Genomic DNA, 64,265 nt, shown 5'->3' on the forward strand with positions numbered 1-64,265 from the left:
TTGACTGAAACTGGTGGCACCTTTAAGTGACCGTTGTCTTCCGGTCCTGTGGACCATAGGCACGCAGGGATTCTGTCAAGTACTTCCTGCAGTATTGAACTTGAAGTTTTTGCTTCATTAAGTGTCATCAAGAAGAGGCAGAGAACACAAAGCAGATTAGTCTTCTAAAGATAGGGGAGTATGTAACTTCATCCCCCCTTCAGGCGTGTCCTGATTGAGGCCTGTAGTCTGGACAACACATCAGCTCCTAGTAGATTCAAGGGACATGTAGAGGACGCCACAAATCTGGCAAGCAAATCAGGAAATGTCCCCACTTGGAGTGGCTCTACAAATGGACTGGAGCGGGGCAACCCATCCACTCCCATGCAGGAAACGTGTGTGTCTCTTTTCATAGTGGGAGAAACTCAGATCATCAAAGGCCTGTACTAGTCTAGTATGATACTTCTTCAGACTCCCCTTTATCTTGGGTAATATCTTGGATTGTGGTCTTCTGATCCGTCAACTTCTCCTTTGCCCAGTCGTGGAGTTGTGCACAGAACTCCACGCCTGAGGTGTAGGAAGTGGCACTTGTCAGGCAGGCATCATTGAAGGCCATCTGCATGACTGGCCAAAAGACATATCCTGCTTTGATTTGGCATAAGCTGATCAAGTCTCTCCAGGCAGCTGAGTAAGTTTCTTGTATCTGCACTATCCTGTGGTAGAAGGGAATTGGCTGCTTCTCTGGGTCAGGCAGACTTGTCACTAAGGCCGCTGCTTGTGATGGAGTAAAAGCGACATACATCACTGGTGCCCCTTCTGGTAACCGAGACTGTTGTTGGGGCGGGGTCTGGCAAGAAGCACTGTTCCTTACGGTTGCCAGCATGTGTTTGAGATCCTCTCGGAACTGAGAGTCTGGAGCCGGATTGGGGGTTAAATCAGTGGGTGGCCTTGCTGCCTGCTGTTGGGCTTCCCACTCAGATGCTTCTTCATCATTAACATATCCGGCCTGGGAATGTGATGCTCCCGTATAAGGGAAGACAGGTGTGTGGTATGAACCATCTTGGTTTAAAACAGGGAGGGCTGGGTACAGGCTGTTTAAGCTTACTGGGTGTACCAAGATGGCCGCCGGCAGGAAGTGCACTGGGCTGGGTGGAAAGTGAAGGCATGGGTGCACTAAGATGGCCGCCGGGCTGAGTTGTCACAGTGGTTGTGCTTGTGTGGTAAGAAAGGAGTGGTTGTTAGACGGAGGGCAGTGCCGTCCCTCCCCTCCTTTTGTTTCAAGTTCCAACATAGCGTGGTAATTTCACATACTGTATCATCAACTCTGTGATACACATACATAATACAATCGCCATCTTTCTTAACTTTCTTTATCCAATTTTCTTTATCACACAGGATTTTTCTCCCTGTTTCTTTAGCAACATAACTTTCGCCACTTCGTTCAACTTTGTTAACTATTTCAACATCTTTTTTCCTCTTCACTATCACATTCTTTTCTCTCTCTGTTTCGGCTTGAGAGGAGAATACGTACAACCAAGGGGTTAATATTCTTTCTCAGTGTTCTTATCAACAAATTCCTTGGGTGGGGGCACATAAGACTGCGCTTCTAGTTTAATCTCAGAACAAGAACAAACACATCAGGGGTAGTGAGGAGCAACGGCCAGCGACCCAACAGATCCCCCGGGCAGCCCCCCCTCCGACCTTAACCAGTCCCCAACCCCTCTCGTGTATAGCAAACAGTAAACCACAAATACACTCACGACAGGACATTACACCTGCCACTCTTCGAACTGCAAAATTTCAGCAGGCTAAGATAACCTCAGGGGCAGACAACTCCCCTTAAACCCAGTTAAAGGCCGTCATTACAGTTACTCCCAGAGGCCGACAGCTCATCTGGGGTTGAGACATCTGTAACGCTTTCAGACTGCAAAGCCAGCAGCTGAGATAACCCTCAAAGATTCGCCAAACCAATGAATAACCCGTCCTATAACCGACTGCCACAATAACCCATCTCACTCCAGAGGCCGACAGCTCGTCTGGAGATGAGAACACACATATAGCACTTTTAGACTGCTGAGTTTCGTAGCCCAAAGAATGGCAGACAGTGAACAAATACAGACAGCAGAAACCCATTGGCAGGTTCATAAAACAACCTCAGGCGAGGAAATACCTGCCTCTAAGACAGTCTCAGCATACCGACAGAATCCAGCCATCCACCGAAAGATAAGAAAGTCGTACAGTGGTAAGAATATAAATAAGACTTACCGGTACTGTTAGGGCTGCGCAAACCCCCGTCTCATCAATCAATTAACGCCCGAATGCTTATCGCGGTATGGCTTCGACTGTAGCCTGAGGTCCCGGGTTTCGGCACCATCTGTTATGGAAATGATTAAGAGCTCCAATCGAGCCCAAGGTTATCTGCTGCTGTCTCTAATTGAAAAGTGTGGATATGCATGCATATAAAAGTAAACACTCTGAGACACGCTCAGCTCCGTTACTTCTTACACTTCTAATTTATTCAAGGCGGTGCTAATGTTTTATACACAAAAATACGTCATTGCTATGTTAGTCTAATAGGTACATCTCATTGGTTAAGATAAAAAAAAGAAGATGGAGAATCTTCATAACGAGGTTTGGCTGTCCTTGGTTTTATCTTCAGTTCCGCGTTCTTCTGATGTGTGGGATGTAGGGGGTACCCGCCATTTTGAGAAAATATAGGAACAGAGCAAACCTGTATACTTATATAACGAGTAAGGAGAAAAATATGTATGCACATAAGAAAATAGACATTTTCAGATTATTATTATTATCTACATCACATTCCTTCACAACTGTCCTCATCTGTCCATCTATGTCTGGAGGTACCCTACACCCCCATCCCTTCCCTCTATATCACTGTCCCCATCTGTCCATCTATGTCTGGAGGCACCCTACACACCCATCCCTCCCCTCTATATCTCCGTCCTCATCTGTCCATCTATGTCTGGAGGAACCCTACACCCCCATCCCTCCCCTCTATATCACTGTCCTCACCTGTCCATCTATGTCTGGAAGTACCCTACATCACCATCCCTCCCCTCTATCTCACTGTCCTCATCTGTCCATCTATGTCTGGAGGTACCCTACACCCCCATCCCTCCCCTCTATCTCTCCATCCTCATCTGTCCATTTATGTCTGGAGGCCCCCTACACCCCCATCCCTCCCCTTTATCTCACTGCCCTCATCTGTCCATCTATGTCTGGAGGTACCCTACACCCCCATCCCTCCCCTCTATCTCTCCATCCTCATCTGTCCATTTATGTCTGGAGGCACCCTACACCCCCATCCCTCCCCTTTATCTCACTGCCCTCATCTGTCCATCTATGTCTGGAGGTACCCTACACCCCCATCCCTCCCCTCTATATCACTGTCATCATCTCATCTATGACTGGAGGCACCCCACACCCTCATCCCTCCCCTCTATCTCACTGTCCTCATCTGTCCATCTATGTCTGGAGGCCCCCTACACCCCCATCCCTCCCTTCTATCTCACTGTCCTCATCTGTCCATCTATGTCTGGAGGAACCCTACATCCCCATCCCTCCCCTCTATATCACTGTCATCATCTATCCATCTATGTCTGGAGGCCCCCTACACCCCCATCCCTCCCCTCTATCTCACTGTCCTCATCTGTCCATCTATGTCTGGAGGTACCCTACACCCCCATCCCTCCCCTCTATATCACTGTCCTCATCTGTCCATCTATGTCTGGAGGCATCCTACACCCCCATCCCTCCCCTCTATTTCACTGTCCTAATCTGTCCATCTATGTCTGGAGACACCCTACACCCCCAACCCTCCCCTCTATCTCACTGTCCTGATTTGTCAATACATGTCTGGAGGTACCCTACACCCCCATCCCTCCCCTCTATCTCACTGTCCTCATCTGTCCTTCTATGTCTGGAGGCCCCCTACACCCCCATCCCTCCCCTCTATCTCACAGTCCTCATCTGTCCATCTATGTCTGGAGGTACCCTACACCCCCTTCCCTCCCCTCTATCTCACTGTCCTCATCTGTCCATCTATGTCTGGAGGCACCCTAAACCCCCATCCCTCCCCTCTATCTCACTGTCCTCATCTGTCCATCTATGTCTGGAGGCACCCTAAACCCCCATCCCTCCCCTCTATCTCACTGTCCTCATCTGTCCATCTATGTCTGGAGGTACCCTACACCCCCATCCCTCCCCTTTATCTCACTGTCCTCATCTGTCCATCTATGTCTGGAGGCACCCTACACCCCCATCCCTCCCCTCTATCTCACTGTCCTCATCTGTCCATCTATGTCTGGAGGTACCCTACACCCCCAGCCCTCCCTTCTATCTCACTGTCCTCATCTGTCCATCTATGTCTGGAGGTACCCTACACCCCCATCCCTCCCCTCTATCTCACTGTCCTCATCTGTCTATCCATGTCTGAAGGCCCCCTACACCCCCATCCCTCCCCTCTATCTCACTGTCCTCATCTGTCCATCTATGTCTGGAGGTACCCTACACCCCCATCCCTCCCCTCTATCTCACTGTCACCACCTAAACATCTATGTCTGGAGGCACCCTACAGCCCCACCCCTCCCCTCTATTTCACTGTCCTCATCTGTCCATCTATGTCTGGAGGTACCCTACACCCCCATCCCTCCCCTCTATATCACTGTCCTCATCTGTCCATCTATGTCTGGAGACACCCTACACCCCCATCCCTCCCCTCTATCTCACTGTCCTCATCTGTCCATCTATGTCTGAAGGCACCCTACACCCCCATCCCTCCCCTCTATATCACTGTCCTCATCTGTCCATCTATGTCTGGAGGCACCCTACACCCCCATCCCTCCCCTCTATATCACTGTCCTCATCTGTCCATCTATGTCTGGAGGCACCTTACACCCCCATCCATCCCCTCTATCTCACTGTCACCACCTAAACATCTATGTCTGGAGGCACCCTACAGCCCCACCCCTCCCCTCTATTTCACTGTCCTCATCTGTCCATCTATGTCTGGAGGTACCCTACACCCCCATCCCTCCCCTCTATATCACTGTCCTCATCTGTCCATCTATGTCTGGAGACACCCTACACCCCCATCCCTCCCCTCTATCTCACTGTCCTCATCTGTCCATCTATGTCTGGAGGTACCCTACACCCCCATCCCTGCCCTCTAGCTCTCAATCCTCATCTGTCAATCTATGTCTGGAGGCACCCTACACCCCCATCCCTCCCCTCTATCTTACTGTCATCATCTGTCCATCTATGTCTGGAGGAACCCTACACCCCCATCCCCCCCTCTATCTCACTGCCCTCATCTGTCCATCTATGTCTGGAGGTACCCTACACCCCCATCCATCCCCTCTATATCACTGTCCTCATCTGTCCATCTATGTCTGGAGAGACCCTACACCCTCATCCCTCCCCTCTATATCACTGTCACTACCTAAACATCTATGTCTGGAGGAACCCTACACCCCCATCCCCCCCTCTATCTCACTGCCCTCATCTGTCCATCTATGTCTGGAGGTACCCTACACCCCCATCCCTCCCCTCTATCTCACTGTCCTCATCTGTCCATCTATGTCTGGAGGCACCCTTAACCCCCATCCCTCCCCTCTATATCACTGTCCTCATCTGTCCATCTATGTCTGGAGGCACCCTACACCCCCATCCCTCCCCTCTATCTCACTGTCCTCATCTGTCCATCTATGTCTTGAGGCACCCTAAACCCCCATCCCTCCCCTCTATATCACTGTCCTCATCTGTCCATCTATGTCTGGAGGTACCGTACACCCCCATCCCTCCCCTCTATATCACTGTCCTCATCTGTCCATCTATGTCTGAAGGCACCCTACACCCCCATCCCTCCCCTCTATCTCACTGTCACCACCTAAACATCTATGTCTGGAGGCACCCTACAGCCCCACCCCTCCCCTCTATTTCACTGTCCTCATCTGTCCATCTATGTCTGGAGGTACCCTACACCCCCATCCCTCCCATCTATATCACTGTCCTCATCTGTCCATCTATGTCTGGAGACACCCTACACCCCCATCCCTCCCCTCTATCTCACTGTCCTCATCTGTCCATCTATGTCTGGAGGTACCCTACACCCCCATCCCTGCCCTCTAGCTCTCAATCCTCATCTGCCAATCTATGTCTGGAGGCACCCTACACCCCCATCCATCCCCTCTATATCACTGTCCTCATCTGTCCATCTATGTCTGGAGACACCCTACACCCCCATCCCTCCCCTCTATCTCACTGTCATCATCTGTCCATCTATGTCTGGAGGAACCCTACACCCCCATCCCCCCCTCTATCTCACTGCCCTCATCTGTCCATCTATGTCTGGAGGTAACCTACACCCCCATCCATCCCCTCTATATCACTGTCCTCATCTGTCCATCTATGTCTGGAGAGACCCTACACCCTCATCCCTTCCCTCTATATCACTGTCACCACCTAAACATCTATGTCTGGAGGCACCCTACAGCCCCACCCCTCCCCTCTATCTCACTGTCATCATCTGTCCATCTATGTCTGGAGGAACCCTACACCCCCATCCCTCCCCTCTATCTCACTGTCATCATCTGTCCATCTATGTCTGGAGGAACCCTACACCCCCATCCCCCCCTCTATCTCACTGCCCTCATCTGTCCATCTATGTCTGGAGGTACCCTACACCCCCATCCATCCCCTCTATATCACTGTCCTCATCTGTCCATCTATGTCTGGAGACACCCTACACCCCCATCCCTCCCCTCTATCTCACTGTCACCACCTAAACATCTATGTCTGGAGGCACCCTACTGCCCCACCTCTCCCCTCTACTTCACTGTCCTCATCTGTCCATCTATGTCTGGAGGTACCCTACACCCCCATCCCTCCCCTCTATATCACTGTCCTCATCTGTCCATCTATGTCTGGAGACACCCTACACCCCCATCCCTCCCCTCTATCTCACTGTCCTCATCTGTCCATCTATGTCTGGAGGTACCCTACACCCCCATCCCTGCCCTCTAGCTCTCAATCCTCTTCTGTCAATCTATGTCTGGAGGTACCCTACACCCCCATCCCTCCCCTCTATCTCACTGTCCTCATCTGTCCATCTGTCTGGAGGTACCCTACACCCCCACCCCTCCCCTCTATCTCACTGTCCTCATCTGTCCATCTATGTCTGGAGGTACCCTACACCCCCATCCCTCCCCTCTATCTCACTCTCCTCATCTGTCCATCTATGTCTGGAGGTACCCTACACCCCCATCCCTCCCCTCTATATCACTGTCCTCATCTGTCCATCTATGTCCGGAGGTACCCTACACCCCCATCCCTCCCCTCTATATCACTGTCCTCATTTGTCCATCTATGTCTGGAGGCACCCTGCACCCCATCCCTCCCCTCTATCTCAATGTCATCATCTGTCCATCTATGTCTGGAGGTACCCTACACCCCCATCCCTCCCCTCTATATCACTGTCATCACCTGAGCATCTATGTCTGGAGGTACCCTAAACCCCCATCCCTCCCCTCTATATCACTGTCATCATCTATCCATCTATATCTGGAGGTAGCCTACACCCCCATCCCTCCCCTCTATCTCACTGTCCTCATCTGTCCATCTATGTCTGGAGGCCCCCTACACCCCCACCCCTCCCCTCTATCTCACTGTCCTCATCTATCCATCTATGTCTGGAGGCACCCTACACCCCCATCCCTCCCCTCTATCTCACTGTCCTCATCTATCCATCTATGACTGGAAGAACCCTACACCCCCATCCCTCCCCTCTATCTCACTGTCCTCATCTGTCCATCTATGTCTGGAGGTACCCTACACCCCCATCCCTCCCCTCTATATCACTGTCCTCATCTATCCATGTATGTCTGGAGGTACCCTACACCCCCATCCCTCCCCTCTACCTTACTGTCCTCATCTGTCCATCTATGTCTGGAGGCACCCTACACCCCCCCCCCCATCTATCTCACTGTCCTCATCTATCCATCAATGTCTGGAGGCACCCTACACCCCCATCCCTCCCCTCTATCTCACTGTCCTCATCTATCCATCTATGTCTGGAGGCCCCCTACACCCCCATCCCTCCCCTCTATCTCACTGTCATCATCTATCCATCTATGACTGGAAGAACCCTACACACTCATCAGCAACTGCTCTGTCTCATGCAGAAGATCTTCTATCCATCTTGATTTTTTTTTACCTTCAGCGTGAATCGCATACTCTTCTTCTATCCATCTTGATGCTGAAGTCGGGGGGTCCGTCTAATGGGGCCCCTCAGATTTTTTCCTCAGGTTGTTCCTTCATTCTGCTGCAAAGAGAATATTATTATGAGTTAGTGAGACTCACCAGTCATGGTTTAATGGTTCCCAGTCCAGTTTTATTTTTACAGACAAAGTACTTCCCACTATTCTCTCTGAATATGGACAAAGTTCCCGGCTGTTTTGCCCTCACTGGTAGCTTGCTTGCTGCAGAGACTTCACTTCACAGTAATTCAGAAGTCTTAGAGTAAGAGATGAGCAGTGAGTGTGAGATGTGTGTGAGGGAGGACATGCTGGGGGGTCCCATGGGGAAGGAAAATACAAACTATCTCCAGCCCACCATTGTAAGAATACAAAAATATGACATTTATTATCCAGAAAACATTGTGAGTGCGGCCTGAGAAAAGGGTCATCGGGGGTCCTAAAATGTCACACTGTCTGGGGGCAATAAATCTCCTATTTCTGTATTATTACCATTCAGTGCTGGTGATAGTTTACATTCGGGACTATTCTACAGACAACGCCATCCGCCATTATTTATACCCTGACCCCCCATACACACCCCGGTCACCATCACCCCCATTTCATCCCTCCATCATTACCTTCACTCATACACCCCCCAGCCACCATCACATCACCCCTCCATTCCACCCATACACACCCCGGTCACCATCACCCCCCATTCCATCCCTCCATCATTACCTTCACTCATACACCCCCCCAGCTACCATCACATCACCCCTCCATTCCACCCATACACACCCCGGTCACCATCACCCCTCATTCCATCCCTCCATCATTACCTTCACTCATACACCCCCCCAGCTACCATCACATCACCCCTCCATTCCACCCATACACACCATCACCCCCCATTCCATCCTCCTATTATCCCCATATCACACATTTCCACAAACGTTTTCTCTGTGGTGATTACAGAGCTGCCATCTTGGAAAGTAGAGAATAATGAATTGGTCTTCAACAAGATGGCGGCCGCAGACAGACTCAGAAACAAAGCTTTTCCGCTGAACAAGTTCTGCTTCCATTGCTTCCACAATGAGGAGGTCATAGATAAAATAGTGTCTGATGTGGACGGGACACGTTATACATCCAGCTTCTTCCCGGTCCGGATTGTATTGAGGAAAGATAATATTCTGTGCGGAACCTTCAGAGGGAGTCATACCTGGTTCTGCCACCAGATGGCAGCCTTATCATGTCATATATATATATATATATATATATATATATATATATATATATATAGTGTGCTTAGAAATACGCAGTGCTACCACATTCATCCACAAGGCGGCAGCAGAGTAGCAGCTATATTCTCTGTATAGAAAATAAATGTGAGCGTTACCAGAATCAGCCAGCAGATGGCAGCATGGTGTTTGCATGAGATACAGCGCATGCCCAATCCGCCGCCATTTTATAGTAGATAATTGTTTAGGTCTTCAAGAAAATGGAGGCACGACGGACGTTTCTGTTTATACTGCGCATGACCAGAGCAGCTGCCATTTAGCCGAGCAGTAAATAGTACTCTGGTCTTCAGTAATATGGCGCCGTGTTCATTATACTCATAGGGTTAGTTTTGCCCCGTCAGGCTCGATTTTCAGAAGGCAAACTGTAGAAGTTAGATGGAACACCAATCACTGTGCAGTGGGCGTGACCGTGTCCGAGCGGACTTGATATGGAGCCGTGTTTTACAGGGGCGGGGATAGTTGCCAGGCTCCGCCCCCATCATTCTTATTGGACACTTCATAATGTTTCTTGGAGCCGGTGACGTCATTTTGTTATTGAGAAAATGACCTGAATGGAGATTACTTTCACATAATGACCCCGGAGCTACGAGAATCGGGCTCTACAGGACGACGAGGCCGCCATTTTACTGAAGACCTCATCGTTTTATGTTTTCTGAAATAGAGGGGGAAATGAGATTGAGACATGTCTGCTTTTGCCGCCATAATCATGAGGTCCAAGATATGGTATAATGAAAAATGGCGGCTTGGGCATGCGCAGTATAAGATGATAACACTCGCTATGCTGCCGCCTTGTGGTCGTATCTGGTATGACTTTCTTATGTTACTATACTCAAAATATTACCGTCAATCTGCTGCCCCCTTGTGGTTGTATCTGGTATGACTCCCCCTGTGTTACTATACATATAATATTACCGTCATTCTGCCACCTTGTGGTTGTATCTGGTATGACTCCCCCTGTGTTACTATACATATAATATTACCGACACTCTGCTCCCTTGTGGTTGTATCTGGTATGACTCCCCCTGTGTTACTATACATATAATATTACTGTCACTCTACCCCCTTGTGGTTGGATCTGGTATGACTCCCCCTGTGTTATTATACATATAATATTACTGTCACTCTGCCTCCTTGTGGTTGGATCTGGTATCACTCCCCTGTGTTACTATACATATAATATTACTGTCACTCTGCCCCCTTGTGGTTGTATCTGGTATGACTCCCCCTGTGTTACTATACATATAATATTACCGTCACTCTGCCACCTTGTGGTTGTATCTGGTATGACTCCCCCTGTGTTACTATACATATAATATTACCGTCACTCTGCCCCCTTGTGGTTGTATCTGGTATGACTCCCCTGTGTTACTATACATATAATATTACCGTCACTCTGCCCCCTTGTGGTTGGATCTGGTATGACTCCCCCTGTGTTACTATACATATAATATTACTGTCACTCTACCCCCTTGTGGTTGGATCTGGTATGACTCCCCCTGTGTTACTATACATATAATATTACTGTCACTCTGCCTCCTTGTGGTTGGATCTGGTATCACTCCCCTGTGTTACTATACATATAATATTACTGTCACTCTGCCTCCTTGTGGTTGGATCTGGTATCACTCCCCCTGTGTTACATATCACTCCCCCTGTGTTACTATATTACCACCATTCTTGTTGGACAATTCATAATGTTTCTTGGAGCCGGTGACGTCATTTTGTTATTGAGAAAATGACCCGAATGGAGATTACTTTCACATAATGACCCCGGAGCTACGAGAATCGGGCTCTAGAGGACGACGAGGCCGCCATTTTACTGAAGACCTCCTCGTTTTATGTTTTCTGAAATAGAGGGGGAAATGAGATTGAGACATGCCTGCTTTTGCCGCCATAATCATGAGGTCCAAGATATGGTATAATGAAAAATGGCGGCTTGGGCATGCGCAGTATAAGATAATAACACTCGCTATGCTGCCGCCTTGTGGTCGTATTTGGTATGACTTTCTTATGTTACTATATTCAAAATATTACCGTCAATCTGCTGACTCCTTGTGGTTGTATCTGGTATGACTCCTCCTGAGTTACTATACATATAATATTACCATCACTCTGCCACCTTGTGGTTGTATCTGGTATGACTTCCCTGTGTTACTATACATATAATATTACCGTCACTCTGCCTCCTTGTGGTTGGATCTGGTATGACTCCCCCTGTGTTACTATACATATAATATTACTGTCACTCTACCCCCTTGTGGTTGTATCTGGTATGACTCCCCCTGTGTTACTATACATATATTATTACTGTCACTCTACCCCCTTGTGGTTGGATCTGGTATGACTCCCCCGTGTTACTATACATATAATATTACTGTCACTCTGCCTCCTTGTGGTTGGATCTGGTATCACTCCCCCTGTGTTACTATACATATAATATTACCGTCACACTGCCTCCTTGTGGTTGGATCTGGTATCACTCCCCCTGTGTTACTATACATATAATATTACCGTCACACTGCCTCCTTGTGGTTGTTCATTCCCCGACATATTCATTCCCCTTAGTTGAGGTAGGCGGAACACTTTGGTGGGGGTGAGTCAGCCACACCTCTTGACCTTTGACCGCTGGGGGGCACATCTGCTGACCTTTGACCTTTGGAGGAGGTCCCTATTCCAATCCCTATGTCCTAACCTTGTTCTTCAAGGGGAAACCCTAACCCTAACCCCCAACTCTACACCTGAACCCTAACCCTATCCCCCTAACCCTGACCCCTAAGCCCTAACCCCTAACCCTAACCCTTACCCTAACCCGATCCCTGACAATGACCCTAACCCTAACCCTACTCCATAACCCTACCCCTAACCCTACACCTAACACTATCCCTCACCATAAACCCAACCCTATCGCTAACCCTAACCCTGACTCTAACACTGACCTTCGTTCGCTCGCCACGTAGAAACTCGTAACATACGCGGGCTACACTCGGCAGCCTTTATAAAAGACATTTGCGCAAAGCGCAAATGCACAAGCTAAGGTCACGCAAAGCACTTGACTTGTTCATTACCTGACTTAGTTGGGGTAGGCGGAACACTTAGGTGGGGGTGGGTCAACAACACCTCTGGACCCTTGACCTCTGATTACACACTTTCTGACCTTTGGAGGAGGTCCCTATTCCAATCCCTGAGTCCTAACCTTGTTCTTCAAGGGAAAACCCTAACCCTAACCTATAAACCTAACCCTCACCCTAACCATCTAACCCTCACCCTAACCCCCAACATTTAACCCTAACTCTATCCTAAACCCTAACAATAACATTTAACCCTAAATCTAGCCTTAACCCTAACATTCAACCCTAACCCCCTAACCATAACCCCTAACCCTAGACCTAACCCCAACCTCAACCCTAACCCTAACCCCAACCTCAACCCTAAACCAAACCCCAACCCTAACCCTATCCCTAACCCTAAACCCAACCCCAACCCTAACCCTAACCCTAATTCTAACACCCACCCTAACCCTAACTCTAAGCCCAACCCCAACCCCTAACTATTAACCCTAACCCTAACACCCTACACCTAGAGAATAGGGATAAGCTTCGAGTTCGAGTCAAATTGCGAACGTTAAGGGCCGTTCGTGCCAAAGCTAAAGCTACCTGAAGACAATTGGTGGTGTTCTTCTGATCCCATTAATAACACAGGCAGGCAGCTGCAGTATTTTCAGTTAGTGTACTGTGTCCTCTGCACAGTGTGCACCTAAAGCTACCTGAAGACAATTGCTGGTGTTCTCATACTAATAATACTACAGGCAGGAAGTTGATTCTGCTAGCTGCAGTATAATCAGTATATATATATACATCCCAGCTTTTTGCAGCTACATCTCACTGCAGGCCATTAGTATGTCTGGAAGGCCAACAAGGAGAGGCAAACAGTCACAAGCCAATAAAAGAGGGCAAGCAGGCTCTGTGTCTAGAGGCAACAGTGCTGGTCGTGGAGACGGTGCATCCTCATCAGCACGTGGCCGTGGGACACGCTTGGCCTTTTTTTCGGCAGCTGGCCAATTTGAGCCGCAACATGCTGAAGACTTGGTAGAGTGGATGACCAAGCCGTCCTCATCCTCCTCATCCTCTCTCACCCAGGCTCAGGGTACTTTGTCTGGCAAAGCAGCGGCCTCTTCCCTCGGCTCAATGGCATCAGTCACTCCTTCCCTAGCCCCACCATGTCCTCCTGAGGAGTCCCTCGAACTGTTTGACCACAGTGTTGGGTACATGCTCCAGGAGGATGCCCAGCGTTTGGAAGGATCAGTATGATGATACTGAGCTAGATTAGGGGAATAACGTGAGCCCAGTGAGAGGGGGTGCCAAGAAGGACAGCAATCTGGCAGTCATGTTCCCCCAGCTGCAGCATCCTGCCAGGTTTGCTCCAGTGATGAGAAGGAAGGGGATGATGAGGTCACTGACTCCACGTGGGTGCCTGATAGGAGAGAGGAGGAGGAGGCGGCACATCTCCAACGAGGCAGGATGCCCTCCAGGGGCCAGCCTAAGGGCAGAACACCGACTGCATCACACCCCAAAGCTCCGCATTTGAAGGGCGCTGCTGTCTCTGCGCGTTATTCCAAAAGTTCTTTGGTGTGGGTCTTTTTTGAGACGAGTGCATCAGATCACACCGCTGCTATTTGCAACATATGTCTCAAGCGTATCTCGCGTGGCCAAAACATCACCCGCTTGGGCACCACATGCTTGACCAGACTTGTGTCGACCTGCCATGCAGTTCATTGACAAGCGTACCTAAAAGACCCACACCAAAGAACAAAGCGGACCTCTCCTTGCTCCTCAGCTGGGATCTCCAACCCCACTATACCTTCAGTCCTCTCTGAGACCTGCACTGAGAGGAATGAAGGTGTAGAATTAGGTGTGTCACAGCCAAGTCCTTGCGGGCAATCTGCTACTGGTACACAGACGTCAGATTGTACCAGGCAAATTTCCGTGCCCCAGCTGCTGCACCGCCGAAAGAAGTTTACTCCCAGCCATTCACATGCCCAGCGGTTGAATGCTAGGTTGGCTAAATTGCTAGCACTTCAACTGCTGCCTTTTCAGTTGGTAGACTCTGCCCCCTTCCGTGAGTTTGTGGAATGTGAGGTTCCTCAATGGAAGGTTCCCAAACGCCACTTTTTCTCACAGAAGGTGATTTCGGCTCTCTACAGGCATGTAGAAGGCAATGTCTTGGCCTCGCTGGACAGGACGGTCAGTGGTAAGGTGCATATTACCGCTGACTCATGGTCCAGCAGGCATGGACAGGGACGTTACCTAAGTTTCACGGTGCATTGGGTGACTCTGCTGGCAGCTGGGAAGGATGCAGGACAAGGTGCAGTAGTGTTGGAGGTTGTTCCGCTACCACGCCTCCAAAATTCTACTAGTGGTGATTCTGCCACACCTCTCTCCTCCACCCCCTCCTCTTCTTCTTCCTCCATGGCCTCTTCCTGTGCTTTGTCCTCGGAACCAGCGGTGCTCCATAGCCGTTCAAGGGGCTACACAAGTAGGCAGGCAAAAAGATGCCATGCGGTGCTTGAGCTGGTGTGCTTGGAGGACAGGAGCCACACCGGGGCAGAGGTTCTGTCAGCTCTGCAGGGGCAGGTTCAGAGGTGATTGACGCCACGCCAACTTAAGGCAGGAATGGTGGTTTGCGACAATGGCACCAACCTCCTCTCTGCCCTCCGACAGGGACAAATGACCCATGTGCCCTGTTTGGCTCATGTCCTTAACTTGGTGGTGCAGCGATTCTTGGGCAGGTACCCGAGCTTACAGGATGTCCTGAGGCAGGCCAGGAAAGTCTGCGTGCATTTCCGCCGGACATATAATGCCAGTGCTCGGCTGGCAGACCTCCAAAAGGAATTTAACCTGCCCAAGAACCGCCTAATCTGTGACATGCCCACTAGGTGGAACTCAATGTTGGCCATGCTGCAACGGCTGCACACACAGCAGAGGGCCATCAATGAGTACCTGTGCGACTATGGCACCAGGACAGGGTCAGGAGAGCTTTTTTTTTTTCCCCGCGCCAGTGGGCCATGATCAGGGATGCATGGACTGTCCTGTCACCATTTGAGGAGGCCACGAGGATGGTGAGCAGTGACAGTGCATGCATCGGTGACACTGTCCCTCTTGTCCACCTGTTGGAGCACACGCTGCGTGGAATAATGGACAGGGCACTTGAGGCAGAACAGAGGCAGGAAGAGGAGGACTTTCTTACCTCTCAAGGCCCCCTTTATTCAGACAGTGTTCCTGCGTGCCCGCCGATCACACAGGAAGAGGACGAGGATGAGGAGGAGGAGGAGGATTGTGTCAGTATGGAGGTGGAGCCTAGCACTCAGCATCAGCAGCAGTCTTCAAGGGATCATTTACAGTCCGAAGAAACCCATGGACTTGTACGTGGCTTTGAGGAGGTGGCTGCGGATCATGTCGTCCTTAGTGACCCAGAGGACTCCGGACCGAATGCCTCAGCAAACCTACGCTGCATGGCCTCCCTGATCCTGCAAAGCCTGTGGAAGTATCCTCGTATTTGTGGTATCAAGGAGAGGGATCAATACTGGCTGGCAACCCTCCTTGATCCACGTTACAAGGGTAAGGTTGCGGACCTTATCTTGCCGTCGCAGAGGGAGCAGAGGATGAAACATCTTCGGGAGGCTTTGCAGAAAGGTTTGTGCAACGCGTTCCCAGAGACTGGGAGGTTACAATTTCCTGGTCCTCCTGGACAACGTGTTGCTGAGGCTTCGGTCAGTCACAGAAGGAGCGGTGGAGAAGTTGGCCATCTGACCAATGCGTTCAGACAATTTTCTAGCTTGCACAGTATGCAATTGAGCTACTCGCCTGTCCTGCATCCAGCGTTCTTTCGGAATGCACATTCAGTGCTGCTGGAGGCTTTGTAACCGATCACAGGGTGCGTCTGTCCACCGACTCGGTCGATCGACTGACCTTCATAAAAATGAATCAGTCTTGGATCACCACCAGCTACCAAGCACCCGATACTGATGTAACCGAATATTTTTTTTGAAATGTCAGATCCCTTCTTCTGCCTATGCTGATGCTGAGTGACTATCCTGTTATACTGAGTAATTATCCTCTTCCTCCTCAATGATCATGCTGATAGCTTGTAAGAACATTTTTGGTTCTGGGCGCCACCAGCAGTGGCTAAGGCCCAATTTTTCTGCCCCTGTTCAACAGGAGCATGTAATAACAATTCTTGATCTAATATTTCACAGCAGGGCCCTGTGAGGACTTACAGTGTTGTGGCCACAACAACACCTAAGGCCCCAATTTCTGCAGAGTATATAGGGCAGGCCCCTACTTTCAAACATCCAACTTACAAAGGACTCCTACTTGCAAACGGAAAGAGACAACAGGAAGTGAGATGAAATCTACCCCTAGGAAGGGAAATTCTCTCCTGTAAGAGTTAATATGGGAAAAACATTTCTCCTTTCCACTGATGCTTTATCACCAATCCTTGTTTCACTAAAACCCCCAAATTTTTAAAAAACATTTGTCATTGGGACAGAAAGTGAGGTGAAATCTTCTGAAGAGGAGCACAGACAGCAAAACAAATGTCACAGGGGTGATAACCCTTCCCTATGTTTTCAAAAAAGCTTAAAAATAGATTTTTTTGGCTGGAGCTTCACTTTAAAAATGTACCAGTTCAAAATTACAAACAGATTCTACTTAATAACAAACCTACAGTCTCTGTCTTGTTTGCACCGCCTGTATACTGCTGTTTATAGTATATAGGGCCTGGGGGCCCCACACCTTTCCTTTTTTTAATTTGGGTGCGGGGTTCCCCTTAATATCCATACAAGACCCAAAGGGCCTGGTAATGGACTGGGGGGTACCCATGCCGTTTGTCTCACTGATTTTCATCCATATTGCCAGGACCCGACATTACATTAAACCCGCAAGCAGTTTTAAATGACTTTTTTTCCTTTAGAAAGAGATTTTGTGCAGGGACTGTTCTAAGCACGGGAAACACACGCCACTTTACAGGCATACTATAGACACACCCCAGGTACGATATTTAAAGGAATATTTCACTTTTTTTTTCACTTTAAGCATCATTAAAATCACTGCTTCCAAAAAAATGGCTGTTTTTAAAACTTTTTTTTGCATTGATACATGTCCCCTGAGGCAGGACCCGGGTCCCCAAATCCTTTTTTGGACAATAACTTGCATATTAGCCTTTAAAATTAGCACTTTTGATTTCGAACGTTCGAGTCCCATAAACTTTAATGGGGTTCTAAAGTTTGCGCAAACTTTTGGTCCATTCGCAGGTTCTGGTGCGAACCGAACCGGGGGGGTGTTCGGCTCTTCCCTACTAGAGAAGAATGAATTGGCCACCAAGATGGCGGCCTCAGATATCCCAGAATAATAGCCTCTCCGAACAGAAAGTTCTTCTCCTATTACTTTCAAAATAAGGAGATCCTCAATAAAATTTTGTTTGCTGTGGACGTGACACATTGTGCTCCTTCCTGGCCCGGATTGTATTGAGGAAAGATACCATGTTCAGCCACCAGATGGCAGCATTTTACTATCATATAGTGTGCTACCACATTCATCCACAAGGCGGCAACAGAGTACCAGTTATATTCTGTGTATAGAAAATCAGTGTGAGCGTTACCAGGTTCAGCCAGTAGGTGGTAGCATAGTGTTAGCATGAGATACAGCGCATGCCCAGTCCGCCGCCATTATATGGCAGATAACTGTTTTGTTCTTCAAGAAAATGGTGGCGATGAAGACTTTTCTGTTTAATGTACTGCGCATGACCAGAGCAGCAGCCAGTATACTCTGGTCTTCGGTAATATGGCGGCCACCCCGTACATTTATCTCATACAGCTAGTTTTCCCTGTCAGGCTCCGCAGCTGCTTTGTAGAAGTTAGATGGAGCACCAATCATGTGCGGTGGGCGTGACCATGTCCGAGCGGCCGTGGTTATAGAGAAAATGACAAGAATGGAGATTACTTTCACATAATGACCCCAAATTTACGAAAAGTGGGCTCTATAGGACGACTAGTCCGCCATTTTATTGAGGTCCTCCTCATTTTATGTTTTCTGAAATGTGAGCGAGTCTGTGTCCGTTGTTGCCGCCATCGTGTTGAGGATCACTGCAGATGGTATAATGAAAAATGGCGGCTCAGGCATGTGCAGTAGAATATACGAAGATAACACTCATTATGCTGCCTCCTTGTGGTTGGACCTGGTATGACTCCCCCTGTGTTACTATACATATAATACTACCGTCACTCTGCCCCCTTGTGGTTGGATCTGGTATCACTCCCCTGTGTTACTATACATATAATATTACCGTCACTCTGCCCCCTTGTGGTTGTATCTGGTATGACTCCCCCTGTGTTACTATACATATAATATTACCGTCACTCTGCCTCCTTGTGGTTGGATCTGGTATGACTCCCCTGTGTTACTATACATATAATATTACTGTCACTCTGCCCCCTTGTGGTTGTATGTGGTATGACTCCCCCTGTGTTACTATACATATAATACTACCGTCACTCTGCCCCCTTGTGGTTGGATCTGGTATCACTCCCCTGTGTTACTATACATATAATATTACCGTCACTCTGCCCCCTTGTGGTTGTATCTGGTATGACTCCCCCTGTGTTACTATACATATAATATTATCGTCACTCTGCCTCCTTGTGGTTGGATCTGGTATGACTCCCCTGTGTTACTATACATATAATATTACCATCACTCTGCCCCTTGTGGTTGTATCTGGTATGACTCCCCCTGTGTTACTATACATATAATACTACCGTCACTCTGCCCCCTTGTGGTTGGATCTGGTATCACTCCCCTGTGTTACTATACATATAATATTACCGTCACTCTGCCCCCTTGTGGTTGTATCTGGTATGACTCCCCCTGTGTTACTATACATATAATATTATCGTCACTCTGCCTCCTTGTGGTTGGATCTGGTATGACTCCCCTGTGTTACTATACATATAATATTACCATCACTCTGCCCCTTGTGGTTGTATCTGGTATGACTCCCCCTGTGTTACTATACATATAATACTACCGTCACTCTGCCCCCTTGTGGTTGGATCTGGTATCACTCCCATGTGTTACTATACATATAATATTACCGTCACTCTGCCCCCTTGTGGTTGTATCTGGTATGACTCCCCCTGTGTTACTATACATATAATATTACCGTCACTCTGCCTCCTTGTGGTTGGATCTGGTATCACTCCCCTGTGTTACTATACATATAATATTACCGTCACTCTGCCCCCTTGTGGTTGTATCTGGTATGACTCCCCTGTGTTACTATACATATAATATTACCGTCACTCTGCCTCCTGGTTGTTCATTCCCCGACTTAGTTGGGGTAGGCGGAACACTTTGGTGGGGGTGGGTCAGCCACACCTCTTGACCTATGACCTCTGGAGGACATGCCTGCCAACCTTAGACCTATGGAGGAGGTCCCTATTCCAATCCCTGAGTCTTAACCTTGTTCTTCAAGGGGAAACCCTAACCCTTAACCCTAACCCCCAACCCTAAACCCGAACCCTGACCCCTAACCCCTACCCCCGACCCTATCCCTGACAATGACCCTAACCCTCACCCTACCACTACCCCATAACCCTACCCCTTCCCCTCACCCTAAACCCTATCCGTAAACCCTGACCCTAACCCTAACCCTGACCCTGATCCTGATTCTAACCCCAAAACCCAACCCTATCCCTAACCCTCTAACCCCAACCCTAAGTTCTAACCTTAACACCAACTGACCTTTGGCCTATGAACTTTAACCCTAACTCTGAGTACATCTCCACTTTATGACTCCTTCACCTTAAAACCACTACCTTTCCCAGATCCCGCTCGGTTTGTCGGAAAAAGGGTAAAAAAAATGTTGTTCGGATCGCTCGATTCGTTTGCTCGCCACGTAGAAACTCGTAACATGCGCGGTTTACGCTCAGCAGCCTTTAGAAAAAACATTTGCGCAAAGCGCAAATGCACAAGCTAAGGTCACGCAAAGCGCTTTCCTCGACTTGTTCATTCCTTGACTTAGTTGGGGTAGGCGGAGCACTTAGGTGACCCTTGACCTCTGGGGACACGCTTTCTGACCTTTGGAGAGGGTCCCTATTCCAATCCCTGAGTCCTAACCTTGTTCATTAAGGGAAAACCCTAACCCTAACCCCAAACTCTAAATCTAACCTTCACCATCTAACCCTAACCCCAAACTCTAAATCTAACCTTCACCATCTAACCCTAACCCCCAAAATTTAACCCTAACTCTATCCTGAACCCTAACTTGTAACCCTAACTCTAGCCTTAACCCTAACCCTAACATTGAACCCTAACTCTAGCCCTTAACCCTAACAATAACATTTAACCCTAAATCTAGCCTTAACCCTAACATTAAACCGTAACCCCCCCAACCATAACCCCTAACCCTAACCCCAACCCTATCCCTAACATTAACCCTAACACCCTATACCTAGAGAAGAATGAATTGGCCACCAAGATGGCGGCCTCAGATATCCCAGAATAATAGCTTCTCCGAACAGAAAGTTCTTCTCCTATTACTTTCAAAATGAGGAGATCCTCAATAAAATGTTGTTTGCTGTGGACGTGACACATTGTGCTCCTTCCCGGCCCAGATTGTATTGGGGAAAGATAATATTCTATGCGGGACCTTTAGAAGGAGTCATACCATGTTCAGCCACCAGATGGCAGCATCTTACTATCATATAGTGTCCGAGCGCCCGTAATTTACAAGGGCGGGAAATCGGCCTGGCTCCGCCCCCACCAATCTAATTGGACAGTTTATAATGTTTCTTGGTCATGGAGCCGGACATTATTTTATTATAGAGAAAATTACATGAATGGAGATTACTTTCACATAATGACCCCGAATATATGAGAAGTGGGCTCTATAGGACGACTAGTCGCCATTTTATTGAGGTCGTCCTCGTTTTATGTTTTCTGAAATGTGAGCGAGTCTGTGTCCGTTGTTGCCGCCATCTTATTGAGGATCACTGCAGATGGTATAATGAAAAATGGCGGCTCAGGCATGCACAGTACAATATACAAAGATAACACTTGTTATGCTGTCCCCTTGGGGTTGGATCTGGTATGACTCCCCCTGTGTTACTATACATATAATATTACCGTCACAATGCCCCCTTGTGGTTGGATCTGGTATGACTCCCCCTGGGTTACTATACATATAATATTACCGTCACTCTGCCCCCTTGTGGTTGGATCCAGTATGACTCCCCCTGTGTTACTATACATATAATATTACCGACACTCTGCCCCCTTGTGGTTGTATCTGGTATGACTGCCCTGTGTTACTATACATATAATATTACCGTCACTCTGCCCCCTTGTGGTTGGATCCGGTATGACTCCCCCTGTGTTACTATACATATATTACCGTCACTCTGCCCCCTTGTGGTTGGATCTGGTATTACTCCCCCTGTGTTACTATACATATAATATTACCGTCACTCTGCCCCCTTGTGGTTGGAACTGGTATGACTCCTCCTGTGTTACTATTCATGTAATATTACCGTCACTCTGCCTCCTTGTGGTTGTTCATTCCCCGACTTGTTCATTCCCCGACTTAGTTGGGGTAGGCGGAACACTTTAGTGGGGGTGGGTCAGCCACACATCTTGACCTTTGACCCCTGGGGGACACGCCTGCTGACCTTTGGAGGAGGTCCCTATTCCAATCCCTGAGTCCTAACCTTGTTCTTCAAGGGAAAACCCTAACCCCCAACCCTAAACCCTATCCCCCTAACCCTAGCCCTAACCCTATCCCTGACAATGACCCTAACCCTCACCCTACCCCATAACCCTACCCCTTCCCTCACCCTAACCCCTGACCATAACCCTAACCCCAAAACCCAACTCTATCCTTAACCCTCTAACCCCAACCCTAAGTTCTAACCTTAACACAAACTGACCTTTGACCTATGAACTTTAACCCTAACTCTGAGTACATCTCCACTTTATGACTCCTCCACCCTAAAACCCCTACCTTTCCCAGATTTGTCGGAAAAAGGGTAAAAAAAATTTTGTTCGGATCGCTCGCTCGCTCGCCACGTAGAAACTCGTAACATGCGCGGTCTACGCTCAGCAGCCTTTAGAAAAAACATTTGTGCAAAGCGCAAATGCACAAGCTAAGGTCACGCAAAGCGCTTTCCTCGACTTGTTCATTACCTGACTTAGTTGGGGTAGGCGGAACACTTAGGTGGGGGTGGGTCAACCACACCTCTTGACCTCTGGGGACACGCTTTCTAACCTTTGGAGGAGGTCCCTATTCCAATCCCTGAGTCCTAACCTTGTTCTTCAAGGGAAGACCCTAACCCTAACCCTCACCATCTAACCCTAACCCCCAAAATGTAACCCTAACTCTATCCTGAACCCTAACATGTAACCCTAACCCTAGCCCTTAACCCTAACATTGAACCCTAACCCTTAACCCTAACATTGAACCCTAACCCTAGCCCTTAATTCTAACAATAACATTAAACCCTAAATCTAGCCTTAACTCCAACATTAAACCCTAGCTCCTGCCCTTAACCCTAACCCCCTAACCCCAAACCTATCCCTAACCCCAACCCTATCCCTAACTGTAATCCTAACCCCAACCCTATCCCTAACCCCAACCCTATCCCTAACTGTAATCCTAACCCCAACCCTATCCCTAACCCCAACCCTATCCCTAACTGTAATCCTAACACCAACCCTAACTCCATATACCTAGAGATAAATGAATTGGCCACCAAGATGGCGGCCTCAGATATCCCAGAATAATAGCCTCTCCGAACAGAAAGTTCTTCTCCTATTACTTTCAAAATAAGGAGATCCTCAATAAAATGTTGTTTGCTGTGGACGTGACACATTGTGCTCCTTCCCGGCTCGGATTGTATTGAGGAAAGATAATATTCTATGCGGGACCTTCAGAGGGAGTCATACCAGGTTCTGCCACCAGATGGCAGCATTTTACTATCATATAGTGTGCTACCACATTCATCCACAAGGCAGCAACAGAGTACCAGTTATATTATTCGATGTAAGGAAAATCAGTGTGAGCGTTACCAGGTTCAGCCAGTAGGTGGCAGCATAGTGTTTGCATGAGATACAGCGCATGCCCAGTCCTCCGCCATTATATGGGAGATAATTGTTTTGTTGTTCAAGAAAATGGAGGCGATGAGAACTTTTCTGTTTAATGTATTGCAATGACCAGAGCAGCTGCCATTATAACGAGCGGAATAATACTCTGGTCTTCGGTAATATGGCGGCCGTCCCGGACATTTTCCTCATACAGTTAGTTTTCCCTGTCAGGCTCTGCTGCCGCTGCTTTTTGGTCATGGAGCTGGACATTATTTTGTTATAGAGAAAATTACACGAATGGAGATTACTTTCACATAATGACCCCGAATATATGAGAAGTGGGCTCTATAGGATGACTAGTCCGCCATTTTATTGAGGTCCTCCTCGTTTTATGTTTTCTGAAATGTGAACGAGTCTGTGTGTCCGTTGTCGCCGCCATCTTATTGAGGATCACAGCATATGGTATAATGAAAAATGGCGGCTCAGGCATGCGCAGTAGAATATACGAAAATAACACTCGTTATGCTGCCTCCTTGTGGTTGGATCTGGTATGACTCCTCCTGTGTTACTTTACCCTATACCCTTGACCCTGTCCTTGACCCTGACCCAACCTCTAATCCCTAAACCCTAACCCCAACCCATAACCCTAATCCCTAACCCAACCTCTAATCTCTAAACCCTAAACCCAACCCCTAACCCACCTAACCCTAGAGAAGAATAAATCGGCCGTGAAGATGGCGGCCTCAGATATCCCAGAATAATAGCTTCTCCAAACAGATATTTCTTCTATTACTTTCAAAATGAGGAGATCCTCAATAAAATGTTGTTTGCTGTGGATGTGACACATTGTGCTCCTTCCCGGCCCGGATTGTATTGGGGAAAGTTAATATTCTATGCGGGACCTTTAGAGGGAGTCATATCAAGTTCAGCCACCAGATGGCAGCATTTTACTATCATATAGTGTGCTACCACATTCATCCACAGGGCGGCAACAGAGTAGCAGTTATATTCTGTGTATAGAAAATCAGTGTGAGCATTACCAGGTTCAGCCAGTAGGCGGCAGCATAGTGTTTGCATGAGATACAGCGCATGCCCAGTCCTCCGCCATTATATGGCAGATAACTGTTTTGTTCTTCAAGAAAATGGCGGCGATGAGGACATTTCTGTTTAATGTACTGCGCATGACCAGAGCAGCTGCCATTATACTCTGGTGTTCGGTAATATGGCAGCCGTCCCGGACATTTTCGTCATACAGTTGGCTTTCCCTGTCAGGCTCTGCTGCCGCTGCTTTGTAGAGGTTAGATGGAGCACCAATCACTGTGCGGTGGGCGTGACCATGTCTCAGCAGCCATGGTTTACAAGGGCGGGAAATTGACCAGGCTCCGCCCCACCAATCTAATTGGATAATTTATAATGTTTCTTGGACATGGAGCCGGAAATGATTTTGTTATAGAGAAAATGACACGAATGGAGATTACTTTCACATAATGACCCCGAATATACGAGAAGTGGGCTCTATAGGACGACTAGTCGCCATTTTATTGAGGTCCTCCTCATTTTATGTTTTCTGAAATGTGAGCGAGTCTGTGTCCGTTGTTGCCGCCATCTTATTGAGGATCACTGCAGTGGTATAATGAAAAATGGCGGCTCAGTCATGCGCAGTACAATATACAAAGATAACACTCGTTATGCTGTCCCCTTGTGGTTGGATCTGGTATAACTCCCCCTGTGATACTATACATATAATACTACCGTCACTCTGCCCCCTTGTGGTTTGATCTGATATAACTCCCCTGTGTTTCTATACCCTGTCCCTAACACTAACCCTGACCCTAACCCTCTAACCCTAACTCTAGAGTAGAATGAAGTGCGCGCAAAGCGATATCCCCAACTTGTTCATTCCCCGACTTAGTTGTGGTAGGCGGAACATTTTGGTGGGGGTGGGTCAACCAAGCCTCTTGACCCTTGATCTCTGGGAACACGGATGCTGACCTATGACCTTTGGAGGAGGTCCCTATTCCAAATCCTAACCCCAACCCATAACCCTAATCCCTAACCCAACCTCTAATCTCTAAACCCTAAACCCAACCCCTAACCCACCTAACCCTAGAGAAGAATAAATCGGCCGTGAAGATGGCGGCCTCAGATATCCCAGAATAATAGCTTCTCCAAACAGATATTTCTTCTATTACTTTCAAAATGAGGAGATCCTTAATAAAATGTTGTTTGCTGTGGATGTGACACATTGTGCTCCTTCCCGGCCCGGATTGTATTGGGGAAAAATAATATGCTATGCGGGACCTTTAGAGGGAGTCATACCATGTTCAGCCACCAGATGGCAGCATTGTACTATCATATAGTGTGCTACCACATTCATCCACAAGGCGGCAACAGAGTACCAGTTATATTCTATGTCTAGAAAATCAGTGTGAGCGTTACCAGGATCAGCCAGTAGGTGGCAGCATAGTGTTTGCATGAGATACAGCGCATGCCCAGGACTCCGCCATTATATGGGAGAGAACCGTTTTGTTCTTCAAGAAAATGGCGGTGATGAGGACTTTTCTGTTTAATGTAATGCACATGACCAGAGCAGCTGCCATTATAACGAGCTGAATAATACTCTGGTCTTCGGTAATATGGCGGCCGTCCCAGACATTTTCCTCATACAGTTAGTTTTCCCTGTCAGGCTCTGCTGCCGCTTTCTTGAAGTTAGATGGAGCACCAATCACTGTGCGGTGGGCATGACCATGTCCGAGCGGCCGTGTTTTACAAGGGCGGGAAATTGGCCAGGCTCCGCCCCCACCAATTTATTTAGACAGTTTATAATGTTTCTTGGACATGGAGCCAGACATGGGAGGACGCCTGTCTCCTGGATGGAGCTCTTACCTGTCCCCGGATGGGAGGACACCTGTCTCCTGGATGGAGCACTTACCTGTCCCCGGATGGGAGGACACCTGTCTCCTGGATGGAGCACTTACCTGTCCCCGGATGGGAGGACACCCGCCTCCTGGATGGAGCACTTACCTGTCCCCTGATGGGAGGACACCCGCCTCCTGGATGGAGCACTTACCTGTCCCCGGATGGGGGGACACCCGCCTCCTGGATGGAGCACTTACCTGTCCCCCGATGGGAGGACACCCGCCTCCTGGATGGAGCACTTACCTGTCCCCCGATGGGAGGACACCCGCCTCCTGGATGGAGCATTTACCTGTCCCCCGATGGGAGGACACCCGCCTCCTGGATGGAGCACTTACCTGTCCCCCGATGGGAGGACACCCGCCTCCTGGATGGAGCACTTACCTGTCCCCCGATGGGAGGACACCCGCCTCCTGGATGGAGCACTTACCTGTCCCCCGATGGGAGGACACCCGCCTCCTGGATGGAGCATTTACCTGTCCCCCGATGGGAGGACACCTGTCTCCTGGATGGAGCACTTACCTGTCCCCGGATGGGAGGACACCTGTCTCCTGGATGGAGCACTTACCTGTCCCCCGATGGGAGGACACCTGTCTCCTGGATGGAGCTCTTACCTGTCCCCGGATGGGAGGACACCTGTCTCCTGGATGGAGCACTTACCTGTCCCCCGATGGGAGGACACCTGTCTCCTGGATGGAGCACTTACCTGTCCCCCGATGGGAGGACACCTGCCTCCTGGATGGAGCACTTACCTGCCCCCCGATGGGAGGACACCTGCCTCCTGGATGGAGGACACCTGTCTCCTGGATGGAGCACTTACCTGTCCCCCGATGGGAGGACACCTGCCTCCTGGATGGAGCACTTACCTGTCCCCCGATGGGAGGACACCTGTCTCCTGGATGGAGCACTTACCTGTCCCCCGATGGGAGGACACCTGTCTCCTGGATGGAGCACTTACCTGTCCCCCGATGGGAGGACACCCGCCTCCTGGATGGAGCATTTACCTGTCCCCCGATGGGAGGACACCTGTCTCCTGGATGGAGCACTTACCTGTCCCCGGATGGGAGGACACCTGTCTCCTGGATGGAGCACTTACCTGTCCCCCGATGGGAGGACACCTGTCTCCTGGATGGAGCACTTACCTGTCCCCCGATGGGAGGACACCTGCCTCCTGGATGGAGCACTTACCTGTCCCCCGATGGGAGGACACCTGTCTCCTGGATGGAGCACTTACCTGTCCCCCGATGGGAGGACACCTGTCTCCTGGATGGAGCACTTACCTGTCCCCCGATGGGAGGACACCTGTCTCCTGGATGGAGCACTTACCTGTCCCCCGATGGGAGGACACCTGCCTCCTGGATGGAGCACTTACCTGCCCCCCGATGGGAGGACACCTGCCTCCTGGATGGAGGACACCTGTCTCCTGGATGGAGCACTTACCTGTCCCCCGATGGGAGGACACCTGCCTCCTGGATGGAGCACTTACCTGTCCCCCGATGGGAGGACACCTGTCTCCTGGATGGAGCACTTACCTGTCCCCCGATGGGAGGACACCTGTCTCCTGGATGGAGCCCTGATCTATGGGCAGGCCTCACTTATAACGAGTGAGCACACCAGCACACTCACACAGCCTGCAGGTCTCCAGTAAGGTCTGGACACAGGATTGGAGGCTTCTTTCCACCCAAAACTCTTTGACTCCAGATCCTGATCCGGGATTACAAAACCCGGAGAGAGCTGAAAACGCAGTCCTCTCTGCTCAGACACAACACTCCGGAGCCCCTCAAGCTGTATCTATGAGAACCCCATGTGTCTTCTGCCTATACTTACACATTGGCATTGCCTGGCACGGTCACATTGGCATAGATGGATCAAAGTTTAGCAGGGGCCAGTCAAATTTTGATCCATTTATCTCCATCTCCATTCAACAGAAGCCAATCTAACGATTGACTTTTCTCCAACGGGATGATGGAAATTTTTCATTCCATCAGCAGCTGCAGCACTGATCAGTGTACTCTGAGAGCGGGGGCGTCTCCACTGTCAGAATACAATCGCACAGCGGGCAGGATTCCTCCATCCACCGTATCTGTGTAGATGGGGGATTCAAAGTTTGTTTATTTCCGATCAGCCCGCTGGCTGAACACCCATCTATGGCCAGTCTTAAGACTTAAACAGCCCATAGATTATGCGATTTTCTCTCCTTCCACCACAGGTGGACGGAAATAAAATGACTCGATCCCCCCCATCAACACAGATAGGGGAATCCCTCCCAGAGTGCTATTGTGTTCTGCCAACGGTGGAGCTTTCCCTGCCGGCAGAACAGAATGATCACTGCTGGCAGCTAAAGCTGTAAGAATGATGTATATACTTACCTATTTTCAGCCTGCTCTGGTCCTGTGATTCACTCCCCTGTGTCAGCCAGCAGGGGAGAGGAGGGAGCGCAAACAAGGGCTGGGCCAATGAAGCCTATGGATGACATCGCCGCTCTTGGCTTTACTAGCCGTTGTCAAGCGTTCTCTCCTCTCCCCTGCAGCTGCTGCTGGCTGACACAGGGGATCATGTGACTGGACCAGAGCGGGCTGAAAATAGACAAGTACAACTTGTGTTCCCCCACAGTCACACACTATTATTATTATACAGCTCTGACATATACCGCAGTGCTGTACAGAGATCACTAAGCCAATCACATCAGTCTCTATACAGAGGAGCTTACACTCTAATGTCCCCTCCCCCCCACAGTCACATCAGTCTCTATACAGAGGAGCTTACACTCTAATGTCCCCTCCCCCACAGTCACATCAGTCTCTGTACAGAGGAGCTTACACTCTAATGTCCCCTCCCCCCCACAGTCACATCAGTCTCTGTACAGAGGAGCTTACACTCTAATGTCCCCTCCCCCACAGTCACATCAGTCTCTATACAGAGGAGCTTACACTCTAATGTCCCCTCCCCCACAGTCACATCAGTCTCTGTACAGAGGAGCTTACACTCTAATGTCCCCTCCCCCACAGTCACATCAGTCTCTGTACAGAGGAGCTTACACTCTAATGTCCCCTCCCCCACAGTCACATCAGTCTCTATACAGAGGAGCTTACACTCTAATGTCCCCTCCCCCACAGTCACATCAGTCTCTATACAGAGGAGCTTACACTCTAATGTCCCCTCCCCCACAGTCACATCAGTCTCTGTACAGAGGAGCTTACACTCTAATGTCCCCTCCCCCCACAGTCACATCAGTCTCTATACAGAGGAGCTTACACTCTAATGTCCCCTCCCCCACAGTCACATCAGTCTCTATACAGAGGAGCTTACACTCTAATGTCCCCTCCCCCCACAGTCACATCAGTCTCTGTACCAGAGGAGCTTACACTCTAATGTCCCCTCCCCCCACAGTCACATCAGTCTCTGTACCAGAGGAGCTTACACTCTAATGTCCCCTCCCCCCACAGTCACATCAGTCTCTATACAGAGGAGCTTACACTCTAATGTCCCCTCCTCCACAGTCACATCAGTCTCTATACAGAGGAGCTTACACTCTAATGTCCCCTCCCCCACAGTCACATCAGTCTCTATACAGAGGAGCTTACACTCTAATGTCCCCTCCCCCACAGTCACATCAGTCTCTATACAGAGGAGCTTACACTCTAATGTCCCCTCCTCCACAGTCACATCAGTCTCTGTACAGAGGAGCTTACACTCTAATGTCCCCTCCCCCCACAGTCACATCAGTCTCTATACAGAGGAGCTTACACTCTAATGTCCCCTCCCCCACAATCACATCAGTCTCTATACAGAGGAGCTTACACTCTAATGTCCCCTCCCCCACAGTCACATCAGTCTCTATACAGAGGAGCTTACACTCTAATGTCCCCTCCCCCACAGTCACATCAGTCTCTGTACAGAGGAGCTTACACTCTAATGTCCCCTTCTCCACAGTCACATCAGTCTCTGTACAGAGGAGCTTACACTCTAATGTCTCTAATACTAGCATCTAATTAGCCCCTGGATTGCTTTTACAAGCAGAGGGAGGGGTAGTCATCTCCCCTCTCTCGGCTCGCCCCTCCCACTGAGGAACCCGAGAGTGCAGTCGGCTGACCATAGAGCTGGTCGGTGACCGGAACGGCTCCCATCATCTCTATGGTCTAAGTTAGTGGAAGCGATGGAGCATTTCATCACTTCCGGTTTCGCAGTTGTAAACAAAACCTTAGTGGTTTGAAAAGAAAGCATCGGATCATACCAGAACTTCTAAGGGCAGACCCCCGATCTCTCAGCAAATAGTACCTGCCACCGCCTATTGCTATCACTGTGGATATCTATATTCTCTGTGAGAACAATAAAAGTGATAAAAAATAAATAAATAAAACATTAAAGTGGCCCTTCCCCCCATACTCGTTCGCAAAGGTCAGCGTATGCGTCGGTCCCGCACGCGCGCAAAGAGCGACTGCACCACACATGTGAGGTATCACCAAGAACATCAGATGATGGGCAGTAATTCTATCATCAGATCTCCTCTAAAGGCTTTTAAAGAGTGGCCTATGGATAGTAACATTTACGTAGTTTGTCGTCTTTGCACGAGTGTGCGCAATTTTAAAGCCTGACATGTTTGATATCTATTTACTCAGCATAACATAATCCTTTATATTCTACCAAACAATTGAGTGTTATATTGTGTTTTTGTGCATTAAAATTAAAAAAAAAAAATATTTTTCCCCCAAAAATAGCATTTGAAAACCCACTGCGCAGATACAGTGTGACATAAAAAATTGCAACACCCACCATTTTATTCTGTAGGGCCTCTGCTTTAAAAAAATATATAATGTTTGGGGGTTCTAAGTAATTTTCCAACAAAAAATACTGATTTTTACATGTAAAACAGTGTCAGAAAAGGCCCGGTCTTCAATTGGTTAAGGGCCTCTTTGCTGGGTAGAGATCTGAGATAGAAGCGCCACGCCACAAGTGAACAGTTCAGATACAATTTTATTCCAATGTCAGGTCAGGTTGAAGATTGAAGGAGGAAACCAACAAGTTTCGCCCATCATCACCCACTTCTTCAGGGCTAAGATAAATAACAATGTCTATGGAGTAGAGCAGTACAGTCTCGGGCGTAGGACTCGTCAGCAGTTGGTTTGGTGGCCTTTGCCTTGAGGTTTTGATTTTTACCATAGTGTCCTAGGCAGTTTTTGTGGTGCTTTTTGGTTTCCTGTCGGTACTTCAGGATAACGACTCGAGCATCCCAGCGTGGCGATCAAGGAAGCCAAAACGATGAACGTCAATAGACCTCGTAACCATTTATACCAGAGGGGGGCTATGGGGGCCAAGTCCAGGTCTTTAATCCCAAAAACATCAACAGCCAAAGATATGGCAAACCCCATTCCAACACCCAATATGGCGGCATTAATATCCCCCATTAACAGCATGCTGATGAACGCCATGTACGGGAACACCGCGCCTGTCACCAGGTTGCTCCAGTTGGGTCTGGCGGGGCTGTTATCTGGGAGGGTGTAACCCCAACGAACCCCACCGAGGAAGGACAGGATGCAGGCCCCATACAACACCTGTACCGAGGCCAGCGCCGGGTGGTAAACCTGCATAAAGCACATAGTAAGTGGCACCGCCATGAAGGGTGTGGCTCCGAGAACCCCCAGAATAAACGCCGGCTTCGGGGTCTTCTTTATTTCCTGCCAGTGACGCTTTGCTGTGGGAATGAGGATGCTTTCCTTGACCTCCCTCTTCCTCTTCTGCCTCTGGCTGGATGTGTGGAGGCCAAGCCTCGTGCTGAGGTTAAACGCGGAAAGGGGGACCATGGGGACGGGCCTGAAGATTGGAGGTCTTTGGTAAAGCCTGACAGCTACTGGAGAGAATAACCACCGTCTGCATACCGGGGAAGTGTCCTTCAATAACTGGAAGAGAAACAGAGGATCAAGTGTTCAGAAAGAGATTTCCTGCAATTAAAAAAAGCAGTCCCTGTGTGGTCACCGGGACAGGAAGTCAGGGAGAATTGTTCCCAATGGGGCCACAAAAACAAATCATTTTGACAGATGTTCCAACCCCCTGGTGCCCAACTTGTGGCACTTTGGCACTCATTATGCAGCCCTTGGACCCCTCCCCGACTGTGTTTTGGTGCTTGCCTAGACTGGCTTTTACTGGTCAAAGGCCAATCAAACATTCAGTTTAAATTATCTGAATACATTTCAGATTCATCAAAACTCAAGGTGTGCAGAGTAGAAAAGCCAGTCCCATGCCAGCATGCTGAAGAGTGGCACCCTTGCTCTATGTGGAAGTAGCAGCCTCTCTGCACATGCCCCCTGCTGAGTCAGAGCTCTCCAATTAGCAGGGAGCATGACTCAAAGGTGGTGTGTTGGACCTTTGCAGAGGGACCGCTGCTTCCACACAGAGAACAAGGATCCCACTCTGCAGCATGCTGGCATGGGACAGGATTTTCTATTCAGACTGTGCCCATCTCCTATAGAACATCTGCAGTCTCTGACCATCTCCTGTACTATGTCTGCAGTCTCTGATCATCTCCTGTACTATGTCTGCAGTCTCTGATCATCTCCTGTATTATGTCTGCAGTCTCTGATCATCTCCTGTATTATGTCTGCAGTCTCTGACCATCTCCTGTACTATGTCTGCAGTCTCTGACCATCTCCTGTACTATGTCTGCAGTCTCTGACCATCTCCTGTACTATGTCTGCAGTCTCTGATCATCTCCTGTATTATGTCTGCAGTCTCTGATCATCTCCTGTACTATGTCTGCAGTCTCTGATCATCTCCTGTACTATGTCTGCAGTCTCTGATCATCTCCTGTATTATGTCTGCAGTCTCTGATCATCTCCTGTACAATGTCTGCAGTCTCTGATCATCTCCTGTATTATGTCTGCAGTCTCTGATCATCATCTCCTGTATTATGTCTGCAGTCTCTGATCATCTCCTGTACTATGTCTGCAGTCTCTGATCATCTCCTGTACTATGTCTGCAGTCTCTGATCATCTCCTGTACTATGTCTGCAGTCTCTGACCATCTCCTGTATTATGTCTGCAGTCTCTGATCATCATCTCCTGTACTATGTCTGCAGTCTCTGACCATCTCCTGTACTATGTCTGCAGTCTCTGATCATCTCCTGTACTATGTCTGCAGTCTCTGACCATCTCCTGTACTATGTCTGCAGTCTCTGATCATCTCCTGTATTATGTCTGCAGTCTCTGATCATCTCCTGTACTATGTCTGCAGTCTCTGATCATCTCCTGTATTATGTCTGCAGTCTCTGATCATGTCCTGTACTATGTCTGCAGTCTCTGATCATCTCCTGTACTATGTCTGCAGTCTCTGATCATCTCCTGTACTATGTCTGCAGTCTCTGATCATCTCCTGTACTATGTCTGCAGTCTCTGATCATCTCCTGTACTATGTCTGCAGTCTCTGATCATCTCCTGTACTATGTCTGCAGTCTCTGATCATCTCCTGTATTATGTCTGCAGTCTCTGATCATCTCCTGTATTATGTCTGCAGTCTCTGATCATCTCCTGTATTATGTCCACAATCTCTCACCACAAAGACGTGAAGAATCTTCCACTTACCCGTATGGCTATGGGCAGAGTCCCCCCTCGCAGACACAGTAGCATCTCAGCAAAACCTGCAAACAAAACTTTATTAAACACAGCTTCCTGCAGAATGCATGAGCATCATGGGAAATGTAGTTCCATAACATCTGGCGTGCATAGTACGAGGTCTTGAGTCTCTAAGGTGTCATGGTTCTCCCGAGCGTCCTTCCCATCTCCTGACCCACATAGAGGCGTGCATAGTACGGGGTCCGGAGTCTCTAAGGTGTCATGGTTCTCCCGAGCGTCCTTCCCATCTCCTGACCCACATAGAGGCGTGCATAGTACGAGGTCTTGAGTCTCTAAGGTGTCATGGTTCTCCCGAGCGTCCTTCCCATCTCCTGACCCACATAGAGGCGTGCATAGTACGGGGTCCGGAGTCTCTAAGGTGTCATGGTTCTCCCGAGCGTCCTTCCCATCTCCTGACCCACATAGAGGCGTGCATAGTACGAGGTCCAGAGTCTCTAAGGTATCATGGTTCTCCCGAGCGTCCTTCCCATCTCCTGACCCACATAGAGGCGTGCATAGTACGAGGTCCGGAGTCTCTAAGGTGTCATGGTTCTCCCGAGCGTCCTTCTCATCTCCTGACCCACATAGAGACGTGCATAGTACGAGGTCCGGAGTCTCTAAGGTGTCATGGTTCTCCCGAGCGTCCCTCCCATCTCCTGACCCACATAGAGGCGTGCATAGTACGAGGTCCGGAGTCTCTAAGTTGTCATGGTTCTCCCGAGCGTCCTTCCCATCTCCTGACCCACATAGAGGTGTGCATAGTACGGGGTCCGGAGTCCCTAAGGTGTCATGGTTCTCCCGAGCGTCCCTCCCATCTCCTGACCCACATAGAGGCGTGCATAGTACGAGGTCCGGAGTCTCTAAGGTGTCATGGTTCTCCCGAGCGTCCCTCCCATCTCCTGACCCACATAGAGACGTGCATAGTACGGGGTCCGGAGTCTCTAAGGTGTCATGGTTCTCCCGAGCGTCCTTCCCATCTCCTGACCCACATAGAGGCGTGCATAGTACGAGGTCTGGAGTCTCTAAGGTGTCATGGTTCTCCCGAGCATCCCTCCCATCTCCTGACCCACATAGAGGCGTGCATAGTACGGGGTCCGGAGTCTCTAAGGTGTCATGGTTCTCCCGAGCGTCCTTCCCATCTCCTGACCCACATAGAGGCGTGCATAGTACAGGGTCCGGAGTCTCTAAGGTGTCATGGTTCTCCCGAGCGTCCTTCCCATCTCCTGACCCACATAGAGGCGTGCATAGTACGGGGTCCGGAGTCTCTAAGGTGTCATGGTTCTCCCGAGCGTCCCTCCCATCTCCTGACCCACATAGAGGCGTGCATAGTACGGGGTCCGGAGTCTCTAAGGTGTCATGGTTCTCCCGAGCGTCCTTCCCATCTCCTGACCCACATAGAGGCGTGCATAGTACGGGGTCCGGAGTCTCTAAGGTGTCATGGTTCTCCCGAGCGTCCTTCCCATCTCCTGACCCACATAGAGACGTGCATAGTACGGGGTCCGGAGTCTCTAAGGTGTCATGGTTCTCCCGAGCGTCCTTCTCATCTCCTGACCCACATAGAGACGTGCATAGTACGGGGTCCGGAGTCTCTAAGGTGTCATGGTTCTCCCGAGCGTCCTTCCCATCTCCTGACCCACATAGAGGCGTGCATAGTACGAGGTCCGGAGTCTCTAAGATGTCATGGTTCTCCCGAGCGTCCTTCTCATCTCCTGACCCACATAGAGACGTGCATAGTACAGGGTCCGGAGTCTCTAAGGTGTCATGGTTCTCCCGAGCGTCCTTCTCATCTCCTGACCCACATAGAGGCGTGCATAGTACGGGGTCCGGAGTCTCTAAGATGTCATGGTTCTCCCGAGCGTCCTTCCCATCTCCTGACCCACATAGAGGCGTGCATAGTACGGGGTCCGGAGTCTGTAAGGTGTCATGGTTCTCCCGAGCGTCCCTCCCATCTCCTGACCCACATAGAGGCGTGCATAGTACGAGGTCCGGAGTCTCTAAGGTGTCATGGTTCTCCCGAGCGTCCTTCCCATCTCCTGACCCACATAGAGGCGTGCATAGTACGGGGTCCGGAGTCTCTAAGGTGTCATGGTTCTCCCGAGCGTCCTTCCCATCTCCTGACCCACATAGAGGCGTGCATAGTACGGGGTCCGGAGTCTCTAAGGTGTCATGGTTCTCCCGAGCGTCCTTCTCATCTCCTGACCCACATAGAGGCGTGCATAGTACGGGGTCCGGAGTCTCTAAGGTGTCATGGTTCTCCCGAGCGTCCTTCCCATCTCCTGACCCACATAGAGACGTGCATAGTACGGGGTCCGGAGTCTCTAAGGTGTCATGGTTCTCCCGAGCGTCCTTCTCATCTCCTGACCCACATAGAGACGTGCATAGTACGAGGTACGGAGTCTCTAAGGTGTCATGGTTCTCCCGAGCGTCCTTCCCATCTCCTGACCCACATAGAGGCGTGCATAGTACGGGGTCCGGAGTCTCTAAGGTGTCATGGTTCTCCCGAGCGTCCTTCTCATCTCCTGACCCACATAGAGGCGTGCATAGTACGAGGTCCGGAGTCTCTAAGGTGTCATGGTTCTCCCGAGCGTCCCTCCCATCTCCTGACCCACACAGAGGCGTGCATAGTACGAGGTCCGGAGTCTCTAAGGTGTCATGGTTCTCCCGAGCGTCCTTCCCATCTCCTGACCCACATAGAGGTGTGCATAGTACGAGGTCCGGAGTCTCTAAGGTGTCATGGTTCTCCCGAGCGTCCCTCCCATCTCCTGACCCACATAGAGACGTGCATAGTACGGGGTCCGGAGTCTCTAAGGTGTCATGGTTCTCCCGAGCGTCCTTCCCATCTCCTGACCCACATAGAGGCGTGCATAGTACGAGGTCCGGAGTCTCTAAGGTGTCATGGTTCTCCCGAGCGTCCCTCTCATCTCCTGACCCACATAGAGGCGTGCATAGTACGAGGTCCGGAGTCTCTAAGATGTCATGGTTCTCCCGAGCGTCCCTCCCATCTCCTGACCCACATAGAGGCGTGCATAGTACGGGGTCCGGAGTCTCTAAGATGTCATGGTTCTCCCGAGCGTCCTTCCCATCTCCTGACCCACATAGAGGTGTGCATAGTACGGGGTCCGGAGTCCCTAAGGTGTCATGGTTCTCCCGAGCGTCCTTCTCATCTCCTGACCCACATAGAGGCGTGCATAGTACGGGGTCCGGAGTCTCTAAGATGTCATGGTTCTCCCGAGCGTCCCTCCCATCTCCTGACCCACATAGAGGCGTGCATAGTACGGGGTCCGGAGTCTCTAAGATGTCATGGTTCTCCCGAGCGTCCTTCCCATCTCCTGACCCACATAGAGGCGTGCATAGTACGGGGTCCGGAGTCTCTAAGGTGTCATGGTTCTCCCGAGCGTCCTTCTCATCTCCTGACCCACATAGAGGCGTGCATAGTACGAGGTCCGGAGACTCTAAGGTGTCATGGTTCTCCCGAGCGTCCTTCCTATCTCCTGACCCACATAGAGGCGTGCATAGTACGGGGTCCGGAGTCTCTAAGGTGTCATGGTTCTCCCGAGCGTCCTTCCCATCTCCTGACCCACATAGAGGCGTGCATAGTACGGGGTCCGGAGTCTCTAAGGTGTCATGGTTCTCCCGAGCGTCCCTCCCATCTCCTGACCCACATAGAGGCGTGCATAGTACGGGGTCCGGAGTCTCTAAGGTGTCATGGTTCTCCCGAGCGTCCTTCCCATCTCCTGACCCACATAGAGGCGTGCATAGTACGGGGTCCGGAGTCTCTAAGGTGTCATGGTTCTCCCGAGCGTCCTTCCCATCTCCTGACCCACATAGAGACGTGCATAGTACGGGGTCCGGAGTCTCTAAGGTGTCATGGTTCTCCCGAGCGTCCTTCTCATCTCCTGACCCACATAGAGGCGTGCATAGTACGAGGTCCGGAGTCTCTAAGGTGTCATGGTTCTCCCGAGCGTCCTTCCCATCTCCTGACCCACATAGAGGCGTGCATAGTACGAGGTCCGGAGTCTCTAAGGTGTCATGGTTCTCCCGAGCGTCCTTCCCATCTCCTGACCCACATAGAGGCGTGCATAGTACGGGGTCCGGAGTCTCTAAGGTGTCATGGTTCTCCCGAGCGTCCTTCTCATCTCCTGACCCACATAGAGACATGCATAGTACGAGGTCCGGAGTCTCTAAGGTGTCATGGTTCTCCCGAGCGTCCTTCCTATCTCCTGACCCACATAGAGACGTGCATAGTACGGGGTCCGGAGTCTCTAAGGTGTCATGGTTCTCCCGAGCGTCCCTCCCATCTCCTGACCCACATAGAGGCGTGCATAGTACAGGGTCCGGAGTCTCTAAGGTGTCATGGTTCTCCCGAGCGTCCTTCCCATCTCCTGACCCACATAGAGGCGTGCATAGTACGAGGTCCGGAGTCTCTAAGGTGTCATGGTTCTCCCGAGCGTCCTTCCCATCTCCTGACCCACATAGAGACGTGCATAGTACGAGGTCCGGAGTCTCTAAGGTGTCATGGTTCTCCCGAGCGTCCTTCCCATCTCCTGACCCACATAGAGGCGTGCATAGTACGGGGTCCGGAGTCTCTAAGGTGTCATGGTTCTCCCGAGCGTCCTTCCCATCTCCTGACCCACATAGAGGCGTGCATAGTACGGGGTCCGGAGTCTCTAAGGTTTCATGGTTCTCCCGAGCGTCCTTCCCATCTCCTGACCCACATAGAGGCGTGCATAGTACGGGGTCCGGAGTCTCTAAGATGTCATGGTTCTCCCGAGCGTCCTTCCCATCTCCTGACCCACATAGAGACATGCATAGTACGGGGTCCGGAGTCTCTAAGGTGTCATGGTTCTCCCGAGCGTCCTTCCCATCTCCTGACCCACATAGAGGCGTGCATAGTACGAGGTCCGGAGTCTCTAAGATGTCATGGTTCTCCCGAGCGTCCTTCTCATCTCCTGACCCACATAGAGACGTGCATAGTACGAGGTCCGGAGTCTCTAAGGTATCATGGTTCTCCCGAGCGTCCTTCTCATCTCCTGACCCACATAGAGGCGTGCATAGTACGAGGTCCAGAGTCTCTAAGGTGTCATGGTTCTCCCGAGCGTCCTTCTCATCTCCTGACCCACATAGAGGCGTGCATAGTACGGGGTCCGGAGTCTCTAAGGTGTCATGGTTCTCCCGAGTGTCCTTCCCATCTCCTGACCCACATAGAGACGTGCATAGTACGGGGTCCGGAGTCTCTAAGGTGTCATGGTTCTCCCGAGCGTCCTTCCCATCTCCTGACCCACATAGAGACGTGCATAGTACGGGGTCCGGAGTCTCTAAGGTGTCATGGTTCTCCCGAGCGTCCTTCCCATCTCCTGACCCACATAGAGACGTGCATAGTACGGGGTCCGGAGTCTCTAAGGTGTCATGGTTCTCCCGAGCGTCCTTCCCATCTCCTGACCCACATAGAGGCGTGCATAGTACGGGGTCCGGAGTCTCTAAGGTGTCATGGTTCTCCCGAGCGTCCTTCCTATCTCCTGACCCACATAGAGACATGCATAGTACGGGGTCCGGAGTCTCTAAGGTGTCATGGTTCTCCCGAGCGTCCTTCCCATCTCCTGACCCACATAGAGGCGTGCATAGTACGAGGTCCGGAGTCTCTAAGGTGTCATGGTTCTCCCGAGCGTCCTTCCCATCTCCTGACCCACATAGAGGCGTGCATAGTACGGGGTCCGGAGTCTCTAAGGTGTCATGGTTCTCCCGAGCGTCCTTCCCATCTCCTGACCCACATAGAGACGTGCATAGTACGGGGTCCGGAGTCTCTAAGATGTCATGGTTCTCCCGAGCGTCCTTCCCATCTCCTGACCCACATAGAGACGTGCATAGTACGGGGTCCGGAGTCTCTAAGGTGTCATGGTTCTCCCGAGCGTCCTTCCTATCTCCTGACCCACATAGAGACATGCATAGTACGGGGTCCGGAGTCTCTAAGGTGTCATGGTTCTCCCGAGCGTCCTTCCCATCTCCTGACCCACATAGAGGCGTGCATAGTACGAGGTCCGGAGTCTCTAAGGTGTCATGGTTCTCCCGAGCGTCCTTCCCATCTCCTGACCCACATAGAGGCGTGCATAGTACGGGGTCCGGAGTCTCTAAGGTGTCATGGTTCTCCCGAGCGTCCCTCCCATCTCCTGACCCACATAGAGGCGTGCATAGTACGGGGTCCGGAGTCTCTAAGGTGTCATGGTTCTCCCGAGCGTCCTTCCCATCTCCTGACCCACATAGAGGCGTGCATAGTACGGGGTCCGGAGTCTCTAAGATGTCATGGTTCTCCCGAGCGTCCCTCTCATCTCCTGACCCACATAGAGACGTGCATAGTATGAGGTCCGGAGTCTCTAAGGTGTCATGGTTCTCCCGAGCGTCCTTCCCATCTCCTGACCCACATAGAGGCGTGCATAGTACGAGGTCCGGAGTCTCTAAGGTGTCATGGTTCTCCCGAGCGTCCTTCCCATCTCCTGACCCACATAGAGGCGTGCATAGTACGGGGTCCGGAGTCTCTAAGGTGTCATGGTTCTCCCGAGCGTCCTTCTCATCTCCTGACCCACATAGAGGCGTGCATAGTACGGGGTCCGGAGTCTCTAAGGTGTCATGGTTCTCCCGAGCGTCCTTCCCATCTCCTGACCCACATAGAGACGTGCATAGTACGGGGTCCGGAGTCTCTAAGGTGTCATGGTTCTCCCGAGCGTCCTTCCCATCTCCTGACCCACATAGAGACGTGCATAGTACGAGGTCCGGAGTCTCTAAGGTGTCATGGTTCTCCCGAGCGTCCCTCCCATCTCCTGACCCACATAGAGGCGTGCATAGTACGGGGTCCGGAGTCTCTAAGGTGTCATGGTTCTCCCGAGCGTCCCTCCCATCTCCTGACCCACATAGAGGCGTGCATAGTACGGGGTCCGGAGTCTCTAAGGTGTCATGGTTCTCCCGAGCGTCCTTCTCATCTCCTGACCCACATAGAGACGTGCATAGTACGAGGTCCGGAGTCTCTAAGGTGTCATGGTTCTCCCGAGCGTCCTTCTCATCTCCTGACCCACATAGAGGCGTGCATAGTACGAGGTCCGGAGTCTCTAAGGTGTCATGGTTCTCCCGAGCGTCCTTCTCATCTCCTGACCCACATAGAGGCGTGCATAGTACGAGGTCCGGAGTCTCTAAGATGTCATGGTTCTCCCGAGCGTCCTTCTCATCTCCTGACCCACATAGAGGCGTGCATAGTACGAGGTCCGGAGTCTCTAAGGTGTCATGGTTCTCCCGAGCGTCCCTCCCATCTCCTGACCCACATAGAGGCGTGCATAGTACGAGGTCCGGAGTCTCTAAGGTGTCATGGTTCTCCCGAGCATCCCTCCCATCTCCTGACCCACATAGAGGCGTGCATAGTACGGGGTCCGGAGTCTCTAAGGTGTCATGGTTCTCCCGAGCGTCCTTCCCATCTCCTGACCCACATAGAGACGTGCATAGTACGGGGTCCGGAGTCTCTAAGGTGTCATGGTTCTCCCGAGCGTCCTTCCCATCTCCTGACCCACATAGAGGCGTGCATAGTACAGGGTCCGGAGTCTCTAAGGTGTCATGGTTCTCCCGAGCGTCCTTCCCATCTCCTGACCCACATAGAGGCGTGCATAGTACGGGGTCCGGAGTCTCTAAGGTGTCATGGTTCTCCCGAGCGTCCTTCCTATCTCCTGACCCACATAGAGGCGTGCATAGTACGAGGTCCGGAGTCTCTAAGGTGTCATGGTTCTCCCGAGCGTCCTTCCCATCTCCTGACCCACATAGAGACGTGCATAGTACGAGGTCCGGAGTCTCTAAGGTGTCATGGTTCTCCCGAGCGTCCTTCCCATCTCCTGACCCACATAGAGACATGCATAGTACGGGGTCCGGAGTCTCTAAGATGTCATGGTTCTCCCGAGCGTCCTTCCTATCTCCTGACCCACATAGAGGCGTGCATAGTACGGGGTCCGGAGTCTCTAAGGTGTCATGGTTCTCCCGAGCGTCCCTCCCATCTCCTGACCCACATAGAGACGTGCATAGTACGGGGTCCGGAGTCTCTAAGGTGTCATGGTTCTCCCGAGCGTCCCTCCCATCTCCTGACCCACATAGAGGCGTGCATAGTACGAGGTCCGGAGTCTCTAAGATGTCATGGTTCTCCCGAGCGTCCTTCCCATCTCCTGACCCACATAGAGGCGTGCATAGTACGAGGTCCGGAGTCTCTAAGGTGTCATGGTTCTCCCGAGCGTCCTTCCTATCTCCTGACCCACATAGAGGCGTGCATAGTACGGGGTCCGGAGTCTCTAAGGTGTCATGGTTCTCCCGAGCGTCCTTCCCATCTCCTGACCCACATAGAGACGTGCATAGTACGAGGTCCGGAGTCTCTAAGGTGTCATGGTTCTCCCGAGCGTCCCTCCCATCTCCTGACCCACATAGAGGCGTGCATAGTACGGGGTCCGGAGTCTCTAAGGTGTCATGGTTCTCCCGAGCGTCCTTCCCATCTCCTGACCCACATAGAGACGTGCATAGTACGAGGTCCGGAGTCTCTAAGGTGTCATGGTTCTCCCGAGCGTCCTTCCCATCTCCTGACCCACATAGAGACATGCATAGTACGAGGTCCGGAGTCTCTAAGGTGTCATGGTTCTCCCGAGCGTCCCTCCCATCTCCTGACCCACATAGAGACGTGCATAGTACGAGGTCCGGAGTCTCTAAGGTGTCATGGTTCTCCCGAGCGTCCTTCCCATCTCCTGACCCACATAGAGACATGCATAGTACGGGGTCCGGAGTCTCTAAGGTGTCATGGTTCTCCCGAGCGTCCTTCCCATCTCCTGACCCACATAGAGGCGTGCATAGTACGAGGTCCGGAGTCTCTAAGGTGTCATGGTTCTCCCGAGCGTCCTTCCCATCTCCTGACCCACATAGAGACATGCATAGTACGGGGTCCGGAGTCTCTAAGGTGTCATGGTTCTCCCGAGCGTCCTTCCCATCTCCTGACCCACATAGAGGCGTGCATAGTACGGGGTCCGGAGTCTCTAAGGTGTCATGGTTCTCCCGAGCGTCCTTCCCATCTCCTGACCCACATAGAGGCGTGCATAGTACGGGGTCCGGAGTCTCTAAGATGTCATGGTTCTCCCGAGCGTCCTTCCCATCTCCTGACCCACATAGAGGCGTGCATAGTACGGGGTCCGGAGTCTCTAAGGTGTCATGGTTCTCCCGAGCGTCCCTCCCATCTCCTGACCCACATAGAGGCGTGCATAGTACGAGGTCCGGAGTCTCTAAGGTGTCATGGTTCTCCCGAGCGTCCTTCCCATCTCCTGACCCACATAGAGGCGTGCATAGTACGGGGTCCGGAGTCTCTAAGGTGTCATGGTTCTCCCGAGCGTCCTTCCCATCTCCTGACCCACATAGAGGCGTGCATAGTACGGGGTCCGGAGTCTCTAAGGTGTCATGGTTCTCCCGAGCGTCCTTCTCATCTCCTGACCCACATAGAGGCGTGCATAGTACGGGGTCCGGAGTCTCTAAGGTGTCATGGTTCTCCCGAGCGTCCTTCCCATCTCCTGACCCACATAGAGACGTGCATAGTACGGGGTCCGGAGTCTCTAAGGTGTCATGGTTCTCCCGAGCGTCCTTCTCATCTCCTGACCCACATAGAGACGTGCATAGTACGAGGTACGGAGTCTCTAAGGTGTCATGGTTCTCCCGAGCGTCCTTCCCATCTCCTGACCCACATAGAGGCGTGCATAGTACGGGGTCCGGAGTCTCTAAGGTGTCATGGTTCTCCCGAGCGTCCTTCTCATCTCCTGACCCACATAGAGGCGTGCATAGTACGAGGTCCGGAGTCTCTAAGGTGTCATGGTTCTCCCGAGCGTCCCTCCCATCTCCTGACCCACACAGAGGCGTGCATAGTACGAGGTCCGGAGTCTCTAAGGTGTCATGGTTCTCCCGAGCGTCCTTCCCATCTCCTGACCCACATAGAGGTGTGCATAGTACGAGGTCCGGAGTCTCTAAGGTGTCATGGTTCTCCCGAGCGTCCCTCCCATCTCCTGACCCACATAGAGACGTGCATAGTACGGGGTCCGGAGTCTCTAAGGTGTCATGGTTCTCCCGAGCGTCCTTCCCATCTCCTGACCCACATAGAGGCGTGCATAGTACGAGGTCCGGAGTCTCTAAGGTGTCATGGTTCTCCCGAGCGTCCCTCTCATCTCCTGACCCACATAGAGGCGTGCATAGTACGAGGTCCGGAGTCTCTAAGATGTCATGGTTCTCCCGAGCGTCCCTCCCATCTCCTGACCCACATAGAGGCGTGCATAGTACGGGGTCCGGAGTCTCTAAGATGTCATGGTTCTCCCGAGCGTCCTTCCCATCTCCTGACCCACATAGAGGTGTGCATAGTACGGGGTCCGGAGTCCCTAAGGTGTCATGGTTCTCCCGAGCGTCCTTCTCATCTCCTGACCCACATAGAGGCGTGCATAGTACGGGGTCCGGAGTCTCTAAGATGTCATGGTTCTCCCGAGCGTCCCTCCCATCTCCTGACCCACATAGAGGCGTGCATAGTACGGGGTCCGGAGTCTCTAAGATGTCATGGTTCTCCCGAGCGTCCTTCTCATCTCCTGACCCACATAGAGGCGTGCATAGTACGAGGTCCGGAGACTCTAAGGTTTCATGGTTCTCCCGAGCGTCCTTCCCATCTCCTGACCCACATAGAGGCGTGCATAGTACGGGGTCCGGAGTCTCTAAGGTGTCATGGTTCTCCCGAGCGTCCTTCCTATCTCCTGACCCACATAGAGGCGTGCATAGTACGGGGTCCGGAGTCTCTAAGGTGTCATGGTTCTCCCGAGCGTCCTTCCCATCTCCTGACCCACATAGAGGCGTGCATAGTACGGGGTCCGGAGTCTCTAAGGTGTCATGGTTCTCCCGAGCGTCCCTCCCATCTCCTGACCCACATAGAGGCGTGCATAGTACGGGGTCCGGAGTCTCTAAGGTGTCATGGTTCTCCCGAGCGTCCTTCCCATCTCCTGACCCACATAGAGGCGTGCATAGTACGGGGTCCGGAGTCTCTAAGGTGTCATGGTTCTCCCGAGCGTCCTTCCCATCTCCTGACCCACATAGAGACGTGCATAGTACGGGGTCCGGAGTCTCTAAGGTGTCATGGTTCTCCCGAGCGTCCTTCTCATCTCCTGACCCACATAGAGGCGTGCATAGTACGAGGTCCGGAGTCTCTAAGGTGTCATGGTTCTCCCGAGCGTCCTTCCCATCTCCTGACCCACATAGAGGCGTGCATAGTACGAGGTCCGGAGTCTCTAAGGTGTCATGGTTCTCCCGAGCGTCCTTCCCATCTCCTGACCCACATAGAGGCGTGCATAGTACGGGGTCCGGAGTCTCTAAGGTGTCATGGTTCTCCCGAGCGTCCTTCTCATCTCCTGACCCACATAGAGACGTGCATAGTACGAGGTCCGGAGTCTCTAAGGTGTCATGGTTCTCCCGAGCGTCCTTCCTATCTCCTGACCCACATAGAGACGTGCATAGTACGGGGTCCGGAGTCTCTAAGGTGTCATGGTTCTCCCGAGCGTCCCTCCCATCTCCTGACCCACATAGAGGCGTGCATAGTACAGGGTCCGGAGTCTCTAAGGTGTCATGGTTCTCCCGAGCGTCCTTCCCATCTCCTGACCCACATAGAGGCGTGCATAGTACGAGGTCCGGAGTCTCTAAGGTGTCATGGTTCTCCCGAGCGTCCTTCCCATCTCCTGACCCACATAGAGACGTGCATAGTACGAGGTCCGGAGTCTCTAAGGTGTCATGGTTCTCCCGAGCGTCCTTCCCATCTCCTGACCCACATAGAGGCGTGCATAGTACGGGGTCCGGAGTCTCTAAGGTGTCATGGTTCTCCCGAGCGTCCTTCCCATCTCCTGACCCACATAGAGGCGTGCATAGTACGGGGTCCGGAGTCTCTAAGGTTTCATGGTTCTCCCGAGCGTCCTTCCCATCTCCTGACCCACATAGAGGCGTGCATAGTACGGGGTCCGGAGTCTCTAAGATGTCATGGTTCTCCCGAGCGTCCTTCCCATCTCCTGACCCACATAGAGGCGTGCATAGTACGAGGTCCAGAGTCTCTAAGGTGTCATGGTTCTCCCGAGCGTCCTTCCCATCTCCTGACCCACATAGAGGCGTGCATAGTACGGGGTCCGGAGTCTCTAAGGTGTCATGGTTCTCCCGAGCGTCCTTCCCATCTCCTGACCCACATAGAGACATGCATAGTACGGGGTCCGGAGTCTCTAAGGTGTCATGGTTCTCCCGAGCGTCCTTCCCATCTCCTGACCCACATAGAGGCGTGCATAGTACGAGGTCCGGAGTCTCTAAGATGTCATGGTTCTCCCGAGCGTCCTTCTCATCTCCTGACCCACATAGAGACGTGCATAGTACGAGGTCCGGAGTCTCTAAGGTATCATGGTTCTCCCGAGCGTCCTTCTCATCTCCTGACCCACATAGAGGCGTGCATAGTACGAGGTCCAGAGTCTCTAAGGTGTCATGGTTCTCCCGAGCGTCCTTCTCATCTCCTGACCCACATAGAGGCGTGCATAGTACGAGGTCCGGAGTCTCTAAGGTGTCATGGTTCTCCCGAGCGTCCTTCCCATCTCCTGACCCACATAGAGGCGTGCATAGTACGGGGTCCGGAGTCTCTAAGGTGTCATGGTTCTCCCGAGTGTCCTTCCCATCTCCTGACCCACATAGAGACGTGCATAGTACGGGGTCCGGAGTCTCTAAGGTGTCATGGTTCTCCCGAGCGTCCTTCCCATCTCCTGACCCACATAGAGACGTGCATAGTACGGGGTCCGGAGTCTCTAAGGTGTCATGGTTCTCCCGAGCGTCCTTCCCATCTCCTGACCCACATAGAGACGTGCATAGTACGGGGTCCGGAGTCTCTAAGGTGTCATGGTTCTCCCGAGCGTCCTTCCCATCTCCTGACCCACATAGAGGCGTGCATAGTACGGGGTCCGGAGTCTCTAAGGTGTCATGGTTCTCCCGAGCGTCCTTCCTATCTCCTGACCCACATAGAGACATGCATAGTACGGGGTCCGGAGTCTCTAAGGTGTCATGGTTCTCCCGAGCGTCCTTCCCATCTCCTGACCCACATAGAGGCGTGCATAGTACGAGGTCCGGAGTCTCTAAGGTGTCATGGTTCTCCCGAGCGTCCTTCCCATCTCCTGACCCACATAGAGGCGTGCATAGTACGGGGTCCGGAGTCTCTAAGGTGTCATGGTTCTCCCGAGCGTCCTTCCCATCTCCTGACCCACATAGAGACGTGCATAGTACGGGGTCCGGAGTCTCTAAGATGTCATGGTTCTCCCGAGCGTCCTTCCCATCTCCTGACCCACATAGAGACGTGCATAGTACGGGGTCCGGAGTCTCTAAGGTGTCATGGTTCTCCCGAGCGTCCTTCCTATCTCCTGACCCACATAGAGACATGCATAGTACGGGGTCCGGAGTCTCTAAGGTGTCATGGTTCTCCCGAGCGTCCTTCCCATCTCCTGACCCACATAGAGACGTGCATAGTACGGGGTCCGGAGTCTCTAAGGTGTCATGGTTCTCCCGAGCGTCCTTCCCATCTCCTGACCCACATAGAGGCGTGCATAGTACGGGGTCCGGAGTCTCTAAGGTGTCATGGTTCTCCCGAGCGTCCTTCCTATCTCCTGACCCACATAGAGACATGCATAGTACGGGGTCCGGAGTCTCTAAGGTGTCATGGTTCTCCCGAGCGTCCTTCCCATCTCCTGACCCACATAGAGGCGTGCATAGTACGAGGTCCGGAGTCTCTAAGGTGTCATGGTTCTCCCGAGCGTCCTTCCCATCTCCTGACCCACATAGAGGCGTGCATAGTACGGGGTCCGGAGTCTCTAAGGTGTCATGGTTCTCCCGAGCGTCCTTCCCATCTCCTGACCCACATAGAGACGTGCATAGTACGGGGTCCGGAGTCTCTAAGATGTCATGGTTCTCCCGAGCGTCCTTCCCATCTCCTGACCCACATAGAGACGTGCATAGTACGGGGTCCGGAGTCTCTAAGGTGTCATGGTTCTCCCGAGCGTCCTTCCTATCTCCTGACCCACATAGAGACATGCATAGTACGGGGTCCGGAGTCTCTAAGGTGTCATGGTTCTCCCGAGCGTCCTTCCCATCTCCTGACCCACATAGAGGCGTGCATAGTACGAGGTCCGGAGTCTCTAAGGTGTCATGGTTCTCCCGAGCGTCCTTCCCATCTCCTGACCCACATAGAGGCGTGCATAGTACGGGGTCCGGAGTCTCTAAGGTGTCATGGTTCTCCCGAGCGTCCCTCCCATCTCCTGACCCACATAGAGGCGTGCATAGTACGGGGTCCGGAGTCTCTAAGGTGTCATGGTTCTCCCGAGCGTCCTTCCCATCTCCTGACCCACATAGAGGCGTGCATAGTACGGGGTCCGGAGTCTCTAAGATGTCATGGTTCTCCCGAGCGTCCCTCTCATCTCCTGACCCACATAGAGACGTGCATAGTATGAGGTCCGGAGTCTCTAAGGTGTCATGGTTCTCCCGAGCGTCCTTCCCATCTCCTGACCCACATAGAGGCGTGCATAGTACGAGGTCCGGAGTCTCTAAGGTGTCATGGTTCTCCCGAGCGTCCTTCCCATCTCCTGACCCACATAGAGGCGTGCATAGTACGGGGTCCGGAGTCTCTAAGGTGTCATGGTTCTCCCGAGCGTCCTTCTCATCTCCTGACCCACATAGAGGCGTGCATAGTACGGGGTCCGGAGTCTCTAAGGTGTCATGGTTCTCCCGAGCGTCCTTCCCATCTCCTGACCCACATAGAGACGTGCATAGTACGAGGTCCGGAGTCTCTAAGATGTCATGGTTCTCCCGAGCGTCCTTCCCATCTCCTGACCCACATAGAGACGTGCATAGTACGAGGTCCGGAGTCTCTAAGGTGTCATGGTTCTCCCGAGCGTCCCTCCCATCTCCTGACCCACATAGAGGCGTGCATAGTACGGGGTCCGGAGTCTCTAAGGTGTCATGGTTCTCCCGAGCGTCCCTCCCATCTCCTGACCCACATAGAGGCGTGCATAGTACGGGGTCCGGAGTCTCTAAGGTGTCATGGTTCTCCCGAGCGTCCTTCTCATCTCCTGACCCACATAGAGACGTGCATAGTACGAGGTCCGGAGTCTCTAAGGTGTCATGGTTCTCCCGAGCGTCCTTCTCATCTCCTGACCCACATAGAGGCGTGCATAGTACGAGGTCCGGAGTCTCTAAGGTGTCATGGTTCTCCCGAGCGTCCTTCTCATCTCCTGACCCACATAGAGGCGTGCATAGTACGAGGTCCGGAGTCTCTAAGATGTCATGGTTCTCCCGAGCGTCCTTCTCATCTCCTGACCCACATAGAGGCGTGCATAGTACGAGGTCCGGAGTCTCTAAGGTGTCATGGTTCTCCCGAGCGTCCCTCCCATCTCCTGACCCACATAGAGGCGTGCATAGTACGAGGTCCGGAGTCTCTAAGGTGTCATGGTTCTCCCGAGCATCCCTCCCATCTCCTGACCCACATAGAGGCGTGCATAGTACGAGGTCCGGAGTCTCTAAGGTGTCATGGTTCTCCCGAGCGTCCTTCCCATCTCCTGACCCACATAGAGACGTGCATAGTACGGGGTCCGGAGTCTCTAAGGTGTCATGGTTCTCCCGAGCGTCCTTCCCATCTCCTGACCCACATAGAGGCGTGCATAGTACGGGGTCCGGAGTCTCTAAGGTGTCATGGTTCTCCCGAGCGTCCTTCCCATCTCCTGACCCACATAGAGGCGTGCATAGTACGGGGTCCGGAGTCTCTAAGGTGTCATGGTTCTCCCGAGCGTCCTTCCCATCTCCTGACCCACATAGAGGCGTGCATAGTACGGGGTCCGGAGTCTCTAAGGTGTCATGGTTCTCCCGAGCGTCCTTCCTATCTCCTGACCCACATAGAGGCGTGCATAGTACGAGGTCCGGAGTCTCTAAGGTGTCATGGTTCTCCCGAGCGTCCTTCCCATCTCCTGACCCACATAGAGACGTGCATAGTACGAGGTCCGGAGTCTCTAAGGTGTCATGGTTCTCCCGAGCGTCCTTCCCATCTCCTGACCCACATAGAGACATGCATAGTACGGGGTCCGGAGTCTCTAAGATGTCATGGTTCTCCCGAGCGTCCTTCCTATCTCCTGACCCACATAGAGGCGTGCATAGTACGGGGTCCGGAGTCTCTAAGGTGTCATGGTTCTCCCGAGCGTCCCTCCCATCTCCTGACCCACATAGAGACGTGCATAGTACGGGGTCCGGAGTCTCTAAGGTGTCATGGTTCTCCCGAGCGTCCTTCCCATCTCCTGACCCACATAGAGGCGTGCATAGTACGGGGTCCGGAGTCTCTAAGGTGTCATGGTTCTCCCGAGCGTCCTTCTCATCTCCTGACCCACATAGAGACATGCATAGTACGAGGTCCGGAGTCTCTAAGGTGTCATGGTTCTCCCGAGCGTCCCTCCCATCTCCTGACCCACATAGAGGCGTGCATAGTACGGGGTCCGGAGTCTCTAAGGTGTCATGGTTCTCCCGAGCGTCCTTCCCATCTCCTGACCCACATAGAGACGTGCATAGTACGAGGTCCGGAGTCTCTAAGGTGTCATGGTTCTCCCGAGCGTCCTTCCCATCTCCTGACCCACATAGAGACATGCATAGTACGAGGTCCGGAGTCTCTAAGGTGTCATGGTTCTCCCGAGCGTCCCTCCCATCTCCTGACCCACATAGAGACGTGCATAGTACGAGGTCCGGAGTCTCTAAGGTGTCATGGTTCTCCCGAGCGTCCTTCCCATCTCCTGACCCACATAGAGACATGCATAGTACGGGGTCCGGAGTCTCTAAGGTGTCATGGTTCTCCCGAGCGTCCTTCCCATCTCCTGACCCACATAGAGGCGTGCATAGTACGAGGTCCGGAGTCTCTAAGGTGTCATGGTTCTCCCGAGCGTCCCTCCCATCTCCTGACCCACATAGAGGCGTGCATAGTACGGGGTCCGGAGTCTCTAAGGTGTCATGGTTCTCCTCAGCATCCCTCCCATCTCCTGACCCACATAGAGGCGTGCATAGTACGAGGTCCGGAGTCTCTAAGGTATCATGGTTCTCCCGAGCGTCCTTCTCATCTCCTGACCCACATAGAGGCGTGCATAGTACGAGGTCCGGAGTCTCTAAGGTGTCATGGTTCTCCCGAGCGTCCTTCCCATCTCCTGACCCACATAGAGGCGTGCATAGTACGGGGTCCGGAGTCTGTAAGGTGTCATGGTTCTCCCGAGCGTCCTTCCCATCTCCTGACCCACATAGAGGCGTGCATAGTACGGGGTCCGGAGTCTCTAAGGTGTCATGGTTCTCCCGAGCGTCCCTCCCATCTCCTGACCCACATAGAGGCGTGCATAGTACGGGGTCCGGAGTCTCTAAGGTGTCATGGTTCTCCCGAGCGTCCTTCCCATCTCCTGACCCACATAGAGGCGTGCATAGTACGGGGTCCGGAGTCTCTAAGGTGTCATGGTTCTCCCGAGCGTCCTTCCTATCTCCTGACCCACATAGAGGCGTGCATAGTACGGGGTCCGGAGTCTCTAAGGTGTCATGGTTCTCCCGAGCGTCCTTCCCATCTCCTGACCCACATAGAGGCGTGCATAGTACGGGGTCCGGAGTCTCTAAGGTATCATGGTTCTCCCGAGCGTCCTTCTCATCTCCTGACCCACATAGAGACATGCATAGTACGAGGTCCGGAGTCTCTAAGGTGTCATGGTTCTCCCGAGCGTCCTTCCCATCTCCTGACCCACATAGAGGCGTGCATAGTACGGGGTCCGGAGTCTCTAAGGTGTCATGGTTCTCCCGAGCGTCCTTCCCATCTCCTGACCCACATAGAGGCGTGCATAGTACGGGGTCCGGAGTCTCTAAGGTGTCATGGTTCTCCCGAGCGTCCTTCCCATCTCCTGACCCACATAGAGGCGTGCATAGTACGGGGTCCGGAGTCTCTAAGGTGTCATGGTTCTCCCGAGCGTCCTTCCCATCTCCTGACCCACATAGAGGCGTGCATAGTACGGGGTCCGGAGTCTCTAAGGTGTCATGGTTCTCCCGAGCGTCCTTCCCATCTCCTGACCCACATAGAGGCGTGCATAGTACGGGGTCCGGAGTCTCTAAGGTGTCATGGTTCTCCCGAGCGTCCTTCCCATCTCCTGACCCACATAGAGGCGTGCATAGTACGGGGTCCGGAGTCTCTAAGGTGTCATGGTTCTCCCGAGCGTCCTTCCCATCTCCTGACCCACATAGAGGCGTGCATAGTACGGGGTCCGGAGTCTCTAAGGTGTCATGGTTCTCCCGAGCGTCCCTCCCATCTCCTGACCCACATAGAGGCGTGCATAGTACGAGGTCCGGAGTCTCTAAGGTGTCATGGTTCTCCCGAGCGTCCTTTCCATCTCCTGACCCACATAGAGGCGTGCATAGTACGAGGTCCGGAGTCTCTAAGGTGTCATGGTTCTCCCGAGCGTCCTTCCCATCTCCTGACCCACATAGAGACATGCATAGTACGGGGTCCGGAGTCTCTAAGGTGTCATGGTTCTCCCGAGCGTCCTTCCCATCTCCTGACCCACATAGAGGCGTGCATAGTACGAGGTCCGGAGTCTCTAAGGTGTCATGGTTCTCCCGAGCGTCCTTCCCATCTCCTGACCCACATAGAGGCGTGCATAGTACGGGGTCCGGAGTCTCTAAGATGTCATGGTTCTCCCGAGCGTCCTTCCCATCTCCTGACCCACATAGAGGCGTGCATAGTACGGGGTCCGGAGTCTCTAAGATGTCATGGTTCTCCCGAGCGTCCTTCCCATCTCCTGACCCACATAGAGACATGCATAGTACGGGGTCCGGAGTCTCTAAGGTGTCATGGTTCTCCCAAGCGTCCTTCCTATCTCCTGACCCACATAGAGGCGTGCATAGTACGGGGTCCGGAGTCTCTAAGATGTCATGGTTCTCCCGAGCGTCCTTCTCATCTCCTGACCCACATAGAGGCGTGCATAGTACGAGGTCCAGAGTCTCTAAGATGTCATGGTTCTCCCGAGCGTCCTTCCCATCTCCTGACCCACATAGAGGCGTGCATAGTACGAGGTCCAGAGTCTCTAAGATGTCATGGTTCTCCCGAGCGTCCTTCCCATCTCCTGACCCACATAGAGGCGTGCATAGTACGAGGTCCAGAGTCTCTAAGATGTCATGGTTCTCCCGAGCGTCCTTCCCATCTCCTGACCCACATAGAGGCGTGCATAGTACGAGGTCCGGAGTCTCTAAGGTGTCATGGTTCTCCCGAGCGTCCTTCCCATCTCCTGACCCACACAGAGGCGTGCATAGTACGGGGTCCGGAGTCTCTAAGGTGTCATGGTTCTCCCGAGCGTCCTTCCTATCTCCTGACCCACATAGAGACGTGCATAGTACGGGGTCCGGAGTCTCTAAGGTGTCATGGTTCTCCCGAGCGTCCTTCCCATCTCCTGACCCACATAGAGACATGCATAGTACGGGGTCCGGAGTCTCTAAGGTGTCATGGTTCTCCCGAGCGTCCTTCCCATCTCCTGACCCACATAGAGGCGTGCATAGTACGAGGTCCGGAGTCTCTAAGGTGTCATGGTTCTCCCGAGCGTCCTTCCCATCTCCTGACCCACATAGAGGCGTGCATAGTACGAGGTCCGGAGTCTCTAAGGTGTCATGGTTCTCCCGAGCGTCCCTCCCATCTCCTGACCCACATAGAGGCGTGCATAGTACGAGGTCCGGAGTCTCTAAGATGTCATGGTTCTCCCGAGCGTCCTTCCTATCTCCTGACCCACATAGAGACGTGCATAGTACGGGGTCCGGAGTCTCTAAGGTGTCATGGTTCTCCCGAGCGTCCTTCCTATCTCCTGACCCACATAGAGACATGCATAGTACGGGGTCCGGAGTCTCTAAGGTGTCATGGTTCTCCCGAGCGTCCTTCCTATCTCCTGACCCACATAGAGGCGTGCATAGTACGAGGTCCGGAGTCTCTAAGGTGTCATGGTTCTCCCGAGCGTCCCTCCCATCTCCTGACCCACATAGAGGCGTGCATAGTACGGGGTCCGGAGTCTCTAAGGTGTCATGGTTCTCCCGAGCGTCCCTCCCATCTCCTGACCCACATAGAGGCGTGCATAGTACGGGGTCCGGAGTCTCTAAGGTGTCATGGTTCTCCCGAGCGTCCTTCCTATCTCCTGACCCACATAGAGGCGTGCATAGTACGAGGTCCGGAGTCTCTAAGGTGTCATGGTTCTCCCGAGCGTCCTTCCCATCTCCTGACCCACATAGAGACATGCATAGTACGAGGTCCGGAGTCTCTAAGGTGTCATGGTTCTCCCGAGCGTCCCTCCCATCTCCTGACCCACACAGAGGCGTGCATAGTACGAGGTCCGGAGTCTCTAAGGTGTCATGGTTCTCCCGAGCGTCCCTCCCATCTCCTGACCCACATAGAGGCGTGCATAGTACGAGGTCCGGAGTCTCTAAGGTGTCATGGTTCTCCCGAGCGTCCCTCCCATCTCCTGACCCACATAGAGGCGTGCATAGTACGGGGTCCGGAGTCTCTAAGGTGTCATGGTTCTCCCGAGCGTCCTTCCCATCTCCTGACCCACATAGAGGCGTGCATAGTACGAGGTCCGGAGTCTCTAAGGTGTCATGGTTCTCCCGAGCGTCCTTCCTATCTCCTGACCCACATAGAGGCGTGCATAGTACGGGGTCCGGAGTCTCTAAGGTGTCATGGTTCTCCCGAGCGTCCTTCCCATCTCCTGACCCACATAGAGGCGTGCATAGTACGGGGTCCGGAGTCTCTAAGATGTCATGGTTCTCCCGAGCGTCCCTCCCATCTCCTGACCCACATAGAGACATGCATAGTACGAGGTCCGGAGTCTCTAAGGTGTCATGGTTCTCCCGAGCGTCCCTCCCATCTCCTGACCCACACAGAGGCGTGCATAGTACGAGGTCCGGAGTCTCTAAGGTGTCATGGTTCTCCCGAGCGTCCCTCCCATCTCCTGACCCACATAGAGGCGTGCATAGTACGAGGTCCGGAGTCTCTAAGGTGTCATGGTTCTCCCGAGCGTCCCTCCCATCTCCTGACCCACATAGAGGCGTGCATAGTACGGGGTCCGGAGTCTCTAAGGTGTCATGGTTCTCCCGAGCGTCCTTCCCATCTCCTGACCCACATAGAGGCGTGCATAGTACGGGGTCCGGAGTCTCTAAGGTGTCATGGTTCTCCCGAGCGTCCTTCCTATCTCCTGACCCACATAGAGGCGTGCATAGTACGGGGTCCGGAGTCTCTAAGGTGTCATGGTTCTCCCGAGCGTCCTTCCCATCTCCTGACCCACATAGAGACGTGCATAGTACGAGGTCTGGAGTCTCTAAGGTGTCATGGTTCTCCCGAGCGTCCTTCTCATCTCCTGACCCACATAGAGGCGTGCATAGTACGGGGTACGGAGTCTCTAAGGTGTCATGGTTCTCCCGAGCGTCCTTCCCATCTCCTGACCCACATAGAGGTGTGCATAGTACGGGGTCCGGAGTCTCTAAGATGTCATGGTTCTCCCGAGCGTCCTTCCTATCTCCTGACCCACATAGAGGCGTGCATAGTACGGGGTCCGGAGTCTCTAAGGTGTCATGGTTCTCCCGAGCGTCCTTCCCATCTCCTGACCCACATAGAGGCGTGCATAGTACGGGGTCCGGAGTCTCTAAGGTGTCATGGTTCTCCCGAGCGTCCCTCCCATCTCCTGACCCACATAGAGACGTGCATAGTACGAGGTCCGGAGTCTCTAAGGTGTCATGGTTCTCCCGAGCGTCCCTCCCATCTCCTGACCCACATAGAGGCGTGCATAGTACGAGGTCCGGAGTCCACATTACACAGAAGAAGCCATAGGATGAATCAGACCATCAGGCTCCGCCCACAACTGTCATCTGCTGTCCTTTGATTAACTTTCTGAGTTTCTAGCCCAAAACAAGTATGCAGCCAGTGAAGGTCATAAATGTCTGATAAACTTGCTGGTTTGGCTTTAGGTGAGAAATGGCAGCATGCATGCTTCCCTATAGACTCCCAGCAATGAGGGGGACTACAAGTCCCAGCAGATCCAGCTGACATTGTCACCTCTATCCTCCCCCCCCCCCCATTAGATGATGAGTTCCTCCCTCCCTGGCTCTTGAAGTCACCCCAGCACAGGTTCAGAGTCTGCAGAGTATGCTCACCTAGGCTTGCAGACGGAGGTCAGGAACAGGAAATGACTTCTGAATCGCTTCCTGTGGGCACTGAAGCCAGAAGTAGTGTGGGCAAGGCTTCCCTGAGCATGCTCAGATTGAAGTCTGCTGGAATTGTGCTAATGCTGAGCACTGATAGAAATATGGAAACTGACAGTTCTGAAAATCCATGCTGCCTGGCTGTCATGCCGATCCTCCTGTATCAGCAGTGTAATCCCTGACCCGGAACAAGCATGCGGATAAAGACATCTGTCTCTGATGACCATAGCAGCCAGGAAATGAGCATTTTCTGTAGAGTGATGGGGCTACTTTACAAAGCAAGACGCTCATACACTATACAATCTCCATCCAATCTCCTTTATTTATACAGTAGTATATGTCCTGTCACTTATACAATGTACATAAAATGTATCAGTTCCTGGAAGCGCACACAATACAATGTTACATAGAAGGTGAGGTTGAAAAAAGACACAAGTCCATCAAGTCCAACCTATGTGTGTGTGATTATATGTCAGTATTACATTATATATCCTGTATGTTGTGTGATTATATGTCATATTACATTATATATCTCTGTATGTTGTGTGATTATATGTCATATTACATTATATATCCTGTATGTTGTGTGATTATATGTCATATTACATTATATATCTCTGTATGTTGTGTGATTATATGTCATATTACATTATATATCCTGTATGTTGTGTGATTATATGTCATATTACATTATATATCTCTGTATGTTGTGTGATTATATGTCATATTACATTATATATCCTGTATGTTGTGTGATTATATGTCATATTACATTATATATCTCTGTATGTTGTGTGATTATATGTCATATTACATTATATATCCTGTATGTTGTGTGATTATATGTCATATTACATTATATATCTCTGTATGTTGTGTGATTATATGTCATATTACATTATATATCTCTGTATGTTGTGTGATTATATGTCAGTATTACATTATATATCCCTGTATGTTGTGTGATTATATGTCTTATTACATTATATATCTCTGTATGTTGTGTGATTATATGTCATATTACATTATATATCCTGTATGTTGTGTGATTATATGTCATATTACATTATATATCTCTGTATGTTGTGTGATTATATGTCATATTACATTATATATCTCTGTATGTTGTGTGATTATATGTCATATTACATTATATATCTCTGTATGTTGTGTGATTATATGTCATATTACATTATATATCCTGTATGTTGTGTGATTATATGTCATATTACATTATATATCTCTGTATGTTGTGTGATTATATGTCAGTATTACATTATATATCCTGTATGTTGTGTGATTATATGTCATATTACATTATATATCTCTGTATGTTGTGTGATTATATGTCATATTACATTATATATCTCTGTATGTTGTGTGATTATATGTCAGTATTACATTATATATCCTGTATGTTGTGTGATTATATGTCATATTACATTATATATCTCTGTATGTTGTGTGATTATATGTCATATTACATTATATATCTCTGTATGTTGTGTGATTATATGTCATATTACATTATATATCTCTGTATGTTGTGTGATTATATGTCATATTACATTATATATCTCTGTATGTTGTGTGATTATATGTCATATTACATTATATATCTCTGTATGTTGTGTGATTATATGTCATATTACATTATATATCCTGTATGTTGTGTGATTATATGTCATATTACATTATATATCTCTGTATGTTGTGTGATTATATGTCAGTATTACATTATATATCCTGTATGTTGTGTGATTATATGTCATATTACATTATATATCTCTGTATGTTGTGTGATTATATGTCATATTACATTATATATCTCTGTATGTTGTGTGATTATATGTCAGTATTACATTATATATCCTGTATGTTGTGTGATTATATGTCATATTACATTATATATCTCTGTATGTTGTGTGATTATATGTCATATTACATTATATATCTCTGTATGTTGTGTGATTATATGTCATATTACATTATATATCTCTGTATGTTGTGTGATTATATGTCATATTACATTATATATCTCTGTATGTTGTGTGATTATATGTCATATTACATTGTATATCTCTGTATGTTGTGTGATTATATGTCATATTACATTATATATCTCTGTATGTTGTGTGATTATATGTCATATTACATTATATATCCTGTATGTTGTGTGATTATATGTCATATTACATTATATATCCTGTATGTTGTGTGATTATATGTCATATTACATTATATATCCTGTATGTTGTGTGATTATATGTCATATTACATTATATATCTCTGTATGTTGTGTGATTATATGTCATATTACATTATATATCTCTGTATGTTGTGTGATTATATGTCATATTACATTATATATCTCTGTATGTTGTGTGATTATATGTCATATTACATTATATATCTCTGTATGTTGTGTGATTATATGTCATATTACATTATATATCCTGTATGTTGTATGATTATATGTCATATTACATTATATATCCTGTATGTTGTGTGATTATATGTCATATTACATTATATATCTCTGTATGTTGTGTGATTATATGTCATATTACATTATATATCTCTGTATGTTGTGTGATTATGTGTCATATTACATTGTATATCTCTGTATGTTGTGTGATTATATGTCATATTACATTATATATCTCTGTATGTTGTGTGATTATATGTCATATTACATTATATATCCTGTATGTTGTGTGATTATATGTCAAATTACATTATATATCTCTGTATGTTGTGTGATTATATGTCATATTACATTATATATCTCTGTATGTTGTGTGATTATATGTCATATTACATTATATATCTCTGTATGTTGTGTGATTATGTGTCATATTACATTATATATCCTGTATGTTGTGTGATTATATGTCATATTACATTATATATCTCTGTATGTTGTGTGATTATATGTCATATTACATTGTATATCTCTGTATGTTGTGTGATTATATGTCATATTACATTATATATCTCTGTATGTTGTGTGATTATATGTCATATTACATTATATATCTCTGTATGTTGTGTGATTATGTGTCATATTACATTGTATATCTCTGTATGTTGTGTGATTATATGTCATATTACATTATATATCTCTGTATGTTGTGTGATTATATGTCATATTACATTATATATCTCTGTATGTTGTGTGATTATGTGTCATATTACATTGTATATCTCTGTATGTTGTGTGATTATATGTCATATTACATTATATATCCTGTATGTTGTGTGATTATGTGTCATATTACATTGTATATCTCTGTATGTTGTGTAATTATATGTCATATTACATTATATATCTCTGTATGTTGTGTGATTATATGTCATATTACATTATATATCTCTGTATGTTGTGTGATTATATGTCATATTACATTATATATCTCTGTATGTTGTGTGATTATATGTCATATTACATTATATATCTCTGTATGTTGTGTGATTATATGTCATATTACATTATATATCCTGTATGTTGTGTGATTATGTGTCATATTACATTGTATATCTCTGTATGTTGTGTGATTATATGTCATATTACATTATATATCTCTGTATGTTGTGTGATTATATGTCATATTACATTATATATCTCTGTATGTTGTGTGATTATATGTCATATTACATTATATATCTCTGTATGTTGTGTGATTATATGTCATATTACATTATATATCTCTGTATGTTGTGTGATTATATGTCATATTACATTATATATCTCTGTATGTTGTGTGATTATATGTCATATTACATTATATATCTCTGTATGTTGTGTGATTATATGTCATATTACATTATATATCCTGTATGTTGTGTGATTATATGTCATATTACATTATATATCTCTGTATGTTGTGTGATTATATGTCATATTACATTATATATCTCTGTATGTTGTGTGATTATATGTCATATTACATTATATATCCTGTATGTTGTGTGATTATATGTCATATTACATTATATATCTCTGTATGTTGTGTGATTATATGTCATATTACATTATATATCTCTGTATGTTGTGTGATTATATGTCATATTACATTATATATCTCTGTATGTTGTGTGATTATATGTCATATTACATTATATATCTCTGTATGTTGTGTGATTATATGTCATATTACATTATATATCTCTGTATGTTGTGTGATTATATGTCATATTACATTATATATCCTGTATGTTGTGTGATTATATGTCATATTACATTATATATCTCTGTATGTTGTGTGATTATATGTCATATTACATTATATATCTCTGTATGTTGTGTGATTATATGTCATATTACATTATATATCTCTGTATGTTGTGTGATTATATGTCATATTACATTATATATCTCTGTATGTTGTGTGATTATATGTCATATTACATTATATATCCTGTATGTTGTGTGATTATATGTCATATTACATTATATATCTCTGTATGTTGTGTGATTATATGTCATATTACATTATATATCTCTGTATGTTGTGTGATTATATGTCATATTACATTATATATCCTGTATGTTGTGTGATTATGTGTCATATTACATTGTATATCTCTGTATGTTGTGTGATTATATGTCATATTACATTATATATCTCTGTATGTTGTGTGATTATATGTCATATTACATTATATATCTCTGTATGTTGTGTGATTATATGTCATATTACATTATATATCTCTGTATGTTGTGTGATTATATGTCATATTACATTATATATCTCTGTATGTTGTGTGATTATATGTCATATTACATTATATATCTCTGTATGTTGTGTGATTATATGTCATATTACATTATATATCTCTGTATGTTGTGTGATTATATGTCATATTACATTATATATCTCTGTATGTTGTGTGATTATGTGTCATATTACATTATATATCTCTGTATGTTGTGTGATTATATGTCATATTACATTATATATCTCTGTATGTTGTGTGATTATATGTCATATTACATTATATATCTCTGTATGTTGTGTGATTATATGTCATATTACATTATATATCTCTGTATGTTGTGTGATTATGTGTCATATTACATTGTATATCTCTGTATGTTGTGTGATTATATGTCATATTACATTATATATCTCTGTATGTTGTGTGATTATATGTCATATTACATTATATATCTCTGTATGTTGTGTGATTATATGTCATATTACATTATATATCTCTGTATGTTGTGTGATTATATGTCATATTACATTATATATCTCTGTATGTTGTGTGATTATATGTCATATTACATTATATATCCTGTATGTTGTGTGATTATGTGTCATATTACATTGTATATCTCTGTATGTTGTGTGATTATATGTCATATTACATTATATATCTCTGTATGTTGTGTGATTATATGTCATATTACATTATATATCTCTGTATGTTGTGTGATTATATGTCATATTACATTATATATCTCTGTATGTTGTGTGATTATATGTCATATTACATTATATATCTCTGTATGTTGTGTGATTATATGTCATATTACATTATATATCTCTGTATGTTGTGTGATTATATGTCATATTACATTATATATCTCTGTATGTTGTGTGATTATATGTCATATTACATTATATATCTCTGTATGTTGTGTGATTATATGTCATATTACATTATATATCTCTGTATGTTGTGTGATTATATGTCATATTACATTATATATCTCTGTATGTTGTGTGATTATATGTCATATTACATTATATTAATCTCTGTATGTTGTGTGATTATATGTCATATTACATTATATATCTCTGTATGTTGTGTGATTATATGTCATATTACATTATATATCTCTGTATGTTGTGTGATTATATGTCATATTACATTATATATCTCTGTATGTTGTGTGATTATATGTCATATTACATTATATATCTCTGTATGTTGTGTGATTATATGTCATATTACATTATATATCTCTGTATGTTGTGTGATTATATGTCATATTACATTATATATCTCTGTATGTTGTGTGATTATATGTCATATTACATTATATATCTCTGTATGTTGTGTGATTATATGTCATATTACATTATATATCTCTGTATGTTGTGTGATTATATGTCATATTACATTATATATCCTGTATGTTGTGTGATTATGTGTCATATTACATTGTATATCTCTGTATGTTGTGTGATTATATGTCATATTACATTATATATCTCTGTATGTTGTGTGATTATATGTCATATTACATTATATATCTCTGTATGTTGTGTGATTATATGTCATATTACATTATATATCTCTGTATGTTGTGTGATTATATGTCATATTACATTATATATCTCTGTATGTTGTGTGATTATATGTCATATTACATTATATATCTCTGTATGTTGTGTGATTATATGTCATATTACATTATATATCTCTGTATGTTGTGTGATTATATGTCATATTACATTATATATCTCTGTATGTTGTGTGATTATATGTCATATTACATTATATATCTCTGTATGTTGTGTGATTATATGTCATATTACATTATATATCTCTGTATGTTGTGTGATTATATGTCATATTACATTATATATCTCTGTATGTTGTGTGATTATATGTCATATTACATTATATATCTCTGTATGTTGTGTGATTATATGTCATATTACATTATATATCTCTGTATGTTGTGTGATTATATGTCATATTACATTATATATCTCTGTATGTTGTGTGATTATATGTCATATTACATTATATATCTCTGTATGTTGTGTGATTATATGTCATATTACATTATATATCTCTGTATGTTGTGTGATTATATGTCATATTACATTATATATCTCTGTATGTTGTGTGATTATATGTCATATTACATTATATATCTCTGTATGTTGTGTGATTATATGTCATATTACATTATATATCTCTGTATGTTGTGTGATTATATGTCATATTACATTATATATCTCTGTATGTTGTGTGATTATATGTCATATTACATTATATATCTCTGTATGTTGTGTGATTATATGTCATATTACATTATATATCTCTGTATGTTGTGTGATTATATGTCATATTACATTATATATCCTGTATGTTGTGTGATTATATGTCATATTACATTATATATCTCTGTATGTTGTGTGATTATATGTCATATTACATTATATATCTCTGTATGTTGTGTGATTATATGTCATATTACATTATATATCTCTGTATGTTGTGTGATTATATGTCATATTACATTATATATCTCTGTATGTTGTGTGATTATATGTCATATTACATTATATATCTCTGTATGTTGTGTGATTATATGTCATATTACATTATATATCTCTGTATGTTGTGTGATTATATGTCATATTACATTATATATCTCTGTATGTTGTGTGATTATATGTCATATTACATTATATATCCTGTATGTTGTGTGATTATATGTCATATTACATTATATATCTCTGTATGTTGTGTGATTATATGTCATATTACATTATATATCTCTGTATGTTGTGTGATTATATGTCATATTACATTATATATCCTGTATGTTGTGTGATTATATGTCATATTACATTATATCTGTATGTTGTGTGATTATATGTCATATTACATTATATATCTCTGTATGTTGTGTGATTATATGTCATATTACATTATATATCTCTGTATGTTGTGTGATTATATGTCATATTACATTATATATCTCTGTATGTTGCGTGTCATTCAGGTGATTAGTCTAAT

At 48.7% G+C, this 64,265-nt stretch overlaps 1 protein-coding gene across 1 annotated transcript; it reads right to left on the reverse strand.

Annotated features, from left to right (window-relative positions):
• Nucleotides 1-31,536: 31,536 nt before the first annotated feature.
• LOC141122111 (transmembrane protein 69-like) lies at nucleotides 31,537-56,533 on the reverse strand. The gene is made up of 3 exons (XM_073611941.1): nucleotides 56,451-56,533; nucleotides 34,155-34,210; nucleotides 31,537-32,477 (listed from the first exon to the last, which is right to left on the reverse strand). Exons 2-3 carry the CDS (start codon nucleotides 34,197-34,199, stop codon nucleotides 31,734-31,736), a joined length of 789 nt encoding a protein of 262 aa, XP_073468042.1. The 5' UTR covers nucleotides 34,200-34,210; nucleotides 56,451-56,533; the 3' UTR covers nucleotides 31,537-31,733.
• Between the last annotated feature and the right edge of the window lie 7,732 nt (nucleotides 56,534-64,265).

Source organism: Aquarana catesbeiana, unplaced genomic scaffold (genome assembly GCF_042186555.1).
Source record: "Aquarana catesbeiana isolate 2022-GZ unplaced genomic scaffold, ASM4218655v1 unanchor248, whole genome shotgun sequence".
NCBI lineage: Eukaryota > Metazoa > Chordata > Amphibia > Anura > Ranidae > Aquarana > Aquarana catesbeiana.

Bases quoted from the DNA above. Each gene is read 5' to 3' on its own strand.
- LOC141122111 (XM_073611941.1), bottom strand. From the start codon at position 34,199: ATGCTACTGTGTCTGCGAGGGGGGACTCTGCCCATAGCCATACGG. The intron at 32,478-34,154 runs GTAAGTGGAAGA...TTTCTCTTCCAG, and splicing joins CTCTGCCCATAGCCATACGG to TTATTGAAGGACACTTCCCC.